General features: G+C 39.0%; 3 protein-coding genes, 1 long non-coding RNA gene, 1 other non-coding gene and 1 pseudogene across 7 annotated transcripts; 3 read left to right on the top strand and 3 right to left on the bottom strand.

Annotated features, from left to right (window-relative positions):
* Nucleotides 1-383: 383 nt before the first annotated feature.
* LOC121748705 (uncharacterized protein YtfP-like) lies at nt 384-17,825 on the top strand. Its single transcript, XM_042143199.1, has 17 exons — nt 384-524; nt 636-761; nt 11,845-11,904; nt 12,438-12,551; nt 12,656-12,743; nt 12,949-13,086; nt 13,805-13,812; nt 13,899-14,000; nt 14,554-14,625; nt 14,696-14,795; nt 14,876-14,958; nt 15,663-15,740; nt 15,846-15,944; nt 16,026-16,076; nt 16,198-16,254; nt 16,377-16,418; nt 17,431-17,825. The coding sequence occupies exons 1-17, from the start codon at nt 384-386 to the stop codon at nt 17,512-17,514; spliced, it is 1,443 nt and encodes a 480-aa protein (XP_041999133.1). The 3' UTR covers nt 17,515-17,825.
* Nucleotides 13,185-13,583, bottom strand: LOC121748709. Its single transcript, XR_006039511.1, has 2 exons — nt 13,442-13,583; nt 13,185-13,341 (listed from the first exon to the last, which is right to left on the bottom strand). It is a non-coding gene; the product is annotated as an uncharacterized LOC121748709 (long non-coding RNA).
* Nucleotides 17,826-22,376: 4,551 nt separating the features above from the next.
* LOC121748655 (inositol hexakisphosphate and diphosphoinositol-pentakisphosphate kinase VIP2-like) lies at nt 22,377-36,078 on the top strand. Of its 3 annotated transcripts, none has more exons than XM_042143135.1 (31): nt 22,379-22,722; nt 22,864-22,923; nt 23,058-23,104; nt 23,218-23,301; nt 23,880-23,943; nt 24,071-24,224; nt 24,334-24,404; nt 24,882-24,986; nt 25,354-25,446; nt 25,999-26,073; nt 26,417-26,502; nt 26,781-26,987; nt 27,078-27,177; nt 27,281-27,351; nt 27,773-27,854; nt 28,568-28,726; nt 28,875-28,917; nt 30,557-30,639; nt 30,833-30,895; nt 31,698-31,772; nt 31,868-31,990; nt 32,115-32,356; nt 32,479-32,523; nt 32,899-32,965; nt 33,165-33,236; nt 33,750-33,991; nt 34,136-34,193; nt 34,780-34,947; nt 35,216-35,290; nt 35,513-35,768; nt 35,856-36,078. In XM_042143135.1, exons 1-31 carry the CDS (start codon nt 22,657-22,659, stop codon nt 35,900-35,902), a joined length of 3,183 nt encoding a protein of 1,060 aa, XP_041999069.1. In that variant the 5' UTR covers nt 22,379-22,656; the 3' UTR covers nt 35,903-36,078. The 3 variants fall into 3 exon arrangements, with proteins under 3 accessions (XP_041999070.1, XP_041999069.1, XP_041999068.1); XM_042143134.1 differs by having other exon boundaries at nt 22,379-22,740; XM_042143136.1 differs by lacking the exon at nt 35,856-36,078 and having other exon boundaries at nt 22,377-22,740; nt 35,515-35,628.
* On the bottom strand, nt 35,974-37,650 carry LOC121748704 (annotated as a pseudogene).
* Nucleotides 37,651-46,273: 8,623 nt separating this feature from the next.
* On the top strand, nt 46,274-46,354 carry LOC121749937. Its single transcript, XR_006039740.1, has one exon. It is a non-coding gene; the product is annotated as a small nucleolar RNA R160 (small nucleolar RNA).
* An 11,447-nt stretch (nt 46,355-57,801) lies between these two features.
* Nucleotides 57,802-60,617, bottom strand: LOC121747340 (mitochondrial outer membrane protein porin of 34 kDa-like). Its single transcript, XM_042141374.1, has 6 exons — nt 60,461-60,617; nt 60,302-60,369; nt 59,094-59,204; nt 58,813-58,899; nt 58,527-58,735; nt 57,802-58,383 (listed from the first exon to the last, which is right to left on the bottom strand). Exons 1-6 carry the CDS (start codon nt 60,507-60,509, stop codon nt 58,077-58,079), a joined length of 831 nt encoding a protein of 276 aa, XP_041997308.1. The 5' UTR covers nt 60,510-60,617; the 3' UTR covers nt 57,802-58,076.
* Nucleotides 60,618-60,948: the final 331 nt, after the last annotated feature.

Below are 60,948 nucleotides of genomic sequence, written 5' to 3'. Positions count from 1 at the left end.
AGATGGCAAATAAAAAAAGAAATTGCATGATTAGAATTGAGGATTTGAGCCTTGATCAATAATGAATCCCAAATTTGAAATGACAAATAATTACTCAAATTGCATGATTAGAATGAGAATTAGAATTAGAAGATTATATTCCAGCTTGATCAAATAATCAAACCAAATTTTGAAATGACAAATAATCACCAAATGCATGATTAGACTATGTCACTATTGGCACATCAATATACTCAAAATGACCAAATCAATAATTAAGAGTAAAAATGCATTGTTACCATTTACCAATCGATATTTTACTCTAGTAAAATTTTTCTCTTAGACCCTCATAAAATGACGAACACCATTTTATCACTTCTGCTTCCACAAAACCGCACTAAAAGATGAACACATGTTTCCCGCGGTTCCTTCTCCAAGCTGAGTTCCTCTCAGGAATCTCTCTTCAGCCTAAAAATCGTGCTTATTCTCTTTTCTCGAACCGGAAAAGAAGATACTGCGCGATTTCCCTTTCGTTCTCTGCTAAGGTGAACACATACGTTTTTGTTCTCGCTAACTTAGTGAAGGTAATACTATAGGCGCAACGGATTTCATTGATTTTGATTTTGATTTTGACTGTGTGGAATTTCGCATTGTAGCCTACTAAGGAAACGCTGATTGTAGTAGGTGGCGGAGCTGCCGGCATTTATGGAGCCATTAGAGCGAAAACTGTTGCGCCTGACCTCAATGTTGTTGTTATTGAGAAAGGAAAGCCGTTATCGAAGGTTTTACTTCTGCGCTTTTTGTTTACAGTAGTTTATTTTGTTGTTGTTGTTTGAGGAGTTACAATTTTTTTTTTATTTGTGCATTTTGGAATGTGATGGGGTACGAACTAAACAACTAAACCCTAATGGCGAGCCCAATAGCAGTGACGGCCCATTAGCCCAAAACCCAAGAAAGAGTATCAGTTCGGCACGACCAAAGAGTTCAGTTCGGTTCGGCACAACCAAAGAGTTCGGTCGCAGCCTACAGCTGGGTAAAAGCCAACCAATCAAGCTCTACTCTCAGATCGGCAAAAGAACCCATCAAGCTCTACTCTCAGATCGGCAAAAGCTGATCGGCAAAGTTCAGCAGTTCGGTCTCAGTATTCGACCGAACAAGGAGATAGTGGACCCTTGCAGGACCTCCACGACCTCCACTACACCCACGATCTATCTAGTGGTATGAAGCAGTTGTCAACCTGCAAGCCACGATCTTGGTTCAAATGTATAAATAGAACTTAGATCAGATAGACAAGGGTTAAGCTCTCTAGATATCGAATCTCATATAGCAAGTCAGTATTGTAAGCTGTAATCCAGATCAAGCAATACAAATTTGCCCTCCTTTCTTCCCGTGGACGTAGATTTACCTCAGTAAATCGAACCACGTAACTTTCTGTGTCGTGATCTATATTTAATACCTGCATTTATTACCATCAAAAATTCGTAAATCGTCACTGGCGCCGTCTGTGGGAAACAGAGAACCAAATCTGTGATAAAAGCGAGTTTTTGATCCTCTTCCACCAAAAAAAATGCATACCAGATCACATAATACCCGTGCTTCCGTCCGTGATAACCATGAGGAAGCTAGTCCAGCCCGTCGGTCTGGAAAACAGCCTCGTGAGAAATCTGTCTCCAGTCCTCACGGTGAAGGAACAAGCCACTCCAGAAGTCGTCGCACCGAGTCTTCCCAGCAGCCCGGTTTGAACGAGGCTGTCAAGTTGTTTTTGGCCGAGAAGCAGGATGAATTCTTAACATTCCTGCAAACAGGCCAAAAGCCGGAGACGAAAACGGCGGATTCTCCCTCTCCATCCAGACATGAAAGTCACTACCGCAGTAGTGTCGCATCTCCCCGGAGAAAGAATCCTCACCACCGACATGTTCCTCTTCCTCCTCGTTACCGGAATCACAGGAGAACTCCATCTCCACCATACCGAAGAGATGTCGGGTTCGCCATGTATGGAGCGCTGAAGAATCCATTCTCGGATGATATCACCCGAACTCCGTTGCCGCAGAATTACCGAACTCCGTCAATGACTTATGACGGGTTAGTGGATCCTCATGATTTCTTGGGACGCTATCAGTATAATATGGCGAACCAAGGTCTCAATGAGGTTCACATGTGTAAGCTGTTTCCCGAGCTGCTCATCGGGAACGCAAGGAGGTGGTTTGATAGCCTCCCTCAAGGCAGCATTAGATCTTACAGAGATCTAATGGATGCTTTTCATAGGAGATTCTTCCAGAAAGCGGAAGCCCGAATCACTTCGGCTCAGCTGCTTTCTATTCGTCAAGGTCGCGATGAAAAAATTAGCGACTTCATGACGAGGTTCCACAAGGAATGCCTACAAGTAGATGATCTCAATGATCTACTTGTCATTTCGGCATTCCAAAATGGAATACTGCCAGGAGCTCTCTACAGGAAGCTCGTTGAATGCAGTCCGCAAACAGCTCAAGAGATGTGGGACATTGCGGACCAGTTTTCTCGTGCCGATGAGGCAGACCGTCGAAAACGGTCTTTAGACAGCTCATCTAGAGGAGACAAAAAGAAGCCCGATCATAGCGATCAGAGGCTTCCTCGCCGAACTCCTTTTGAAAGAATTCAAAGGGCACCGGTACAAGGCAGATTGGGACCACGTCTCGATCTTGAGAAACCGCCCGCTCAGTTCGTACCATTGAACAAGTCGAGAGCGGAAATTTTCGAACTGCATTCCGATATGTTCGAAAAGCCAAAGCGGATGACGAAATCGGCCGCGCGCCGAAGTCAGGATAATTATTGCTCCTTCCATCAAGACCACGGTCACGATACCGAGGAGTGCCGACATTTGGCTGCAGGTATTGATGTTCTTGTGAAAGCAGGGACGTTAAAAAAATACCAAAGCAAGCAGCCGAAAAAGAACAAGAAGCAGAGAGGTGCGAACTGCGCTCCTCAGGATCCGAAAAGGCAACAGGATCCCGAAGACGATGACGAGCCGCAATATGATGGAGTAATCCAGACTATTGACGCTCTCCCAGCCGGGAAGACTAAATCGTCCCTGAAGTCAGAGCGCAGAGGCTTCAATCGAGAGGAGCCAACGCATAAAAGGCTGAAGCAGGACGAAGTGATTACATTTTCAGATGCCGATCCCGTCCCGGCCATCTCTCCTCATCAAGACGCCATTGTCATTCAAGCCGGAGTGGCAAACAAACTGATCCACAGAGTGTTCGTGGATACAGGAGCGTCAGTTAGCATTCTTTTTAAAGAATGTTTCGATAAACTGGAAGTGGATCCAGCTCGGCTCAGTCCGGCTCCGCTTCCTCTGAAAAGTTTCGCCCAGGAGGACACCCGCCCTGAAGGTATTATCAGCCTTTCGATTACGGTGGGAAGAGCGCCTACAAGCTCCAGTACGATGATCGAGTTCTTTGTGGTAAAAGCTCGGTCCCCGTACAACATTATACTGGGAAGAGACTGGCTCAACACAGTTCGGGCCATTTGCTCTACTTATCACCTCACCATCAAGATCCCCACTAAAGGAGGGATAGCGGTCATCCGAGGTGATCAAAAGAGAGCAAAAGAGTGTTTGCAGATTGCGCTTAAAAGTGCCGAGCAATCAGATCGGCACCATCAAGCATAGCAATCACAGCAGCCGGAGTCAGAGGCAGGCGAAATGACCGAAGTCACACCGGAGCCGAACTCGATGGAAGTTCGGTTATATGAAGATGATCCATCCAGAACGGTGAAGATCGGTTTCGCGGGAACACCTCTACTCCGGGAAAAGACCATCCAGCTCCTCAAAGAGTACAAAGACGTCTTTGCGTGGTCGCCGTTGGACATGACCGGAGTGCCCCCCCGAGGTAATTACACATCGGTTAAATATTGATCCTTCAGTCCGGCCTATAAAACAGAAGCAAAGACTCTTTGCGGCAGAAAGAAGTCAAGTCATCCATGACGAAGTCCGCCAATTACTGAAAGCGGATGTGTTATTTGAAGTGAAATATCCTTCTTGGGTGGCCAACCCTGTGATGATCAAGAAAAAAGAGGGAGGATGGCGGATGTGCATAGATTTTACCGATCTAAACAAGCACTGTCCTAAAGATTGCTATCCCCTTCCGAACATAGATAAAAAAGTAGAAGCTTTGATAGGCTTCGAAATTTTTTATTTTCTTGATTTATACAAAGGATATCACCAAGTTTTAATGGATGAGAGTGATGCTTCAAAAACGGCTTTCATTACTGACTTCGGCATTTTTGCTTACAAAAAGATGCCATTCGGTTTAAAGAATGCCGGAGCCACATATCAAAGGATGGTTGACAAGCTATTTCGGCACCTAATCGGAAAAGAGGTTGAAGTGTATGTTGACGACATAGTCGTTAAAAGCAGAAGCACTTCGGAGTACGAAGACAATCTCAAGTCCACTCTCGACGTGCTCCGAAAAGCCAACCTCAAACTCAATCCCCAAAAATGTACCTTTTTGGTAGATTCGGGAAAGTTTCTAGGTTGTTGGGTTTCAAAGGAAGGACTCAAGGCAAATCCGCTAAAAGTTCAAGTTGTTCAGAACATGGCAACGCCGAAGTCCATACATGATGTGCAAAGGCTAACTGGATGTCTAGCCGCACTGAATAGATTCCTTTCCCAAGCAGCCGAAAAGCAAATGCCGTTCTTCAATGTGTTGAAGAAGGCACCAAAGTTTGAGTGGGGAGTCGAGCAGAAAAAGGCTTTTGACGAGCTCAAAAGTTATTTAGCCGAGCTTCCTATTCTCTCTGCTCCAACAGATGCCGAAGTGATATTCTTATACTTAGCGGCATCAGATCAAACCATTAGCGCGGTGCTTGTACGAGAAGAAGGCCTAAAGCAGCTTCCCATCTACTTTACAAGCCGAGCATTAAGAGGTCCAGAAACAAGGTATCAACCTCTGGAAAAAATTGCTCTGGCATTAGTAAATGCAGCAAGGAGACTGCGGCCATATTTCTATGCTCACAAGGTATGCGTCTTAACCGATCTTCCACTTCGGCAAGTTTTGACTAAGCCTGAAGCATCAGGCAGAATTGCCAAGTGGGCCATAGAGCTGGGAGAACACTCAATAGAATATCTACCTCGGAAAGCCATCAAGGGACAAGCCTTGGCTGATTTTCTTGCAGAGGCAAAGTTCGATCAAGCAATCCCTGTTATTGCCGAACAGAAAAATCCTGCCAATGACGAACTAACACAGCCCCAGGAATCCGAAGTAGAGCCGCCGGACTGCTGGAGTGGATTCGTAGATGGAGCTTCGAATAAGACGGGAAGTGGAGCTGGTATTCTACTTATCGCTCCCGACGGACACGAGGTAACTTATTCACTTCGGTTCTTATTCCCAACTACTAATAACGAAGCCGAATACGAAGCCCTCCTTGCCGGACTTCAATTAGCGCAAAGTCTATTTGTCAAATCTCTAAAAATCCATTGTGATTCACAAGTCATAGTGAATCACATGCTGGGTACAAGTGAAGCCCGAGATGAGAGGATGAAAAAATACTTGGACAAAGCGCAAAGCATTAGCCGAAGTTTCTCTTATTTTCGGATAATCCGCATTCCCAGAGCGGAAAACAGCCGAGCAGATACTTTAAGTAAGTTGGCCTCATATCCGAGCTCAAAGGTGGAGGAATTACTACACCGAAGCATTGATGAAGCTGAGGTACATTCAGTAACCAGCTCGCCGAACTGGATGACGCCGATCTTACAGTATCTAGATCAAGGACAACTGCCCGAGGATAAGAGAGAAGCTCGGAAAATCACATGCCGAGCACTTCGGTATGAACTTCATGAAGGAGTCCTATACAGAAAGTCCTACCTTCAACCGTTATTGCGATGTGTAGGACCAGAAGAGACGGACTACATCCTTAGAGAAGTTCATGAAGGATCTTGCGGTAGCCACATCGGAGCTAGAGCTTTAGCTAAAAAAGTTCTGAGATGGGGATATTATTGGCCAACTTTGGTACAAGAAGCAGTGCAGCTCGTCAAGACATGTACGAAGTGCCAAATCCATGCAAATATCCCAAGGATGCCGCAGACCGATCTATGTGCTATGCAAAGCCCTTGGCCTTTTATGCAATGGGGCATAGACATAGTAGGACCACTACCACAAGCTCCTCGGCAAATGAAATTCCTTATCGTTGCCGTGGATTACTTCACGAAGTGGGTGGAGGCTGAACCATTAGCTACGATAACGAGCTCGTAGGCATTGGATTTTGTCTGGAAGAACATAGTTTGCCGATTTGGCATACCCCATATCCTCATTTCGGATAATGGGACTCAGTTCACCGACAAGACATTCAAGAATTGGTGCCAAGAGCTGAATATTCAACATCGGTTCACTTCGGTCTCTCACCCACAAGCAAACGGACAAACGGAAGTAACAAACCGTATTCTGGTGAAAGGTTTAAAAGCTCGGTTAGAACAAGCCAAAGGACAATGGGTAGAAAATCTTCCTCAAGTCCTATGGTCTTACCGAACTACACCAAAAACCTCAAACGGTGAAACTCCGTACAGTCTGGTGTACGGCACTGAAGCCGTGATTCCGGTTGAGATCGGCATACCCAGTCCCCGAACTCTTAATTTCTCAGCAGAACTGAATGAGGACGGACTGAGAGCCGAACTAGATCTTGCCGAAGAAAGAAGAGAATTGGCCTGCATAAAAGCAGCCAAGTACAAGGAGCAAGTAGCCCGGTATTATAACCAAAGGGTGAAAAAGCTGCAATTTTAAGTGGGAGATCTCGTCTTGAGAAACAATGAAGTAAGCCGAGCAGAAAAGCTGGGCAAACTCGAACCCACATGGGAAGGTCCATATCGGGTGTCAGAAGTCCTCGGCAAAGGGTCTTATAAATTGACTCACATGTCAGGAGAACAAGTACCCCGAACATGGCACATTTCCAACCTCAAGAAGTTCCATTTGTAAGAGACAGTCCGGTCAGTCAGTCTTGTGTCTAGTTCGGTCCTAGGGGTATGTGCTTTCTTTGTTTTTTACTTGTTTTTCATGCTTGTCGTTTTATAAAAGTTTAAAACCTTTTTCGTCTTTTTTATTTGTCTTTATGTGCGTTGTCTCTCTATGTGCGTGTCGTCTCTTACAAATGTTACTGAGGTATCTTGTTCTTTAAAGGCTGATCCCCTTTTTAGAACATGTATTAAAGACAATTGTGAGTCCAAGCTTCTCAGGAAGATACAAGACTCCACAATTCAGCTTAAGAAACAAGCAGTTCGTCTGAAACGAACTGCAAAAAGGGAAAGTCCGATCCGAGCGATAAAACTCGCCAAATTAGGACAAAGGGAAAGTCCGATCCGAGCGATAAAACTCGCCAAATTAGGACACAAACCAAGTCCGGTCAAAGAAGATTTTACTTCATAAGACCACTTCGGTTAACAAAGGGAAAGTCCGATCCAAGCGATAAAACTCGCCAAATTAGGACACAAACCAAGTCCGGTCAAAGAAGATTTTACTTCATAAGACCACTTCGGTTAACAAAGGGAAAGTCCGATCCAAGCGATAAAACTCGCCAAATTAGGACACAAACCAAGTCCGGTCAAAGAAGATTTTACTTCATAAGACCACTTCGGTTAACAAAGGGAAAGTCCGATCCAAGCGATAAAACTCGCCAAATTAGGACACAAACCAAGTCCGGTCAAAGAAGTTTATTTCATAAGACCGAGGACTAAGTCCGGTCAAGGAAGTTTACTTCATAAGACCAAGGACGAGTCCGGTCAAAGAAGTTCACTTCATAAGACCAAAGACGAGTCCGGTCAAAGAAGTTTACTTCATAAGACCGAGGACGAGTCCGGTCAAAGAAGTTTACTTCATAAGACCGAGGACGAGTACAATAAGCGAAATAAAATCGCTGAACTGTAAGTACGCAGTGATAGAAGCGAAATGAAAAAAATTTCATTTATTAAGTCTTGTTCGGCATACAACTCCGCTGCCCTACGAGAAGGCGTTACGCTATTACAAAGGACTATTCTACTGTCCACGGTTGCTAAAGTTGAGCCACCTATTCAAAAAATCCTCGTGAAGCCGAGTTCGGGCGTTCCGGGCAGCTGAAGAATAAGCAGGTCGACGAGATGCTCTGATCGACCTACCGCCTCTTCCCTGAGTCCGGGAAGTTCTGGCACCTCGGCGGCGAAGAGTCTCTTCACGAAGCATTTGTTGATCTTGCTCACTCATAATCACAGCTCCTCTACGAACTTCAGTCCGTCCTTGTCTTGACGTTTCCGGTTGCTCCTGAGTCCGTTCTCGTCTTGACGTTTCCGGTTGCTCCTGAGTTCGTTGCTGATTTGGAGTAGGATTTTGAGCAAGTGGATCAGAGGTTTGAGCTGGAGTGTGAGCATCTGTTGGCGGGAAATGCCTAAGGAATCTCTCGATTGAAGGACGCCGGGAAAGAATGATGTCGTACCGAGAAGCCCAGCGCCGCAATGATTTCACAACTTGTTGGCAAGCCGAGCTCTCCAGCGCATTGTTCCTCCGGAGGACATGAAGCTCCTCCCACAGTTCATCAACTTGATTCTGAACTTCAGATATGCTCATTCCCCCGCGTCCGCAGATGAAATCCTCATATGCAGTCCTCTCAGCGACGACAATATCCAGCTCGGCCTCCAGATCCTTCCTTATGGACTCTAAGTCCTTATTGTCGGACTCCAGCTCCACTGAACGAGCCAAGAGTTCGTCATACTTCATCTGGTCCTCTATGGCTTTTTTCTCAGCTTCGTTTAAAGCCGAAGAGTATAGCCGCTTCCAGTGAGGTACCTCCAGCTCCTTAGAGTTAAAGAATACAAAGCAGCTAGGTCAGTCCGGCATTTCAGCTTACCGAGCAGGCAGTAAACCACAACAGGAGTAAAAGAGATCAAGAAAAGCCATACGAAGACACGAGTGTAGAAAGAAAATTTTTTCATTCATAAGAAAAAAAAATTTTACACAAGGAGGGCTTCAAGGCCATTTTACAAGAAGGAAGAAAGAAACTAAACTAAGAGAAGGGAGATGAAATCATACTCCGCCAGTTTCATCTCCGGCTCCCCTCCGGGTTTCAGCTTCTCCCTCCTTGTCCACCTCGGCTTCAGCCTCAGCCTCCCTACTCCCCCCAGCCTGCTCGGCGCCCCCATAGCCGATCTGCTGCACCTCCTGCTCGGCCTGCCCGTCGCCGGTCTGCCGATCCGGCTGCTCGGTCTCCTTGCCGGCCTCGTTTTCCTGCTCACCCTCTCCTTGGAAAATTGGAGCGGGTGAAACAGGTCCCAAGGAGGCAAAGATGGCCTCCATGTTCTCGTCCCGGTCAGCTCGGCAATTATGAACTCGGTCAACAGAAAGCAGGACCGAGGAAGACGCGAGCTCGTCAAGGAGCGGCAGACTCTGGAGACGAGCTGCAATTTCTCGGCCATACAGCGGCAGGACGACTTCGAGTCCCTGCTCAGCATTATCGGTCATCAGTTTCAGCAGATCACCGACAAAGGCCGAAAATTGATTGCTCAAAAAGAGTTTCTCCGCGAAAGCACGGAGAGCCTCCCCTTGGGCAACCACGGCAGCAGCCTCCCTCTGTTTCGACTGCTCTCTCTGGATAATGAGCTCGTTTTTTGCCCGCTGTGCCTCATCCTGAGCCGAGATCCTAGCAGCCCTTGCCTTCTCAAAGTCTGCCCTAGCCTGTTCGGCCTGGTGACGAGCAGCAGTCAACTTCCTCTGCATCTCAGCATAGTCGCTGGACGCTTTAGAGAGTTCAACTGCGACGAGCTTGCTGAGCATATCGTTCCTCTGAAAATGGAAAAATGAAAAAGTCAACCGAGGGGCCACAAAAAATACAGGAAAAAAGCAAGGCCAGAAAATCAAGAAGAGAATTCACCTCGGCGAAGTCCGTGGGCCATAAAAAGGGCTCACAGATATGTTCCGAAGGAGGCGCCAAGACCACGTCTTTCTCTGGCGCTCTTGGGGGCTTCTGAAGCTTCGCCTTCCCCTTTGCCGAAGTCGACTCCGGCTTCTTTGGATCCGAAGAGGTCTTTTGCCTCTTCGGATTCTTCTCGGCATCAGACGCCGAGCTGGTGGTTTTCGGCCTCTCCGGTTCCTTAGATTCGGAGGATTTGCGACCGAGCTTGTTTAGCAAGTTCACTGCCAAAAAGCAAGAAAACAAGGTTAGTTTTCGTCGTCAAGGCAGTAATGCATAAAAAAGAAATCCTCACCCTCAGTCTCGTCGTCCGAAGACGAGGAGTCGAACACGAAGTCGCCCTTGACGAGCTCAGACTCCAAGTACGGCTTCCTAATCATGGGAATCTTATTGAGCTCGGCCTCGAGCTCGTCCAACGGTTCTACCCGAGGATGAGGAATAACGGACTTCGGCCCTCTCCAGGAAAAGTCCGAAGCCGAAGTCCTATTATAAAAAAAGAAACGATTTTGCCATTTCGGCCATTTGGTTTTACAAAAGGCTCTAAAGGGCTGTAAAGGGATCAAGTAAAACCAAGATCCCTTCCTCTTAAACTGGAAGAAATTAAGGATTGCCCTCAGAGACAGATCCTTATCTAGCCTACGCAGTTCGGCAGCAAAGGCCGATAAGTGCCTCCAAGAATTCGGAGTCACCTGACCTAAAGGGAGTTGGAAAAAATCAAGAAGCTCTACAAAAGGTGGGGGAAGAGGGAAACGAAGCCCGCATTCTAAGCAGGCTTCGTAAACGGTGGCATAACCCTCCGGCGGCGAGTTAGCCCTATGATCGTCGTCGGGAATCACCACCTTCCCCCCGGGAAGAAGATATTTTCCGTGTAGGGATATCACAGTGTCCTTACTCAAGATGCTGTGAAAGTATTCTACGGTCTTCTCCCCGGACTCTTTCCGGCTAGAAGATCCCTTACCCCCTTTCCTACCGCTACCTGACTCAGAAGAAGAAGAAGAAGACATGATTCTTACTCTTTGAAAGTCTGAAGAAGTTCTGAAGAAATTCTTGAAGGAGCGGAAGGAAATTTTGCGCAAAAGAGAGAGAATGCAGAAGAAACAATAGCAAAAGTGTTCCAATGATGGAAAATGGTAATATTTATCAGATTCACAGAGGCATTTCAAATCCGTAGCGCCGTTTCAAATCCCCCTTTTTCTGGATTCAACGGCCGGATTTGCTATCGCATTTAATGCAGGCACGCGCATGGCACGTCCCCTGACGTCAGCCTCCCCCTTACACTCATCCAAAATGCCGAAGTGATTCACTTCGCTTTTCGGGGGGGTAGTGATGGGGTACGAACTAAACAACTAAACCCTAATGGCGAGCCCAATAGCAGTGACGGCCCATTAGCCCAAAACCCAAGAAAGAGTATCAGTTCGGCACGACCAAAGAGTTCAGTTCGGTTCGGCACAACCAAAGAGTTCGGTCGCAGCCTACAGCTGGGTAAAAGCCAACCAATCAAGCTCTACTCTCAGATCGGCAAAAGAACCCATCAAGCTCTACTCTCAGATCGGCAAAAGCTGATCGGCAAAGTTCAGCAGTTCGGTCTCAGTATTCGACCGAACAAGGAGATAGTGGACCCTTGCAGGACCTCCACGACCTCCACTACACCCACGATCTATCTAGTGGTATGAAGCAGTTGTCAACCTGCAAGCCACGATCTTGGTTCAAATGTATAAATAGAACTTAGATCAGATAGACAAGGGTTAAGCTCTCTAGATATCGAATCTCATATAGCAAGTCAGTATTGTAAGCTGTAATCCAGATCAAGCAATACAAATTTGCCCTCCTTTCTTCCCGTGGACGTAGATTTACCTCAGTAAATCGAACCACGTAACTTTCTGTGTCGTGATCTATATTTAATACCTGCATTTATTACCATCAAAAATTCGTAAATCGTCAGAATGGAATTGTGTGTTTTTCTAGGTCAAGATTTCTGGTGGTGGTCGATGTAATGTGACAAATGGACATCACACTGATAATGTGGTAAGGATTCTTGTCTTTCTTATACATTGAAATTTCAGTAGACAACAGCACAATGGGTGAAAGTTGAAACCGCATATTTGACTATGAAATTTGCAATATTCGTGCCAGTCCTTTTTACTGTTTGTTTCAATGACGAGATGCTTAAAACTGCGATTCACCTTATGAGGAGTAATAATAATTATTGAGTTATTGTGCTTTTAGTTTGTTCTCCTTTCCTAATACATGTTCTCTTTGAAGTTCATGCTTGGAATTCCTAGCTCAGGGCAGCTGTTGTAGAATATGAATATATTGTACTTCTCTTTCGGAATCGGAACCATCACAATCTAGCTATTAGTTGGCAAAATCCAAAATGGTCATACTCAGGATGGCAATGTATAAGCTGCTAGCTGAATATTTCAACATTTGAAATTATTTTGACTTTCGTTTGATAGAAATGGCTTTTTCTGAGATACACTGTGAAAACCTATAAAAGTGTATTTTTGTGTTTGTTATGTTTGGGCCGTCTCAAGTGTTATTGCTAACAGTTGACATAGGTTTTGGCAGGACACTATCCTAGAGGCAATAAAGAATTGCGAGGGTTATTTTTCAAAATGCATGGCCCAATTGATACCATGTCGTGGTTTTCAGATTGTGGAGTTGAACTGAAGGCAATCTCAAACTTCCAATTCTCATAACTAAGTTGTTTATTCTAGAATAGGAATATCTCTCCCATATATGCATCTTATGGGTTGACTTTTGTATTTTCCTTCAGACTGAACCTGATGGAAGAGTATTTCCAGTCACTGACAGCTCATCAACTATTATAGATTGCCTAATGTCTGAAGCAAGGAAGAGAGGGGGTAGGTATTCTGGTCCTCTGGCTAATTTTTGCTTATCTTTTGCTGGGATATGTTTTAAGTATGTCTTAATTCAAATGATATTTTTTGAAAGTAGTTGTCTACTAATGCTATTGAAAATGGTGCTAGAATGCCTGAGTGCATAGCATATGCTTTTCCCCTGAGTGTAATATGACTGAACTTGATGCTATCTGCTTCTTTCTATCAGTTGTTCTAGAGACTGGTAAAACTGTTACAAGTGTTTCAGCAATTTCTGGTTGCAAATTCTCTGTCCAAGTAGAAAAACGCACAGTTGGTTATGTTGAGCATGCTGAAGCGAATTTCTTGATGATTGCTAGTGGTAGTAGTGAGCAGCTATGCGGCACCGATACGGATACGCGTATCGGTATCCGAAGGATACGGATACGCGGATACGGCTCTTTCCCAAACAACCCGATACGCGGATACGTTTTAACTATTTTTTTTAATAAATAATAATAGTGCAAAATAAATTACAAAATAGATATTCTAATTCAACATAGAGACATTAAAGGTCTATTACACTCAAAATAACATGATAGAACTAGCAGCAGTAGCACTCAGATTTGGAGATGCCATACTGCTGAAATTATAATTGAATTGAATTGGGGGAGCAAAAAACTGAATTATAACATAGAAAAGCGATGGCAAAAATAGATACATAAAACTGAATTATAACATACCGAATCTATGGAGGCGGGGAGTTTTTGACCTAGCTGCGGCTTTCTCAATTGTGTGGAATCTTATATTGTATAGAGCATCATTATTTATAGAGCTAGATTTGTTCATCCAGCTGCAATGGGCTACATCACAAATGGGCTTTTTGGTCCAGCCCGTTAATTCTATCGGGCCGGCTCCTTTAGATGGGCTTTAAACTGGGCCGTATCCACCGAGATACGTATCGAATCTGAGGTTTCCCGGCCCAATACGGCCCATCCCGCGGATACGCCCAGGATACGTATCCGTCGCGTATCCGTCGCGTATCGGTATCGGATACGTATCCGATACGCGATACGGCAACAAAGTGAAGTATCCGTGTTATATAGGTGAGCAGGTTGCATGCACTTTCAGCTGTTATGCTCGTTGTTCTTCCCCTTCTGCTCCATGTTACTCATCTTAACTGTGTTCATACCGTGTCAGGGATACAAACTTGCTGCACAGCTTGGTCATTCTATTGTGAAACCTGTACCCAGTCTATTCACTTTCAAGATTGATGATTTTCAGTTAGTAGAATTGTCTGGGGTAATTCTCATGCTTATATATATTGGATAAGCCTCTGATTATCTTCAGAATTGAGAATATACATTATTTGCTTGTTTGCAGCTTAGAGTTCTTAAAGAAGCAAAAACTAATTCTGATTCATAAATTGCCTTCGGGTTAAGGCTAGACATCTTTTATAATTCATCACTTTCCAAATGTGATCCTACCTGTACAAAGAGCATCTTCATAGCTTCTCATTCACAATATAAAAGGAACTTTGTACTTTCCTTGATTACATCTCAAACTCGTCCCCCAAACCTTTTGAGTATCCACTTTATTAAGCTTGCATTCATAGTTTCGAATCACATAACTGGATTTATGCAGATGTTATATGTTTCTTTTCAATTATAAGGATCCTTACTGAATCTCCCGTGCCCATGTAATTGCTATCCTTTTTTTCTTCAGAAAATGATTTATTCACATTTTTCTCTAATAGTACTTCATAACTCATTGATAGACTATCTAAATTTCAATACATATCTTCTGTTTCTCTCTAGTGGTAACTGTATTCTTCTTCTGTTCTCCTGATTCTCAGGTTACCTTCCCTAAGGTGAGAGCACAATTGAAGCTGGCAACTGTTCAGAAGAGCATACCCGCGCACACACAGGCAAGAATTTTGTTGGCAGCTATTTAAAATATAAGTGGGATAGAAACTGATCTTGATTGTCTAACAAAAGGTTGGGCCACTGTTGGTAACACACTGGGGCTTTAGTGGCCCAGTAATTCTCCGATTGTCTGCCTGGGGAGCTCGTGAGCTCTCAGATTCTAATTATAAAGGTAAAATGTATTGTCCTTCTTCCTTTCCGTATGTTCCAGTCTTCCAGAATATTCTTAATGGTCGAGTGACACCCGTCCAGGAACACTTCATCTGGATTTTGTTCCTGATTTTAACGTAGAAGATCTGAAGTCACTTCTTATTGCACACAAAAAAAAGTTTGCGGTAATTAATATGACCTATGGTCTTCTCTTATATACTTTATTTCGTTTCTAAGTTATGTTTCTTAGCTGTTTAGACTTGGGATTTAGGATTATCCTATAGAAGGCACACCAATGTTATCAATCTCGTATGGCGGCTTATGGCGGTTTGCCTAAAAACCGCCACAGGGATATGGCGGATATGGCGGTCAAAAATTAAATAAATAAAATAATACTTATATATTTATATATAATTCAAAAATTAAAAAATATTAAAAATATAACATCTAAAACACTTTAAACAATTAATAAAGCATAATATACCACTCTAACCACCATGTTTCTTGCATAATGCCATATTCCTAAATGCAGTACACACGCAATGTTGTCAAATGTCGGATATGGCGGTGCTATGGCAGCAACATGGTGCTATGGCTTTTCCACCACCGAACGCCATGCCATAGCGTCATGGCGCCGCCATATCCGCTATTTGATAACATTGAGGCACACATATCATATTATTGATCTCATATAAGTCATCTCCACCATAAAACAAAGTGATAATATACGAGTATACAACACCAGTAATCAAGATATTTACTGCATTACAAACAGCAAACTCCAGGTTTTCCTCAGAATATAATTTATTTCAGGAAGTAGTGACTGTTAAAGTCCATCAGCTGTTCGAGTAATTTCCTGTATCTAATTATTTTCTTGTCTAATTTGCAGAAACAAAAGGTTGCCAATTCATTTCCTTCAGAACTTGGCCTTGTGAAGAGATTCTGGAGATATATTTTAGAACGTGAGGTTGAATGGCTATCCCACTGAAACATGATATCTTGTTGTTTCCTTTGTTGGCCATACTTTTTAGTGGTGGTGTGGTGATTGACCTTTGTTTGCTTGCTCTGAAAGGGTTTGGACGGGGATCTTTTATGGGCATACATATCCAACAACTCTTTAATCTCAATTACTTCTCATCTGAAAAACTGTTCCTTCAGTGTGAAGGGAAAGGTATACTATAAATTTACCTTCTATGATCATTTCTTCATTTCTATATTTATTCAGTGAATTTGTACTCGACATAAAATGTAGGGTCAATTTAAGGATGAATTTGTCACTGCTGGAGGTGTTCCATTGTCTGAGGTGCTATATTTGTCTCTCATCTTTGTCGAATCTCTCTGTGATTTCAGCTGTATATATTGCTGTGGATGTATCATGATTGTGATTGTGGATTTTTTTCTTTCATGAAACCGGCTCTTTTCAGGTATCTCTGAACACCATGGAGAGCCGAATCCAGTCACATCTATTCTTTGCTGGGGAGGTATTATTGCTTTAGATGGCATCAAATTGGTATCATTTTATGAGAGAACTGGACATGAAAACTAGATCCTTGTATTTTGTCATGTTTGAATTTTTTTTCCTTACGAGTGCTATATCTTGTAGGTATTAAATATTGACGGAATAACAGGAGGCTTCAATTTCCAGGTACCTGATCATTATTTCTTTTGTACGGAGTTCTTCTCTTTTAGGCCTTGTTTACTTTGAGGAGTTTTTAATTTGGTGAAATGATAGTTCATAGGATTTAAGGTTGGATATACAGTAATAAAAAATAATTAATGGATGCCATGTTTTACTTTGATGCATTAAGGAGAAAGTGGATTGATCATACCCCACCACTTTAGGTGTGATGCATATGTTTCATTTAATCACTCCAGACCACATTAATTATGGGTCCCGGATTATCCACCCTTTGAATAGTATTATACTAAAACACTGGATATAGTTAGATAATTACTTAATCAACTATTTGAATATCAGGAAAATATCGATTATAGTTGGATAATTTCTGAATGTCTGGTACATTTGTATCAACCAACGTAAACAATAGTGCGTGGTATTGAAAGGTAAATAATAGTATATGACTTGTATCGCACTAGATATACCATCAAACATATATTTGAGGGTTTGAGGGAGAACTATTTTGTTCAGCAGAGTAATGACTAGCTTGACTTGTGAAATGTGTTGTTGCTGAATATTCTGTAATCTTTTTTTGGGGTAATTTGTAATATAGTACATTATAGCAGCTCTTCTACAGTAGTTTTACCTTCTAAGACTTACGGAGAATGACTTACATTTTGTGGCTTTGTATGCAAAGATTACCCTGCTCTTAGAGCCAACAAAAGAGCTACTTCTTGAATGAATATTTCTTGACATTCATTTTTTCCTCAGTGGGACTTGCTCATTGAGTTAATTACAGTTGGATATAACATAGCTGAAACAAAAATTATGGTTTCTGACTTGTCCAGTGAGAAGTATGAAAGTAGTCAAATTGTTTTGGATTACTCAAGACTTCTAATACTTTGATTATTTCTTTTGGCAATGGTATACGTACTCAAGCACTTTAATTGTTTGTCTTGATGCAATATTGTTGTTTCTTGTCACTGTGCCGCTCCCCCCTTCATCATGTTTTATACAATTTTGTTGTTTCTTGTTGCAGAACGCTTGGTCGGGTGGATACATAGCTGGAACAAGCATCGGTAACCTGGCGACAGCTTCTAATCTGGAGGAAGAAACTGTCTGAAAAGAAAGAGACTATTTTTAAAAATGTGAAGGGAAAAAAACGTTCTCTTGCATGATTGCATCATTTAGATCTAAGGGTTTGCCTTTGATGCAGATACCACAGGTTTTTCCAGAAGAACATGGGGGGCCACATAATTGAGGATCTCAGTGGGTACATCTCACTATAACGTGGTATGTTTTGATGTGATGAAATTAAAATCTGGCTGTTGTCAGAAAATAGAGTAGTGATTAAATTATCTGCAATTTTGGCTTGTTTGTAGTTGGACAATCAATGTTTCACTTTCTGTTCTTTTTAATTGTTGCATTGTACCAGTTTTACATGTTTTACACTAACACAATGAACAAATGTGTGAAAAATGTAACTATTGAGAGTAGTTCACGTGCAAAACAAGAATTGGGTGAAAGTTGGTGTATTTAGGCACAATTAGGTCTTGTTTTGTAGTCAATATAACGCTAGATAACATACATATTTAACGTATGCTAAATGTTCGTTTATTGATATTGCTAGGGTTGATGGATGGATGGATATGATCTTCAATTTTATAAATGTGGAAGAAAACTGCGCATATAGAGATTTTTTTAGAATTTTTCTTTTTAAATGAAATTAGAAATTAGACAAATATTTAATAAAAAAATTATACGAACTTGAAATTTGATTTTGTGAGTGTGACAAAGCCCAATTTAAGCCGAATAACTTAATAAATCAATATGGTAAAATATAACTTCGTAAATGCCTCAATGAGTCCATGACCAAAAACAAAATAGACATAATTTTGTTTTGATATTTATATAGTCGAATTTTTCCCCAGATTTAAAATTTGAAGTCACAATTTGAGTTAACTTTTACTACTACCTTTATCCACATCTAAGATTAGTTTACTGGCGTCGTCCAACCCATTTAATTACTTAGATGAAAGCTCAAAGTCTATTTTAATCCACTTAAATAAATAAATATAAATATTTCATGGCTCTTAAAAATAAACACAATTTCTGCGCTGCTCACTTTTCTTCTAAATATCTTTTCTTTCCCACTTTTCTAAATACATAAAGATTTATACTTAAATGCAATATTCCAAAATCTTCAAAAAGTGTTTGCGTTTTTTAAATAGTACCGACTTTTCTAAATTGAAAAGATTTAGACTTAAATGTAATATTCCAAAAAATGTTGTTTGTATTTTTTAAATAGTATAAATGCAAAGATGCACTTGCCCTGTTACAAAATTTAATTATTTTGTTAAGTTTTATGACTGACTGGAGACAATCCATCTCACTAGAACTGTCAGGGTCCAATCTTTGATTTTTTCAAATTAAGTAGTCAGATGCGATAATTTATTTGAAATTAAGAATTACATATTTTCGACGGGAATAAGGATACTCACCTAGATTTTAATACCAACTTAATAAGAAAAATGAAAGTGACAATCGGCAAAATAAAGCTAAAAGGAGCCACAAAAGTAGGTCAAGTCAAAGTTATATTTTACCCGCAACAATCATACAATACCATAAAAAAAAAGTGGTCATCGTCAATAACTATTCTTCATATGACAAAAAAGTAACGTTTAAGCGTCCAAATTTGAGAAGATAATTATAACTATAAATGACAATATCTGACCTCAACAATATTTACTGATAATATGCACTAAAATTAAATCTATTGTCCATACATCATAAAGAGTTATACCAGCAAATTTTATAGTAGTCTATTGCAATTATAACTTTCGTTGATCTTGATCAGACATAATTTCACCTCCTGATATGATTTAGAGATAATCCCATTTTCACCGTGGCACGGGTCTTGCTTTTTACAATAAAACTAGTTTTGAATGATTATAGATCAGTCCCATATGAATTACTACGAAGGAGTATAAATTTACTAACTACTATACCGTTAAATCAGGACGCACGCTATAATGAAATAATATGCTACGTATTTTATTTGAGCATTATGCTTATTTAATGTATATTTAACGTTGTTTATTTTGTTATACACGTTTAATTTGATTCTTATACATTAAGAATTATTGTTGACATTTTTAATTTTGCAATTTCCATAAAAATTATTGTTCGATTTTGTCCTTATTCCTTTTATAAAAAGAGTGAACTGCACCAAATGACCTTAACTTTTGCACTTGTTACACCAGTGACCTCTAACAAAAAAATAGCACCAGAGGGGCCTAACGTTAAATATAATCACGAATGAAGTTTTTTAGCCACTTTTCGGACGAAAATGCCCAAATAGCTTGAAGGGCATTTTTGGCAATCCCTAAATTCGCTGACATATGAATTCTGTCACATTTCTGTCAGCAGCTTCTTAAGTGATTTTCTAATAAGTTCTAGTACTTCATACGTGATTAAAGTTTTGTCAATATTTGTATAAAAAAATTCTTATGTATTTCTGGTTAGTGGTAACAATATAGTATTATTTATATGATGTATGAAATTTATTGAGAAACAAAAATATGGAAAAGTGAAGTTATTTATGCAATAAAATCCGAATCAATAATACACAGAATAAAAAATATTTCACATTTAATTAAATGATACAATAATTATTTTATTAAAACATTGACATTTAAAATATTATTTCATTATATATCATCGAACTAATTTGTTACTCTAAGCCTAACTTTAAGACGATTTTTATGATTGATATTTTATTGATGTAATTTTAATTTAGCTCATATTGAAATTTTTAACATCATATGAACATTCAATCTTTAGATATAAATTTGCGTAGTTTCTTGCCATTCATGATAAAATTGAAATGTGAGTAATATTTTGAAAAAAATTAAGCATATGATATTAGCTATTTAATCCTGAAGATTTTTTTATTAATAATAGTATTTGAAATAAGACAATGTAAATTTATAAATTAATACTGCAAAATTATGATATTTTCATAATAAATAAAATTGATCCATAAATCAATGTAAATAAAATAAATTACGAGAAATAAAAACACTCAAAAATACCAGAAAATGAGTTTTATAAGGAAGAAATGGTCTCATTTTCTTATGTTCATTTTAATTAATGCAGATAATGATAAATATGTATATAATAAAAAAATTAGAAAGTGTAAATAATGATAAAATTTTAATTATATATGAAGTACACAAACTTATTAGAAAATTACATAAGAAGTTGCTGACATAAATGTGGCAGAAATCACATGTCAACAATATAATGGAGTGACAAAAATGGCCTTTTACGGCCTGAGGGTGTTATGGTCCGAAAAAACTTCATTCGTAATTATATTTAACGTTAGGCCCCTCTGGTGCTATTTTTTTGTTAGGAGTCACGGGTGTAACAAGTGCAAAAGTTGGGGGTCATTTCGTGCAGTTCATTGTTATAAAAATTGTTAAACTTAATATGTTTGAGGAGATATAATGATTGGAGGTCACCAATAAGTCATGTTTGAGGAGACGAAAATAGTTGTGTTCCTCTTTGTCGACACCTCTGAAAACTTGTTGATTGATAACCAACAAAAGAGTTATAGATTTTTAGGAGATGGTTATAAAAAACAAAACAATGAAATGAAACATGGCATGATACTCGATAAGGATAACAACCATCTTTGCAAGCACTTGGATCGAGTTTAGAAAGATATCTCTAAATTCATCGGCTACATCAACAACTTGCAAACTGTATGATTGAGCGACACAAACTATGATGATATTTCGGAAGAGACTCTCAAAGTCTTTTTATATGGATGAGGGAAAACATTTCAAGTATGAGAAGGTATAAAAAAATTGTTCAACACCACCCGAAGTTCACCAACAGTACTCGTTTTGAACCGAATAGTACAAAGATATGTGCCTCTGGCCAATACTCAACTAGCAGGGACGCCAATACCATGTTAAATTCAAATCGAGACGAATGAAAGTTTTTACATAGAGCATACGCCGAGTGAGAGTCGTCTGATGGACCATAAGTCAGCGAAGCGAAAGACGAATATGAATGCTATGTCGATGGCGAGTAGTGGACCCCATTGTGGAAAGGAAAATAAGAATGGATACAATGGGTTAAACAATGATGTGCAACATCTACTACAAAAGCATTGTTCAAAGATAGTACTTTGAGAAGCTCGAGATCTAACTACAAAAGCATGAAGCAATCGTCGAGCAACTTGAACACTTATGTGGTCATTTTACTTAGATTTTGTATTTAAAATTATGTGCTCTAGTGTCTCAGATATGTAAAATTTGGTGTTTGAGATACATTACATTCGAATTTCTAAATATTTATTTTTAGAACGGTGACACTTTTTTTTTGATATTATATAATTCTACAAATTTTGGACCATGAATAACGGTTTCGCTGAGTCTGTGGTTATTGTTGATGAAAAAAGTTAAAATGATGAAAAAATTTGACTGATTTTTTGTGGTTGAATGTTACTACATGACATGCTTAAAATAGAGCCGTCTAGAAATCTGTCGAAATAATAACACGCACTACTCCCTCTATTCATTCCTGGTTAATAGAGACATTTTTTTTAGCACGAAATTTAAGAATAGTGGGTTAAATGTATGGTGAAAAAAATAGAAGAGAATAAAGTAAGAGAGATGAAGAGAGAATAAAGTAAGAGTAATTGTTTGCTAAAAATATAAATGACTCAATTATATTGAAACTTCTAAAAATAGAAAAATGACTCTATTAACATGTGACTCTATTAACATGGAACGGAAGAAGTATTAAAATTAAAAATGATTCGGATGACTGGGCGAGTATATCCCAAACAAAAAATCATCGTCACATACTCACATCACATCCACAATAAAAGAGAAAAAAAAGGAAAGGATAATGACTCATCCATTTTATTAATTAAATAAATTGGATACAACCAAGATACTACTCCACAATACTCATACAATGGAAAATGACAGACCCGCATCAAAAAGCAGCCACCACAATCCGCAAACCGTCTTTTCCTACTCCTCACACGCTTCTCCTCCCATTTTTGTAGTATATCCCAGAATCCTCTCCTTTTACCCCATAAACTCTCTCTCTCCTTTTCAGTTGCCAAAAGTCTTCTGCATTTTCTCTGCTATTCCCCCCGTTTCTCGTGATTCTCAACGACTTGCGTAAAGAGAAGACGTACGCCAACACTTTTGAGTTCCGGATTTTTGGAGTTTGGAGCTTCGGAATGGCTGGGGAAGCGGATGATTTGAAGAACAAAATTACCGTAGGAGTATGTGTAATGGAAAAGAAGGTGAAATGCGGCTCCGAGGTTCTGTTCCTTTTTGTCTTCACTACCTCACTGCGCAAAACCGTGGACCGTTGGTTGAGACGGAATGGATACATTTGGTAGTGCTGATTTGCCTACATTTTTGCCTGTTTTGGATTGTTGCAGGCCTCTTCTGCGCCGATGCTGGAGATTTTGGAGCGACTCGAGGCGTTTGGAGAATTTGAGGTTATTAGTTTAGTTGACGACTGTGTGGTGGTTATATTATATCGAATGGAGTTCACTGCATTCGTGTTATCGTGTTGCGTGTTATATTCAGTTTGATGCCATTTGATTTGAAGAATCGGTTATTGATTGTGCAGATTTTGTATTTTGGGGACAAGGTGATCCTTGAAGAACCTATTGAGAGGTGACTTTTCCGCTATCAAAATTTTATTGCTAGTACCTCATTACTTACTTAACTGAAACTGTGAAGTGATGCCTGTCGATGATCTACTTTTTTTGTGTTTTCTCTAATGGTAGGTGGCCAATATGTGAATGTCTGATTGCCTTCCATTCCACTGGTTATCCTCTGCAGAGGGCTGAAGCATATGCAGCGTTAAGAAAGTAAGCTTAAATCTGGTTGTACTTGTTGTTGCTTTTGTTCCACTTCGTTTCCTCGGAATTTTGTAATCCGCAAATGGCATGGGAACGTGACATTTCAACATTGAATGTAGCATCAAGCAACTAGAACTTAAACACTTTATCTTGTGTTTGTTGTATGTGGACCTCGTTATATGATAATTCAGTGGCAAGTGTTTGGTATTATATGTTCAGTTTCAAGGGCCTTTAAGGTTGTTTTTGGCTGTAATGTAAGGTTGATAGTACATTAGGAATAGGTCAACGTGGTAGGTTGAACCATGGACCTCGGCTGGGCACTCTGCTCGGTTGGCTGGATGTGTGGATTTGAACTATGTTAAACTGTTTCCATATGTGCTTCTTCATCTTGCAGTAAACTTGAAAACTTTTGGTAGCTGTTTAGCTGTGTAAATGGGCAGGCATTTCTTATATAAGTCTACTAGATATCTCATTTAGGTCTGAAAAAATAAGCATCACACGATCATGCCGTGAAGGCGTAATTTCTATTATCATTTCCTACGGAACCCAAAAATTGAAACTCATAGTGTTGCCTCTATATTTCGCAGGCCTTTCCTTGTAAACGAGTTAGGACAACAACGCCTTCTTCATGATCGAAGGAAAGTTTATGAGGTTTGCATCTTTAATCCTCTAGCGAATACGATTGTATTGTTCTTTCTATATGGAAATGGCAATTTTACTAACTGGCTGGCTCTTTGTCGAGTTGTGTTAATTGATGGTGGTTTATTGGTTTCTGTAGCAACTTGAAATGTTTGGAATTCCTGTTCCGAGATATGCTCTAGTCAACCGGGATTATCCAAATCAAGAGCTGGATTATTTCATTGAGGAGGAAGATTTTGTTGAGGTCCACGGGAACCGTTTCTGGAAGCCTTTTGTGGAAAAGCCTGTTGATGGTACAATAGTTATACAATTCATGTGCTATACTTTAGGGAATCTGAGGTTGGTAGCGAGCAGAAAATCCTCTAGAAATGTATGATGATTATCATATTTTGTTTTCTGAAGGTGATAACCACAGTATAATGATATATTACCCTAGTTCAGCTGGCGGGGGAATGAAGGAGTTGTTCCGAAAGGTTTGTTTGTTTAGAACTCTCTAGGCATCTTATGTTTTCCAATCCCAGTTATCATCAATCATCATTATGTAAGATCTGGCCAGTTAAATTTACACAAGCTTTATTATGAAAAGAAATCCCTGGTCCATGAAAGCTTTCATGTGATTGAAGTTCTAGAATACTTATCCTTTTCGCCTAATCTTCGATTGCACCCTCTGCCATCATGGTGACAGGTTGGAATTTCTGTTTTATATACCGCCATGTGTGAAATCATTCAAGAAATGCTGCTCCTATACTGATATTTAGATAATTGATGACTTCAATTATCTAATTATTGCTTTATAGGAGTATTCTTTATTAGAAATCCATGAGTGTTGAGGAGGACTACATCCTTTTTATCTTTGTTTTATTTTGATTATCCTTTTTCTCCTCGGTTGAATAGATTTGTCAAAAACCTCTTTCTTTATTAGATGTACTAAGATTTTGTTGTTTTTCCAGGTTGGTAATCGGTCGAGCGAATTTCATCCAGAGGTTAGAAGGGTGAGACGTGAAGGTTCTTATGTATATGAAGAATTCATGCCCACCGGGGGAACAGATGTTAAGGTTGATTTCCTTGTGATTTGAAAGTTCCAGTGAATGGATTTATATAAAACTTGTAATATTCCAACATAAAAGTGGTCTAAATAGATCAACATACATGAAAGTGTCTTCTACCGAGCTTAATGCCCCTTTACCTCTATTGGTTGTTTGCCGTTATGCAGATGCGCCTCTTTCCTCTGACCAATATGAGAAAACTATGAACTCCCTTCCCAAACAAGTAAAACAAAAAAAAAAAAGGCAGAAAGGAGATTAATGTCCTAAACATTTTTATTCAATAGTATTCTATAGAGTATAGATGCCTTTTAAACTTCTGCGCATATAATTTCATCTTATTTAGTTAGAGGACTTATTTATTCTTGTTGTATGTTAGGTATATACAGTGGGCCCCGAATATGCTCATGCAGAGGCAAGGAAATCTCCTGTAGTTGATGGTGTTGTAATGAGAAATCCTGATGGTAAAGAAGTGAGTAAACTTATTTGTGATTTCATGCATTTGATGCTCAAGTGTATTTTATGTTTGTTAAGATCTTAATGCAAGTAAAAATTTACCCTGCAGTATGTACTACAGCTTTTTGTTGGGCACTGGGTAGAACTATGTGCGAGTCTGTTTTAAATCATCACTTCTTACTCCTGTTACCACCTTGATTATCTCAAACCTTGTGTCAAAAGCAAAAGAAAAGACTGATATTAACATATAGTATACTATTTTTTAGTTTTTTTTTTGGTTCAGGCTTTCTGTGTTGCACTATGACTGTGTCCTTCTGATAATATATTTTTTACTAGGAGCTATCAGGGTCCTGTTACTGCTCCTGTCATTTTTCTCTTATCTTAAATATTTTTGACTTCCACATTTATAAATAAGTTTTTAATTATGAAAGATTACTTAGTTTAAAATGTTGATATTTCTTATTTGCTTACCTGGCTTCTGCTTTAAGTTTCTGACTCTGAAGTCTAGAGCTGCAGTCTTTTGTCTCCTACCATTAATTTTCTTTGCATTAAATTGTGTTTCCTGCAGGTCAGATATCCTGTTCTTCTTACTCCAACTGAGAAACAAATGGCAAGAGAGGTTTGCATTGCGTTCAGGCAAGCTGTAAGTCAAAAAATAAAACTTCTGTTGTTTATCTTTCATTTCCTTTTTTTAAATATTTTAATCATGCCAATTAGAACTGAACTATGTTTTGTGGTCTTCCTATCATGTTTGCATGCATCATCACCATATTATTTCTTGATGCTTTTGCAAAATCCTTTTATCTTTATTAGTAGGATTCAAATGATGAGCGGCAGTGTGGCCTGCTAAAACGTGTTGCATTAAATACATTAACTTTGAGTTTGTTTTTTCTTGATCTTTAGAATAGTTCAGTATGGATGTTCTGTACTGTTTGGTTACATCATAACTCATAAGTGTATAAGTAATTTCTTTTTTTGATGTACAGGTGTGTGGATTTGATCTTCTGCGCTGCGAGGGACGTTCATATGTTTGTGATGTCAATGGATGGAGCTTTGTTAAGAACTCTTACAAGTAACCTTTCTGGTTGTTGTTTTATTTTCCTGGGTGTTTGATTTTATGTGTCTTAAATCGATACTGATTAGGAATAATTCTTAATATAGTTGTTCTACTTTATAGAAGTATATATGCTATAACATTATCGTGCTTGTGAACTCTGTGGTTAATTTTGCATCCTCAACTTCTAAACTTCATTCATCTTAAATTGTCTTTTTCTTTTTCTTCTATTTTGTCTCTTTCATCTTGTGTTTCTATTCATTCTCTCTCCTTGATTTTGTTACGTCCTTTTGCAGATATTATGATGACGCTGCTTGTGTGTTGAGGAAGATGTTTCTTGATGCAAAAGCCCCACATCTTTCTTCAACAATTCCTCCAATTCTGCCTTGGAAAGTCAACGAGCCTGTTCAGCAGTCAGAAGGACTCACTCGGCAAGGAAGTGGGATAATTGGGACATTTGGGCAATCCGAAGAGCTACGTTGTGTAATTGCAATTGTTCGGCAGTAAGATATATCATCTTTGCAGCTTTGCTATTGTTTCTGTGCAGTTTTTTAATGTATTGGCTCTCTTGTCATATCTTTCTTTGCTTGCAGTGGAGACAGAACACCAAAGCAGAAAGTCAAGTTGAAAGTCACTGAGGAAAAGCTTTTGAACTTGATGCTAAAATACAACGGGGGAAGACCTAGAGCAGAGGTAGTTTTTACCTTTTCAGAGTTCTTGTTGCTTTACTTCACTGATGGCACTCCAACTATCATGAATAAGTTAATGTGTATCGGCCTCCTTTACACTCTTTCAGACGAAGCTGAAAAGTGCAGTTCAGTTGCAAGATCTTCTGGATGCTACAAGAATTCTAGTACCTCGATCTAGGTGTGAAATATTTCCTTTAATTCCTTGACTAATTAACTTGTAAATGTGCTCGACTCTCGACTTACCTCTAAATCATGTTCTATTGGGGTCTGTGAAATACCCCCTCCGTCCGCGAATAGGAGTCCCGGTTCACTTTTACCATAAATGGTAATAGGGTCCCACCTTCCACTACCTCATTCCACTCACATTTCATTTAAAACTAATATATACAAGTGAGACCCTTATTCCATTACCTTTTTTTCACCCACTTTTCTTAACATTTCTTAAAACCCGTGTCGCCAAAAAAATGGGACTCCTAATGGCGGACGGAGGGAGTATTTATTTCAGCCTTATTTTTATAGGGTTTTAAAAAATTTAGCTTATCATAGTCATAGCAATTAATATGCTTGTTGAAAGATCACTTTTGAGTTGATGTTCTCAGACCTGGACGAGAAAGTGATAGTGAAGCTGAAGATATTGAACATGCGGAAAAGCTTCGTCAAGTGAAAGCTGTTCTTGAGGAGGTCAACTTAGATAGTACTTCAACCGCTTTGATACAATGCAATTTTTTCTGTTGTCTTTTGGTCTATAAATTAGAACATTCATGTAGTTTCAACTCTGATTATCTGTGTGCTTGCCCATTTTATGGTGAAAATGTGCGGAACATGATGAAGTTGCCACATTTTTTCGTACCTGTTTTATGTTGATGTCTTGTTTGTTTCAATTTGTTGCATAACCACAAATTTCATCTAAAAGGTGTGATTTCGGAGTTCTTAGGACATCTCATCTGCCTTTAAGAGCCCCCTTGATCTCACTTTTATTTTCCGTCTTCCTTACTGCCTTCCTATAGCATTCACGCAATAGAAAATGACAACTTATGCTTCAATTCTTGAGGTAGTGATTCGGAAGTTACTGATCTTGTCACTTCCTCAAATTGGTAACTGGAAAGTCGGTTTATGGTATTTCAAAGTTCTCTGATCAACTAGTCCTGAATGTACCTTATGAAAAACAACACATTTTTTGCTGGATAAACTTTATTGTTAGAATGTCTGTCTGTAGAATGTACCTATATTTTCTTTCATCTGTATCCCTTCTAGTGATTTTACTTGATCTAGTGGTGACCAATTTCCAATATTAGATTGCATTTTCACCTCTTTCTTTTAACTTCTCTTATTTCAAGGGACTTCCTGGAGATGGTTTTGATTGTTAACATATTATTTATGTATTTGGTATCCAGGGGGGTCATTTCTCTGGCATATACAGAAAGGTCCAACTTAAGCCATTAAAGTGGGTCAAGGTTCCAAAGGCTAATGGTGAAGGAGAAGAAGAACGACCTACTGAGGCATTGATGGTTCTTAAATATGGTGGTGTTCTAACTCATGCTGGGAGAAAGCAGGTTGCAATTTTGTTGCTTTATGCCTGCTGATCTCAATCTTTGTGTTTCACAATTTGTGATTTTTGTTGTTATGAGAATAGTATGCTCACTGGTTATCTTGCAAATTTTTTTTGTACATAGCACACTACTCATTGTTTTACCTTTTCAGGCAGAAGAATTGGGCAGGTACTTCCGGAACAATATGTATCCAGGTGAGCAATCAGCTGTACACACAATTAGTTGTGTAGTTTTGGCCTAATCTGGCATTTAATTAAGACTTGATTTTCTACATCTCAAGTGGATAATTTTGAAACAAGTAGATACTTTCAGTTGCGTACTTGTGGCCTAATATGACATTTTATTAGGACTTGTTTTTATAAAAGATGAAATGGAAAATATCCATTTTGAGTTAAGGAAGACAAATTATGCCAACTACCTGTGCGGCACCGATACGGATACGCGGGTACGGCTCTTTCCCAAACAACCCAATACGCGGATACGTTTTAACTAATTTTTTTAATAAATAATAATAGTGCATAATAAATTACAAAATTGATATTCTAATTCAACATAGAGACATTAAAGGTCTATTACACTCAAAATAACATGATAGCAGCAGGTTCTAAATTAGGAAATAATTAAAAGGGAGAGAACGATGTCATACTGCTGAAATTGAAAGCTCTAACAGCGGAAGGGAGAGAACGAAGTCAAGAACCTTGCTGCAGCCGCGCGGGCGTGGGTCGTCGTCGCAGTGGCGGCGCAGGCGTGGGGACGAGCTGGGGTAGGGCAACACATTAGCCGCTGCTTATATACTCCTTTCAACAGGGCTCCTTTAGATGGGCTTTAAACTGGGCCGTATCCACCGAAGATACGTATCGAATCTGAGGTTTCCCGGCCCAATACGGCCCACCTCGCGGATACGCCCAGGATACGTATCGTCGGTGTATCCGTCGCGTATCAGTATCGGATACGTATCCGATACGCGATACGGCAATAGGGTGACGTATCGGTGCCACATAGCCAACTACTATAATATATATAAATAATAGCATAAAACCCATTCTTACCATTTTACCTTTTAGTGTGTAGGCATACATTGGGCCAGTTTTGTCTAATGCATGTTTACACTCTCAAACGATGCATGAGCTAGCGTGTGTAAGAGTGCATTAAGTTAGTTTTTGCTATAAGTACATGCTTACACGCTTGCAAAACATATCATGTGAGCGTGTACCGTTCATGTTTTGTATAAAAGTAAACAGAAGCATACTACGACAATGGCAAAAGATGACGAGGGCATGGAGAGTTGGGGTGGGAAGATGAGGGGGGTGACATAGAAATATGATTGGGTGAGGCGTGAGAGTTGGTGACGACAACAGGGGTGGGGTGGGTATAGTTTTTTTATAAATAAATTCATTATTGATAATTATGTTTGTTACACGAAAAGTCGGTAGTTTTTATAATTTTATAAAGTTGGGCATAATTTGTTTTTACTGTATCAAAAGGGTACCTCTTATGGTTAGCCCTTTTTATGAATCTCAAGTGAATAAATTTTGAACTAAACTACTGTGTTCATTTTCCTTTTATGTTTGATATGAGAACACGTTATGGTGAATCTCTGGGGCTTGTTGCTTTCAACTCTTTCTTTTTCTTATTGTGGTGGAGCATGTTCTTTCAATATTTTCTCCAAATCGACTCCTTTGTTTAAATATTTTTCTTTTCTTAATGTGGATTTCACAGTTGCTTGTTTCTTATGAACTTTGGAGCCACATTGTGCATGCAACTTCATCACCCTATTTAAATAAAGTTAAAATAATAAAAATGCTTAAATTTTTTTGTATGTTGTCTCCTCAGGCGAAGGCACTGGATTGCTTCGTCTCCACAGTACATATCGTCACGACCTAAAAATATACAGTTCAGATGAAGGCCGTGTACAGGTGATGCTTCAACATTTAGTTGATATTTAAATGAAACCACTCTTTGTATTTTTCTATGCATGTCTGCAGGTATCAATTATTTTGGAGGTAGTATTAGGATTTAGAAACGCTAATTTTGTTTAATGATTTATTGTCATGCTTTGACTTACTTCTGAATGAAGATTTGTTCACCTAAGTTATTTTCCCTGACCAGATGTCAGCAGCTGCTTTTGCTAAAGGTCTTCTTGACTTGGAAGGGCAACTGACACCTATTTTGGTCAGTAACCTAAACATGTTCGGTTATCTCATATGTATGTATACATATATGATTTAGTTATAGGAACCACATTTATCATACTCCCTCCGTCGTTGAAAAGTATGAACTCTTTCCTTTTTAGTCCGTCCCTGAAAAGTATGAACATTCCAATTTTGGAAATTCTTTTCTCTCTAATGAGGTGGGACCCATTCTCCACTAACCATACTTAAAAAACTTTTTTTTATCTCTCTTATTTTACCAATTATGCATTAAAACCCATGCCGAGCCAAATGTTCATACTTTTCAGGGACGGAGGGAGTATAAAATAGTTCCAGATGGAACAATATGAATTTGCTGCAAAAAATGATGTATTAAAGAAAGCAGAATTTTGCCACCTATGCGATTTGAATCCCTGACCACGAACTAATTCAATATAGGGAAGAATCCACGACAAGGGCTGAAAATGGTTCATCTTTTATACAATATGTAGCATGTATTTGGACTTAACCGAACACTCCCTATATTGGCTGGCATATGGCAAGGAACACCCCCTTTGGATGACACTTCACATGAGAACTGATTACTCATGCACAACACCTAAAATCCCTGATCTCAAGATGAGCAAATCAATGTAACACATGAACAACCACATTAGTTGAATGTATTTTTTCATGTATTACATTGATTTGTTCACCTGGGGTTCATGGATGTTAGGTGTTTGTGCATATCACATACGTACATACATACATTCATACTTACGTACATACATATATATGTATAACTAAAGGGGAACCTCACTGTTTCATTCTCTTATCTTTTTAAGGTATCACTTGTCAGTAAGGACTCCTCAATGTTGGATGGGCTTGACAATGCCAGTATTGAGATAAAAGAAGCTAAGGTATGCCCACATGCTACACAGTTTGTTTTGTTACTGAGAATATTTGTTTGGTGCTCTGGTTAGTGTGAAAAAAGTTATTTGTGTTGTTTTTTTAGGCCAGGCTAAATGAGATCATAACTTCTGGCATGAAATCTGTTCATAGTAGCTGTCCAGAGAAACCGTGGATGGTTGATGGTTCTGGACTCCCTGCAAATGCCTCTGAACTTCTACCCAAACTGGTAAAAGTTGCTAATTTCCTTGATTACTAGTGGCATATCTTCCTCTGACATGTAATTTGTTCAGTTTGAAAGCTTTTCATTATTATCATGTCAGTCCTAATCTGCTGATTATTGTAATTACTAGGTCAATTTAACAAAGAAGGTTACAGAACAAGTGAGATGTTTAGCCATGGATGAAGATGAGGAGCTTGTGGAGACAAGTTCATATGAAGTGATTCCCCCATATGATCAGGCTAAGGCACTTGGTAAGACAAATATAGATGTTGATCGGATTGCAGCGGGCTTACCTTGTGGTAGTGAGGGATTTCTTCTCATGTTTGCTCGATGGAGAAAACTTGAGAGGGATTTGTATAATGAGCGCAAAGGGTAAGTCATCTTTGGTAGCTTTCCAAGATTTGCTGACATTCCTGTGATCAGCAGAAGTGCTCAGATTCACTTATCATGTTATATTTGTCTGATTCATTTGCTGGGTCTTTATGAACGTGCAGGCGGTTCGATATAACACAAATTCCTGATGTTTATGATTCTTGCAAGTAAGGCATTACTATTATATTTTTGCATGTTATGCATGCCGTGATGTTAATCCTACGTGTAATTAAGTTTTATCTCCCCAATTTTAGATTTGCTGGAAAGTGGTATTGTGCTTGTGATGCCTTCTTTGGGTTTTGTATTTCTTATTGTTATATATTTCTGCCAATCCATTTTCTTAGGTTCTTTTCTTCCAGCTGGAACTTTAATTTTGTTCCTAGTACCAATCATGTATATGGAAAAACATGCATATTGCATAATTATGGTTATACTGTGACTGTAGATCCTTTATACTGTGAATTTAAAGCTATATAGGAGACCAAAAGATCAGTGATTAATCTGCTTCTGGTTATTCACAACAATGCATTCCCTTTCAACAGATATGATCTCTTGCACAATGCACATCTCAATCTGGAAGGGTTAGACGAACTCTTCAAAGTTGCTCAGGTATTTAATACAGTAGTTAGTTTTGTAATGTTTTTTCTTCTTCAGGGTTTCTACATTGCCATCAAAACTGGAAACGAAAAAATGTAAAATAACATCTTGTACACCCTCTTTCAAGATCACTGCAAGGGTAAAAGTATGTGTTCATTATGGGCTTCTAGTTACTTATGCTTTAGTATTCTGTGGTCCTCTTTCTCTTCAGTTACTTGCAGATGGTGTTATTCCAAATGAGTATGGAATCAATCCAAGGCAAAAACTAAAAATTGGATCAAAGGTAATCTTCTATGTATTCTCTGTTTTCCTTATGGCTAATTTACAGCAGTTTACAAAGAATATATCCAACTCTCTGAAAGCTACGGAATGAACTAGTTCACATATGATTTTAGCTGAGTGGTGAGTAGGATGATAGGATCCACTCATTACTGGGAACCATAATTGATTCAAGAATCATAATGCCACTTTTAAATGTTATGATTGCATGTTATCTGGGTCCGCTGTACAATATTAAAATGTTTCTGCGAAGGCTTGGGCTGTCTTTGAACTCAAATTTGTATTAGGTTCTGTGCTATAAAATCTCATTGCATGGTTCTCTGAATAAACTAGATGCAAAGTTGTATATCGTCAAACTAAAATACTAGATAAATAGAGGAGCTCTCTATTACCTAAAGGTATTTTTAATGGTTTTGTTCACATAGCTGATCATGTTTTGCAGCTCTTACTCTTTCTTTCTGTCACACGTACACATGAAATTTTTGTTGATGTACAAAACTTTTCAATGAAATCTCAGATTGCACGGCGCTTAATGGGTAAAATTTTGATTGACCTAAGAAATACACGTGAAGAAGCAATCAGTGTTGCTGAATTAAAGTGCAACCAAGATATCCTCAATACTGGAAAGGAAGATGGAGATTACTTATTGAAGTCTCAGAGTAAAACTGAAAGCTCGAGAAGAACCAGTTTTACCAGTGAAATGTCAATGGATCAAGATGAAGATGATGACAAAGAAATTAAATACCGTCTGGACCCAAAGTAAATATTCCCCTGTTCTTCTTTGCTCACAAGAATGTCCTTTAAGTTCTGTTTGATCACGATTTTCTTGCCAAGAATATTGGTTTGAAATGTTTGAAGCAGATGTTGCATCTCTCTAATCTATAAATTCTTTGACTTTGTCAGATATGCAAATGTGAAAACACCAGAGCGGCATGTGCGAACAAGGCTATATTTCACTTCTGTGAGTAACCATTATTGCTTCATATGATTTTCTTCCTCAAACTTTCTTTTTAGCATTGTTTTGGAGCATAAGTCGTTGAGCATTTCTTCATGAACTGCGTTTCATTCTTTATTTTTGGATTTTGGAGCTTGCCTGTCAATAACTCGCAATTGCAATGGCTGCACAACTGAACACATCATTAACAAGCACGAGTTATTGCAATAGATTTTATGCAGTGATTCAAATGAAACACATTGTCTCAGAAGCTTTGATTGAAATACGTTATGATTCCTAAATCATTAAGTTCAAAAAAGGGCAAACAACATTACTTATTATCAATCTATGTAGGGTTGTCACCTGTGAATTGGATTCTTCGTGTAAAAAAATATTTGGCTTTACTTACGATAGACTAGTAGTTTACTTGATCTTGAGGATTAAATCTAGCATCAAATTCTTACTCCTCCTGGCGAGAGGAGTATCGCATTGTGATAATGTTTTTCATTTTCTCAGTCTTGGTCTTGGAATGAAACACAATACATAAGTATTTTGGGCGTTTTACTTGTCTTGCTTCCATGTTCAACTGTCTCAATTTATTATGAAATCACAGGAATCACACATCCATTCATTGATGAATGTTCTTCGTTATTGCAACCTGGACGAATCGCTTCAAGGAGAAAATAGCCTTGTTTGTGATAATGCCCTGGACCGGTTGCATAGGACAAAGGAGCTTGATTACATGAGTTACATTGTGTTGAGGTTGTTTGAGAACACCGAGGTTGGTACTCTTTCATTGCCTCCATTGATTTCATTGGAAGGTTTTCTGATTGGCAACTGTACCCAGGAATATTTTAGAACCCCTTTTTTTTCATTCTGATCCTTTTTATAGTGCTTAAAGCTGAATTTTTCCGCGATATTCTCTGTTATGTAATGCTGAAATTTCAAACTACAGTCTGCCAGTGCATTATTATTGATTGTCGATTTTGAAAACATGTACTCAATAAGATTTAATATTTGCTAGTACTCAATATCAAATTTGAACGCAGGTGGCTTTTGAAGATCCAACGAGATTTCGGGTGGAGATGACTTTTAGCAGAGGTGCAGATTTGTCCCCTCTGGAGGTAATTTTAAGATTGTACACTGATTTTCGACGTTATGTTTTGCATTATTATATTTTCTGGAGTCTTATAATGGTAGCATGGGCTTATGCCGTTATTATAATGATTCTCCCTGGTAGGAATTCTAGGGTCTGTAGTTTACTTGCCCAACTGCAGAAACTCAAACCAGTTAACATTATGTTCCCATATGGATGCTTAGTTCGGTGTTTTTTTGTAACTAAACAGAGAAATGATAGTGAGGCAGCGTCGTTGCACCAGGAGCATACATTGCCAATAATGGGCCCTGAGAGGCTGCAGGAAGTAGGATCATGTTTAACTTTAGAAATGATGGAGAAGATGGTACGTCCATTTGCAATGCCAGCTGAGGATTTCCCTCCACCAACAATTCCTCAAGGATTCACCGGTTACTTCTCCAAAAGCGCAGCGGTTTTGGAGCGCCTTGTCAATCTCTGGCCCTTCCACAAGCACGGCAACACCAACGGTAAGTCCAAAATGTGATTTTGCAACTTTTGTTTATTTTTAGATTTTGTAATTGGAGCAATAAATTTATGGCCGTGGTTGGTTCAAGGTACCAACTCACCAAAGTCTCCAAGGAATCTACCTGAATCTTGCTGAAGAATTAGGAGAGTGTGAGAGCCAAGCCAACAGTTATAGTACCATATTACTCGAGTTGGAAGCTATTTCTACTTTTTCTTTTTCGGATTCTGTAATAGATTTGCAGTGTCAAAGATTCACATATGCCGAGTATCAAAGAATTAGATGCCTTTCAAGCTGAGGCGATTCGCCAAATACCCATACTCTCTCTCCTTCACTTTCACTACTGCATCCCTTTCTCTGCGTTTGGTAACCCAACTATTTGAGAATGGGATTGGGAGGTTAGATTAATAAAAGGGCTTGTTGCTTTAAAAATTCATTAGCTATCCTTTTCCATCTTGAATACATTTTTCGAAGTGCTCTATTCCTTAATAAATTTATACAAAAATAGGCATCCCGCCACAAAAATTCTTTAGCTATCCTTTTCCACCTTGATGTGCATTAACTACACTTCACATTTAAAAACATTTCTACTACTTAAAAGGTCTTAAACCAAAATTAAATCAGAGTTTGTGATTTTTAAACAATTAATTTTTAACCCTTAAAAGAACGACATGTTCTCATGTGGTACACATACTATTTTTGTCAACTTGTACAACATTGCAAATCAAGAAAATTAAATCAATTATCCCTTAAAAGACCAAATAACAATTTTCAACTATTTAAAGAACCAAACTCTTTAGGGATACTTGAAGCAATTATCCCTTAAAAGACCCAAAAACATTTCAACTATTTATAAAGCACGTCTTGATCCAAAATTAAATCAAAGTTTGTGATTTTTTAAGCAATTAATTACATTAATTACTACTAAGGGACATGTTCACAAGTGGAACGCATACCATTTCAGACTTTTAGTCAACTCGTACAACATTACAAATCAAGAAGATTTAAGTCTTCTAATTTAGCAAGTATGAATATTTGACTCCATCCAGTTGAATTCATAAAATCCTTTAAATGAAATAGTAAAAGTTTATGCAGCAAATTTAGGAGCTTCCCTGTGCTTCAAAATTTTATTCTCAAGCTCATCCTTCTTTGCCCAGACGATCCGATCAACCTCTTTAGCAACAAGAAAGATGGCATCGCCTGCACTGCGAACTCCCTTGCCACTTCCTACACAATCCAACAATCACGAATCAGCTCAAATTCAATATGGGATCACGGTGTCTTCAATTTAACTAAATTCTAATTTCGATGAATAAACTGTAGTAATTAGAATGATGAAAAATAATAAACCCTAATTGAGAAAAATAAACCCTTTTTTAATTACAATTCTTTCATGGTCCACACCAATCGCATTCACAATCATATCGATGTGGATTTGTGCAGATCTACGAGAAAAACACATCAATTTTGAAAAACTGAAATATGAGCTGAAAGTAGCGTACAGCGAGTTCATCGACATCAATTTTGACGAAGTCGACGTCGGTGTATTTGGCGGACATCGCATCGAAGGCCGGCGCCATGAACTTGCACGGCCCGCACCATGTCGCAGTGAAATCCACAACCATCTGATACAACCAAGCAGAGAGATAAGTCCATAGTCTCACCAGATCGGATAGCAGTGAATCAGAACTCGAATTCAAAACTAGCTGAATTTGAGATTTCCTCCGAAACAATTCCCCCAAAACAAAAGAAGAAAAACGAATTGATCATAGAATTGGAATGGAACAATAATTTAGATTGATGATCTGAGCAGAATTAGAATTAAAATTGAAAAGAGAACGCACCAGTTTATTTAATTTCTTGGAGGCATCGAAATGGAGCTGCCAGCGCGACGGTCAGACGATTCCACGGCGGAATCCGCCTGCAATCGAATATAATAAACCACCCATGATTTGCCAGTAATCAGAATGAATGAGAATTGAACTCACGATTATACATATTAGGAATTTTGAAGAACAGTTGCGGTGAGAACAAAGAATATTTATGATCATCTTTCCTCTTAAAGGACGCAAATTTGACAAACCCGGCCCGGCCCGGCCCGGCCCAAAGTTTGCTGGCCTAGGAGTGTATAAAGATGAATGAAGCGGCTGGCCCATTAAACGCTGGCCCAATTGAGATAAGGTCCACTTCCCAAACCCTATTTATTTTATCAGGTTTGACGTAGAGCGCAGCTTACTTCTATGCGAAATTTCGGGAAAATCGGGTTTATGGGGCACTTTACACTAAAGATTACGTAAATGTACCCATTTTGTTATCTATTCCAAAAATGGGAAAAACGCCAACCACATTGGCGTTTCTATTAGTAAAAACGCCAACCTCATTGGCGTTTATCTTCGCGTCGTATTGGAGGTGTATTTTCGCCAAATACAGCGACGGGAAAAAACGCCAATGAAGTTGGCGTGTATACCAGGTAAAACGCCAATGTAGTTGGCGTGTTTAATTAATAAAAACGCCACTGAGGTTGGCGTGTTATGCTTAAAAACGCCAATTTGAGCGGCGTGTTTCTGTTGAACCATATCCTTATCAGATCTCCCCCAACATCGCGACCATAAACACTTTCCCTCCCCAAAACGCGAAAACCCTTCCCAAACGCATAAAAACCTTTAGCTCGGGTCGACCCGGTGGTGGATTTAAGCGTGGATATTTTGAATTTGGCTAATTCTTTCAACCATTAGTCCTTCTAATCGGTTAGTATATCAAATTTTAGACTCATTCTTCTAAACATTAGTCTTCCAATATTTGATTGATTGTTGTGATAATATATATTGTAGTGTAATTAATATAATAGTTTGACCAATTATTATGGGTACACTAATATTTTGATGGATTATTATGATAGTATATATTTTAATGGAAATATTTTGACCAATTGTTATGCTATTATATGTTATAGTATATTTTATGGATTGTTATGATAATACATATTGTAGTGTATTTAATAGAATTATTTTGTCAATTTTTTGGCTGACTCTACATAATGATGAATGTAAAAATAATACATATTTATTTGTGTTTTACATTATTGCAGATAGTATGACGTGGTGTGTCAATTTATATTGGGGTGGAAAGATAATTCCCGGAGCAGTTATTTCGTATGATCCTCCTTTTGCTAAAGGATTCATTATGTTGGATGAAACAATTTCGTACGATGACCTTGTGGAAAAAATTTGTGAAAGGATGGGGATAAGCATATATGAAAACAATATTCAAATAATATGGAAACGTACTATATGCTTTGGATCCGGAGTCACGTTTATAGGTGTTCAACTAGAAGAAGTATGCATGCAACTAATGTTTAGTGAGAGTATGGTTATTGGAGGTGTAATTGAATTATATGTTGAGTATTCGGCAATTACTCAACATCATAGTCATCATGTCATAAGTTATGATGCTGGTACGTCAACGAGAGCCCAAGAACCATATTTTGCTGCAACACAAGATTTTGATGTTGGTACGTCTACGAGAGCCGAAGAACCATATTTAGCTGCAACACAAGATTTTGAAGCTGGAGGCGTGCATTTAGGGGATCGTGACAATTGTGATGTGGTGGAGGACATAATAGGTCCTGATAAAGCCGACTTTCTTGATCCACAATCACCTTATAATTCTGAAGATTCCGACACGGTTAGTACAGACTCAGATGGTGATCCGTCGGATGATGAACAATTTGTTGCTTCAAGACCATCCATTCCACTTGGAGAAACAGCAGTTGGAGAAACATCAGTTGGTGGAAGGGCAGTTGGAGGAAGAGTAGTTCCACAGTTCCCACAGCCTGGAATCAACTACTTTCGCACCTTACCAGGTCCATATGATAGTTTTGATCCCAAAAACTTTGAGCGTGATGATCCCAGTGTGCATTATTGGAGTGAAAAGGATCCTACCAATGTCGGTTTGCATACTAAATTTAGAACGAAGTTGGAATTGAAGGCAGCTGTGACTCATTGGCATTTGGAAAAAATCCGACAATATACAGTTGTTGAAAGTAAAGGAAAGAGATGGCATGCAGTTTGTAAGTGGCCACAGGGAAATCCGAAAGATAAGTCCTTACCGCCATGTTTGTGGGAGTGCCGAGCAACACTGAGGAAGCATGATGAACACTGGCAAATTAGAGTGTTCAGCACTGCTCATACTTGCATGGGGGATCGTAACTATAATGGTCACGCTAATCTTTCGTCGGGTATGATAGCGTTGAGTGTTCGCCATCAGATAGAAAACGATCCTTGCTACAAGGTAAAAGCAATTGTGGCGGATATTGAAAATAGATTTCATGTCAAAGTTAGTTACAAGAAAGCATGGTATGCTCGGAGGACAGCGATTGAGCTTGTATACGGTGGATGGGAGTGGTCGTTCAAAGTTTTACCAGCTTATTTGAATGAAGTGCAAAGACAAAATCCTGGCATAATTGTGGAATGGATGCACGATGACATATTAAGCAATGGTATGAACAAGGTATTCAAGTACGTATTCTGGGCTTTTGGACCAGCTGTGGAGGCTTTTCAACTATGCAAACCAGTTTTAACGGTTGATGGAACTCATCTACGTGGACGATGTCGAGGTAAAATTCTTATTGCCGTTGGATTTGATGCTAATAAGAAATGTTTGCCTGTTGCATATGCCATTGTTGATGAGGAAACCAAAGAAAGTTGGAATTGGTTTATGGAACGCATTAGACTTCATGTAGCAAAGCATGAAATATGTGTCATATCTGATAGGCATGTGGGAATCATAGATGCAATGAATTCTCCCATATGGAAAGAAGAACCCAATGTGGGTCATCACAGATTTTGCTTGGTACATGTTAGAAAGAATGTTTTGCAGAATCACAAAGGTATCATGGTCAAAAGACTTGTTTGGAAAATTGGTATTGCTACCAAGAAGCGCAAGTTTAAGATCAGACGTCGTTTACTTCGAAACGTCAACAACGAGGCTTTGCAGTACCTTGATGCCGTGGAGTTAGAAAAATGGAATCTGGCGTATGACAAACACAAAAGATGGGGTGAGGTTTCCACTAATATGGTGGAATCTTACAACAATGTGTTGAGAGGCGCAAGACAACTCCCAATTAAAGCTTGCATTGATATGATATTCTGGAGGACAATAGAATGGTTCAATGACCGGTCAATTGCATCAACACAGTGTGCCACACCACTTACCCCGTGGGCGCATGAAAAGGTGTGCAAAAATGATGCAAAAGGTCAATTGCATAATGTGAGAGCACCCAACACAATTGCAGGGCATTATGTGGTTCGAACAAAGCGTCGAATTGGTGGAAAGGGCGCTAATAAGTGGAAGGTAAAGTACTTGGACTCGCACTGCAAATGTCAAAAGTGGCAGATGTGGAGACTTCCATGTTCACATGCAGCGGCAGTTGCGCGTTTTAGAAACGACAACATGCTGTCGCTTGTTGATCCCGTATACCGCACAAGTGTTTGGGTACACCAATATTCTACGGTGTTCAATCCACCCAGACACCAAGATTATTGGGCCGTGCCTGAATGGACTTTGCAATGTTCACGAGCTCAGTTAATGCCTAAAAGTCGCGGTCGATACCGTACTACTAGGATTCCTAATCAGATGGATGTCCGTGAAGCTGACCAGCCACGAGCCCGACGCCGATGTAAACATTGCCGTCAACCAGGTCACGACAGGCGCAACTGCCCGAATGCTCATTCAAGGATGGATACTCAGTTGGTAGATGATGCCGCTGACGATTTTTTGCATCCACCTCCACCAAGGATGGATAATCAGTTGATAGATGATGCCGCTGACGATTCTTTGCCTCCACCTCCACCAAGATATGCAGTTCGAGGTCGTCATTCTGTCAGTCACACTGATGATGTCGATCACGATTTTATGCCTCCACCTCCACCAAGATCTGCAGTTCGAGGTCGTCACTCTGTCAGCCACACTGGTGGTACAGGCGAACACATCGGTCTCAGTGATGTCCCACATTCTCCACCTCGGTCTTCTGTGCGAGACGAATATTTTGGGGTTGATTTAGAGAATGTCGTTGTGCGAGAGACTCCTCCGTCTAGACTCTCAACCGCCAGAATCGGGAAGGGGATCCGTAGCTTTTTTACGCGGAAAAGGCGAGACAATTGAACGTATGCATTGTGTAATATTGGATTTCTGTATTTAGCAAGATTTGGACTAATGTATAGGGTAATATTTGTATGTACTTATATATTGAATAATGATGAAATGATTAAAAACTCTTAGCTGTGGGAGCGTTTTTTTATAGGACACGCCGATGTGAGTGGCGTGTTTGAAGAGACGCCTACTTAATTGGCGTCTTTTCACTTTAAAACGCCAACGTGAATGGCGTGTTATTACTGAAACACGCCAACGCGACTGGCGTGTTTGTTCAGAATGTCCGCTTTCGGCGTAGAAAAAACGAGCAACGAAAAAACTAACTTAAAAACGCCAATGCCGTTGGCGTTTTTAAATAACACGCCAACGGCAATGGCGTCTTATTAAAAACGCCTCAGCCGCCTGCTCGGCACCTCAGCCGCCTGCTCGGCACCTCGGCCGCTGGCTCGGCATCTCGGCCCCCTGCTCGGCACCTCGGCCCCCCTGCTCGGCACCTCGGCCGCCTGGCTCGTTCCGTGCACACTCACTTAAAAACGCCAACGGGAATGGCGTTTTTAAATAACACGCCAACGGGAATGGCGTCTTATTAAAAACGCCAACGGGAATGGCGTGTTTGTTCAGAATGTCCGCATTCGTCGTAGACAAAACGGGCAAAAATATAAACTAACTTAAAAACGCCAATAGCATTGGCGTTTTTCACAAAGACTTACATTCACAAAAACGCCAATATCTCTTTATTTGCCTGTTTTCATTTTCATTTCTACTAGGAAATAATAATTCAGACATCCAAATACTTAATCATAAAGACTTAAAATCAATGAGTTCAAATCAAATGAAAAAACATCAATATCAAATTACAGTAATATCAAGAGTTCAAATTAGTTCAATCGTCACGACGTTTCCGCATAAACAGACGCCGTATCCCCTTCCCAATAGTAGATGTAGATCTAGGGATCCTTGAGGGAGGAGTATCTTGAACAACAGCGTTCTCAAGATCCTCCTGCACAGACGACCGCGGTGGAGAAGCGGGGACATCACTGAGGCCAATATCTTCTCCGGTACCACCGGTATGGCTAATAGAATGACGGCCTCGAAGTGCAGAGCTCGGTGGAGGTGGGTCCTCAAAATCGTCATCGGAGTCGTGTACGAACTGAGATGACGACTCTCCGCGGACGGTTTTCTGCTTGGTTCGTCGTTTTGCCTTTTGCCTTATGGGTACGTCCACGTCCATTGCAGAGCGCTGCGAAGGAGGGTAGTCCATCAGCTGAGGCTCCCCGGATATCTGCAGTCCTTCTTCAACCATCCTCGAAATGGTTTCCATATCCGGACAGAAATGTCCTGTCGCAGCTCGACCACTTAGATAGTGACGTATTTTGTGAAGCGTCTCCACCTACAATTTTTCAAAGTTAAGTACATATCATAATATGAATTTGAATAAGTAATCAGGGTTTAGTTAAGTATGAATAATGTACCGTAAAGTTATGAGAAGATGCGGTTTCGTGGAATCCCTCTTCAGCATGCACGCCGGGTTTGGTTAAATACACCACAGTGATCTGGCGAAACCAATTCATATATTCTTCCGTTGCAACAGGCTCAGTACTGTCCTCCAGATCAGTCCATATCGTAAAGTGTCTGTTGTCCCACTCCTGTATATAATTGGCGTGCCATTGAACCCAATTCCGACCAGCTTTTCCACGGCGATCCTGTTTCAAAAAATCAGAACCGTGGAACCGGGGGAGATCCGGGATATACGGTTGGACAATCCCGAATTGGCGCAACACTCGGTGTGGCAGGTGTGGCTCAGCCAGATTCCAACAAATAAGCGTTGTGATCGACATCCATATAGGACGACCGGCATCACAACTTTCCGGCAACTCCCGGTGGAGATAAGGCCTCCAAATAAACTACATGTGATACAAATTTTTCAAAATAATTTCCATAAAAACAAAAAACAAAAAACCAAAAACATTTTATAAATATATGAAGTACCTGATTAGGATGCATCATGGAGAACTGATCTCGGAAATTTTCAACACAATGTCCGGGTGCTTTTACATATGACGCCGGGCCATTCCATCTAAAAAATTTAAATTATGAGTTAAGAACACGAAAATTGATGAACATTAAGTTTAAAAACGCAATTAATGAACAACTTACGCGCTTGCACATGGTAGATAGTCTGTATGCACGGGATCTAGCATCCTCGGTCTAATATTTGGGATTCTCTCCCAAGCCCAAAGTTGTAATAGAGTTAAGGCTCCCCCTACATCCGTCCTCTGACCAACGGCCGCTTCACACAAATTGTGGTACAAGCAAGCAAGCGTCGCCCCACCCCAGCTATATGTAGAACACCGTTCTATATCCATGAAAAAGTGTAGGTAGAAGAACGGAATTTTATTTCCGGTGGCGTTGGGGATCATCAGACCACCAAGTAATAGCAGACAATAGATACGAGCCCGCTGAGCATATATGTAGTGTTCGTGGTCATTAGACAGCTCAATCCTCAATTGGCGCGATAAGCTCGTCTGCTTAAAAGCCATTTCCTTCAACTCGGATGCTTCCGGTATGAATCCTAGAAAATCCATACACCTGTCCGTCCAATATCCCGCGTCCGTCGGGGGGATGTAAGTTGTCAGAGCCTCTCCATCAACTTTCAGGCCCCATAAGACCTCCACGTCTTCCAGTGTCACAGTCGCTTCACCGACTGGAAAGTGAAACGTGTGAGTCTCTGGCCTCCAACGTTCAATCAGAGCTGTGATAAGATGGTGGTCAATTTCTTTTGGTTTACCACACCTTAACATACCCCCAAACCCCATCTGGTCCACTATTGTCAAGACATGTTGCTGGATGGGAACATCCCAAATTTTTCCTTCAAATCGTCGGCAGCGTACATCTTCGGATGGAACTCCTGCCCATATGTTGTTAGAGACGTGTTGTCTCTGAAAATATAATACAGATGGATCCGCAGGACCACATGCAAGCCGACGACGAGAGGTTGAAGATGATGCCATAATTTACCTACATAATTCAAATTCAACAATAACCAACCATAACATTTAATCCAATTTCATAAACCAAATTCAACAATAACCAACCATAAACCATTTCAATAATTAGATACAATTTAATCCAATATCACAAAATTGAACACCAACATCAAATAAGCAAGTTACACAACATTGCACATTCAAAATCATAAACCAATTCACCTACACAAAATTAACAATTTCAATTAACAATTCGCCCAACCTACCAATTTCAATTTTGCCTAACCTAAACAAATTTAACAATCTAAACTAATCAACCAAAACCCACATAAATCAAAACAATTTGCCCAATTTTTTAGCTATAAAAACCCTAGGGTTTAGGCTTATAATCAAATTTATACACAAATTAACTTAAACCCAACACAATCCAACATAATAATCAACAATAATATCATTCAACCAATCCAAAATGCATAATATTTCTACTCAATTCACAACCCATTACAAACCCTAGCTATCCACCAATTACTATAATTATGTAAAAGGTAAGCATACTAACCGAATAAAATAGATGAATTTGGGGGAGAATAGCACCGATTGATGAATGTAGGCCGAAATCACGGAGAGAAGGCGCGCAGCTGGAGAAATCGCGAAGGCTGTGTGTTGTGAGGTTTTCGCGATTTGGGGGAGGAACGCCTGGTATATCAGTCTGATTAAACACGCCACTCAGAATGGCGTTTTTCATGATTAAGTAAATACGCCACTCCGGTTGGCGTCTTTTACAAAACGTCAATATGTTCGGCGTTTCAACAAAGAAAACACGCCATTTACAAATGCGTTTTTTTATTTATACACGCCAACCAAGTTGGCGTGTTTAATCGTAATTACAATCCGAGAGCATACACCCAAAATACGGCACAAGTATAAAACGCCATCATCGTTGGCGTATTTACCTTAAAACACGCCAATGACGTTGGCGTATTTACTAATAAAAACGCCAATGTGGTTGGCGTTTTTCCCATTTGTGGAATAGATAACAAAATGGGTACATTTACGTAATATTTAGTGTAAACTCCCCCACAAACCCGATTTTCCCCGAAATTTCTTCCTCGACTTTTTTTCTTCTTCTATTTTTCATTATTTTCGAATTTCTAATGAGGTTTTTGAATTTGGTAAGCACAAATCCGCCCTTTGCAGATATATGAGAAATCTGTAAAGAAAATCCGAGAAGGTAGTTGGGTGCTATAAAAAACAGAATTTGGTAGAACAATTTGTTGGAATTTTGTATTGAGTCTTTCATGTTCTATTTTGTTTTACCAAAACATCACCTTTCCTCTTCTTCTTCTTCTTCCCTTCTAACTTCTGTGGGCATAGCAAAATGATGAAGTTATCAATCCGAATTCCCATGTGGATTTTTCTTGATAATTATGGTCTTCAAAGTTCTCTGATTGCTTTTGCCTACCAAATGTTTTTTTTTATTTTATTTTGATTAAATTTTGTAATGAATTTGAAGAGATTGATTGATGATGCTGTATAGTATTCTTCTGAGTTTTTGATTTTTCCATTGAAGAAACTGACAATTTCGTTTTAATCTTAATTTATTTATTGATTTTCTGATCTTTCAATTCAGACATGGCCTAAGACGAGGATTGTATTTATGAGATTAGTATAAATATTAATTAAAGTAATAGTATTAACAAAATTAATATACCAACAAAAGGACATCTGTGTTTAACCAAATTGCCAAATTATTTAGCAAAACAAGTACTGGCTTGTAACCTCGGTTATTCGTAACCTTGTTTATTCTGCCATACAGTAACGTCAGACCATAAGGTCACATATTGTTGAACTATTGTTGTGTCATGAATTTTCATTTAGCCTTGTTTTATTCCATGCCAACAGATTAAATTGGTCAACCGGGCCATATCATAATATAAGAGCATTACCAATGGGGCGCCTTAAGGCGTGCCCTATGCACCGTCAATTCATCATTTTTATCCTCCTACCCTCCCACCTGCAGTGGGCGTCCTAAGGGACGCCATAAGGCGCGCCCTATATGTTTTACTATTATTTAGTTAATTAATTTAAATGTTTTAAAATATATAATGCAAACTAATTAAAAAACACAACGAGCAGCCAAAACCGGCGAAGACTACATTGATTAACAAAAGTTACATGATTCAAGTTGACTAATTTACGCAATTCCCAACTCCCGGCGCAGCTCATCGATCAACCCCTGGAGGTATTCGGCTTTGGCGGGATCCGTACACTTCTCGAGGGCCTTGTGCGTCTGCAACAACGTCCGCGCCATCGAGGCTCTTGCCAACCCCACATACGCGGCGGCCGTCGGGCTCAGGGTCGGGGTCGGGACCGGGAGCGGTGATGGGGTGGCAGCGGTCGAGGATGATGTCACCGTCGCCTTCCCCTTGTTCTTCGCAGCCTTGACGCCTATGAGACGCCGGGAGGACATCGGTGTGTCGGAACTCTCCTCCTTCGTGTACGTCCGGTTGAGGTCCACCGGACGAGTTCCGCTTTCGCTGCTCGTGTAACCACCAACGGCGTTGGTCTTCGTCCTCTTTGTCGCACCGGTGTGCAGAATCCCGCCTTGGAACTTCTGCTTGTCCCTCAAGAGCGCCCAGATGCCCAAATGCTTGAAGTCGCCGTACAGGGACTGGTACAACAACAGCGCTCTATCGCGCACGTCGCTCAAGCTCTCCCCGCTCCCCTGCTCCCTCGCACACTTCTCATACTCCGACGCGAACAAGTTGACTTGCTTCTTCACCTGATCCCAGTGCTTGCGGAGCTGCTCCCGTTGGCGCTTGTACGTGCTCGGCTGCTTCGCCTCATTATAGCGCTCGGCGATGCGCTCTCAGTACGCGAGCTGCTTCTGGTTGTTACGAATATCGGGTCCTCCGATATATCCACCCAACACATCGCCAAGACGAGGGTTTCATCCGGCTGGTAGTTCGTACGGCTGGGGGCGTACTCTTCATTCATTGCCGGAGGTGGCAACTTGTTCGCGCGGTGCCGGATCCGCTTCTTTTTGGCGGGGGCGGGGGCAGCGGGTCGGTTTGGAGACGGCTCCATGTCAGACAAACCGAATTCTTACTGAATTCGGGATCGTACTGCTTAATGGCGTCGAACGGCCAATATTCGTCGGGTTCTGTACCCGGCCAACGCGCCTCACCACTAAACATCGGACTATTGGGACTTGAATCCATTTCGTAGTAAATGTGAGTTTCGAGAGTGGAATCGTGAAATGAAATGTTACAAATGAAGCCGGGGTAGAGGGTATTTATACAAAATTTTCGAATTTAGCATTTAAAAAAAATAAAAAAACACGTGCCATCGTCCGCGGAGCCCACAATGGTGCCCGATGGCACGGACGATAGGCCATCGGGCGGGCACCCACAATGGAGCCATCGGGCGCGCCCGAGGACGATGGCACGCGTCGGGCGTGCCATCGTCCTCTGGCGCGGACGATGCCTTCATTGTGGGTGCTCGACATAGGGCGCGCCCTAAGCTTCAGGAACGGAAGAAGCGCGGACGATGGCCTATCGTCCGCGCCATCGTTCGCGGCATCGGGCACCACTGTGGGCTCGGCGGACGATGGACACGGACGATAGGCCATCGTCCCCGCCATCGGGCACCATTGTGGGCTCGGCGGACGATGGGCGCGAACAATGGCACGCGTTTTTGATTTTTTTTAAATGTTAAATTCGAAAATTTTGTATAAATACCCCTACCCCATATTCATTTGTAACATTTTATTTCACGATTCCACTCTCGAAACTCACATTTACTACGAAATGGATTAAAGTCCCAATAGTCCGATGTTTAGTGGTGATGCGCGTTGGCTGGGTACAGAACTCGACAAATATCGGTCGTTCGACGCCAACACGCAGTACGATGCCGAATTCAGTACGGAATCGTACGGTTTGTCTGACATGGAGCCGTCTCCAAACCGACACGTCACCCCTCCCGCCGGGCCGTCGCCGCCGACGCCACCCCATCCGCCCCCGCCGCTTCCGCCCCCGCCAAAAAGAAGCGGATCCGGCACCGCACGACTAAGATGCCACCTCCGGCAATGAATGAAGAGTACGCCCCCGGCCGTACGAACTACCAGCCGGATGAAACCCTCGTCTTGGCGAGGTGTTGGGTGGATATATCGGAGGACCCGATATTCGCCAACAACCAGAAGCAACTCGCGTACTGTGAGCGCATCGTCGAGCGCTACAATGAGGCGAAGCCGCCGACCGCGTACAAGCGCCAACAGGAGCAGCTCCGCAAGCGCTGGGATCAGGTGAAGAAGCAAGTCAACCTGTTAGCGGCGATGTACGAGAAGTGCGTGAGGGAGCAGGGAAGCGACGTGCGCGATAGAGCGTTGTTGTCGTACCAGTCCCTTTACGGCGACTTCAAGCATTTGGCCATTTGGGCGCTCTTGAGGGACAAACAGAAGTTCCAAGGCGGGATTCTGCACACCGGTACGCCAAAGAGGACGAAGACCACCGAAGCTGGTGGTTACACGAGCAGCGAAAGCGAAACTCGCCCGGTGGACCTCAACCAGACGTACACGGAGGAAGAGAGTTCCGGCACACCGATGTCCTCCCAGCGTCCCATAAGGGAAGGCGACAGCGACATTATCCTCGACGGCCGCCGCGTATGAGTCGTTGGCAACAGCCTCGATGGCGAAGACCTTGTTGCAGACGCACAAGGCTCTCACGAAGTGTACGGACCCCGCCCAAACCGAATATCTCCGGGTGTTGATCGATGAGCTGCGCCGGAAGTTGGGAATTGCGTAGATTAGCCAACTTGAATCGTGTACCTTTTGTTTAATCAATGCAATCTTCGCCGGTTTTTAGCTACTCGTTGTGTTTTTTTATTAGTTTGCATTAAATATTTGAAAACATTTAAATTAATTAACTAAACAATAGTAAAACATATAGGGCGTGCCATTGGGCCCGCATTAGGGCGCCACACTGCAGGTGGGAGGGAAGGAGGATAAAAATAATGATGTGGCGGTGCATAGGGCGCGCCTAAGGGTTAAACATAATTTCGTTTCCCTGCTTTTAGCATTTTTTTTACCTCTGTACCTAATTTAGGGTTTATTTTTAAAAAATCTCCAACTCTGGAAGGAAATTGACTTAGTATCAAACTTAACATAGTTGATTTGTCGGATCCTTTGATGGATTATACTAACATTTTTCCTTTAAAATCCCCCAAACCTGAAGAAAAGTGAAAGTTTAACCGATTTAATTAAAAATCTGAAAAATATTCAAATCTAGAAACACAAAACCGAGTAAAAATTCCATGGTCCATGACAAAGTGGCATAATGACTTAGTGTAACTCATCAATAAATCCTTTACAAATGGAAATAAAAAGGACCCACATGCCACATCAATTAAATACCTATTCACTAAACTAACGGTTAAAATAATCCATTCGTTAATTGCTTTATGGAAAGTGGGCAAAAATATTAAATATGGTGGTAATCACCAAATTGAAGAATTTGCGTGCCATATATATACAAACCCTCTATAATACAAACTATACAAACTTTAGGCGTTGACATTGTTGACATTCCCCCAGTGACAGAATTTGTATTAGGCGTTGACATTCCCTCCAGTGACAGAATTTGTATTAGGCGTTGACATTGACATATGAATCACATTGCTAACCGTTGATTACTTACAAGGAGTGTGTAGGATTAAAGTTTGTAGTTTGTATTATAGATAGGGGTTTGTATTTGATCACACCTATATATATATATATATATATATGGTAGTGATCAAGATATAACTAATCTTAAGTGTATAACTAGAGAACAAATCTCAGCCACACATCTTAATGGAACAAATATTATTTATTTTAAAAATGTAAAATAGGCCAAGGGTATTTTTGGAAATCATTTTATGAAATTCGCTATTCTGCTGGAGAACTCGCTTCTGCATGGTCGGCCTCTCCGCCGCCGCAGCACATGTGCCGGTTCTTCCCCTGAAGGCGTCCTCCGCCGGGCTGTTCGTGGAGATGACGGCGGCGGTAAACAAGCTCCAACCCTCGCAGCTCGCTGAAGAGCAGCACAACGCCACCAGATTGTTCAAGCAACTGCACGAAGAGATCCAAACGGCGCTGATCCTAACCGATCTCATTACCGAAACCGACGTCGCAAGCGCGATGGAGATAGTAGATCGTATGATTTTGGTTGCCCGGCCCATCGTGACAGGTCTCGATAGCATTGTAAATGCAGCTCGCGGCTTGGAGGTCGAGATCAAATCTTTGACGGAAGCGGTTGATGATGGGGAGAAAGTGGCGGCGGTGGAAAATTGCTTCGTAGAATTACTATAGAATGATGAAAAATACAAGTATGTTGGGTAGTACTCCTAGTAGTACTAGTTTTTATTTTCTGTTGGGTAGTTTGTTTTATTCTTTTTATTTGTAGTTATTAGTAGTTTTATATTCTTTCTATTTTATTTTGTATATTAGTGAGTAGTATTTTTTATTTTTTCTATTTTATTAAGTACTACTTAGTTAATATGTATATTTGGCCGTATTTTATTTTTTTTATAACAACCATGCATATTTAATTCTTAATACATTGGTATGAATTAGATTTTCTTTCTATTTTTGGTCAGCAGCCACAAGGGTAGTTTTTGTTGCCATAGTGTCACAAAACACATCACTCTTATTATGATTTTACTCCACTCTTGTTCACAAAATACATCACTCTTATTATGATTTTACTTCACTCTTGTTCACAAAACACATCACTCTTATTGTGATTTTACTTTACTCTTGTTTACAAAACATCACTCTTGTTCTGATTTCACTTCACTCTTGTTCACAAAACACATCACTCTTGTTCTGATTTCACTTCACTCTTGTTCACAAAACACATCACTCTTGTTCTGATTTCACTTCACTCTTGTTCACAAAACACATTACTCTTGTTCTAATTTCACTTCACTCTTGTTTTGATTTTACTTCACTCTTGTTCACAAAACACATCACTCTTGTTCTGATTTTACTTCACTCTTGTTCACAAAACACATCACTCTTAGCATGATTTTACTTCACTCTTGTTTACAAAACACATCACTCTTAGCATGATTTTACTTCACTCTTAGAATGATCTTACTTCACTGTTGTTTACAAAACACATAACTTTTAGCATGATTTTACTAAACAAATTGTTTGCTTTCACGAATTCAATTTTTCACCATAATAGTAAAAAATATAAATATTAATCATATATTGCTAATTTTCGTTGTCATTAATTTATTTTTTAGTATAGGATTTATAAAAAATCGATGAAGGGGAGTGTCCCTCATAAGAAACGGAATCTGATTGAACAATCAATGATGCTATGATACAGTTTGCGTTCAATTTGTACAAAGAAGACGCATGCACACCAAATCTCCACCAAAGAAGAAAAAATGGATTATATCGATTCAGAAATTCATAGCGACATTCCAGAATATGAAAAAAGAAAAACAAATCCCACAAAATTGCTAATTCCAAATTTGTATGAAGATTAGCTTTTAGCAGGCACGTCAGACAAGGTAGATGAAATCTTGCTTCCCTCACCCCCACCACCCCTCCGCCTTCTCCCCCGCCGGCAAGCTCGTCGCCACTCTTCTCCAAAACCTGATTTTGGCTATGCAATGACCATAATACCCCCGCCTTATTATTATGGAGTAAATTAATGATTGAGGGAGTTAATATCTCCTTAAATTCAAAAAGTAATACTAGCACTTGATTTTTTTGATCTTGTGGCTATGATTTGTTCTCTAGTTATATGGTTAAGAGGTGTTTGCCATAGATCATGACCCTATATATATATATATATATATATATATATATATATATATATATGGAGATGATCAAAATAAAAATTCATTTAAATCCAGAAATACAGCCCAAATCTTGGGCTTAGGATTAGATGATCTAATGGTCAATAATTAATCAACACGAAAGGTCATAATTAAACAATTTTAGGTCATATTATAATATTTGGGTTTAATGTCATGCTAAGATCATTTTAGGTCATGCTTTGTTAGCATGACCTAAAAATTGACTAACTATGACCTAAAAATGTCCTTCGTATAATATTGTTCTGCGTTTCTGTATTTAAATCTAGTTTTGCATAGATCAAAACCATATATATATATATATATATACATATATATATATATATATATATATATATATAAGAAGGTGTGTTATATTGATAACTCTCTCTTAAATTGCTAACTACAACTCATTGATAGACATTGGATCATTAAATCAAGGTACAAGATCATTCATTCACGAATATCAATGCCGTCTAAAAAATGTCAATTAAGGATATTAACGCCAATTAATAAAAAGTTAGTTATAACTAACTTTTAAAAAATATCTTAAAATTTTAAATGATCGTAACTATCTCAATTTAAATGATTTTTTCACGCAACACATATCAAATTAAAGATAATTTTATAAGGATTCTAACGAGATCTCACTTGCATATGTTTCGATGTCAAAATTTGAAAAAAAAAATGAATTTTCATATTTTTGTTGTAGCAGGTTAATGTCAACATATCTATCATAATACTATATAAATACAATACATAAAAAATATAAATGCTAAATTGTGTTGACATATTCAATGAATCGTATTGAAATATTTCATACACTATAGTGACATTTTGATCTAAAACCCTAAATTTAGTAGTTTTCTTATCTTGTTAAATTTAAATAATAATAAAACGAAATTACACATGTCAATTTATAGACCACTAGATTTTTACAAATCTTATGGTTTTAAATTAGTTATAGTTAACAATTAAAGATTGAGTTAGTAATTAATCACTCCCATGTATACACATAGGAGTATCTCTCTAATAATATAAAAATATTCTTATGTATATCAAATTATATATATATATATATATATATAGGGTAGTGATCTATGGCAAACACCCCTTAACCAAATAACTAGAGAACAAATCATAGCCACAAGATCAAAAAAATCAAGGGCTAGTATTAATTTTTGAATTTAATGAGATATTAGTTCCCTCAATCACAAATTTACTCTACAATAATAAGGCGGGGGTATAATGGTCATTACATAGCCAAAATTAGGTAGGTGCAGGTAGGAGGAGATCTCAGCCCACTCGCCGGATGAGGTGGAGGGGAGCACGCTGGTCTGATCTCACTGCTCATCCGCGCCGTGAAAAAACAAAAGCCTCAGCACGCCTACCGGTGCCTCTCAGTCTCAGAGTATTCCACCGGCAGAAGCTACCACCTTCTGCTCGCCGATGGCTCCTCACACCGCCGCACGCGATCCGAATTCAATCCGACGTTTTTCTCTTTCGTGAAATTATAAATGTTATGCCTTTCAATTTCATATCTTGAGAGAACCATATTGCTACTTTTGAGTTCCTCTTGTCCTTATTATGAAACATAGAAGCATTCTATTTTGCTGAGGGATTAACAAAAACTGAGTCACCCAGTTTTCTTGCTAGACATAAATTTGATGACATAATGTAACTCTCTTTCTTGACTTCATGGTATATACCATGCTTTAGAGTCTTCTTAATAAACATGCTACTACTGAAATTTTTTTCTGATATCATCTTCATGTTTTTCTGATGTCTTTCAAGCATAAGAGAGTGATGCAAATCTTTCATGTATAGTGAGAGTAAATTGTTTGATTAGTACTTATCAAATAACTTACTTTCGAATTCTCTTATATTTGTTTTGGATTCCATAAATTGAATGATTTCTATGGTATCAAACAATCAATAAACAGGGTGAAGAACTCGAGATTCAGTGGTGGAGCCAAGTTAAGGGGATTGGTGTTCATTTTATTAAGTGCTACTAATTGTTGTTATAGAGGGTTTGTGGTGTATCATGCATAATAAGAGTGATGTGTTTTGCAAATAAGAGTGAAGTAAATCATGCTAAGAGTGATGTGTTTTGTGAACAAGAGTGAAGTAAAATCAGAATAAGAGTGATGTGTTTTGTGAACAAGAGTGAAGTAAAATCAAAGTAAGAGTGATGTGTTTTGTAAACAAGAGTGAAGTAAAATCAGAATAAGAGTGATGTGTTTTGTGAATAAGAGTGAAGTAAAATCAGAATAAGAGTGATGTGTTTTGTGAATAAGAGTGAAGTAAAATCAGAATAAGAGTGATGTGTTTTGTGAACAACAGTGAAGTAAAATCATGCTAAGAGTGATGCGTGTGAAGTAAAATCATAATAAGAGTGATGTGTTTTGTAAACAAGAGTAAAGTAAAATCATGCTAAGAGTGATGTGTTTGGTAAACAAAAGTGAAGTAAAATCATAATAAGAGTGATATGTTTTGTGAATAAGAGTGAAGTAAAATCACAGTAAGAGTGATGTGTTTTGTAAACAAGAGTGAAGGTAAATCACTTTAAGAGTGATGTGTTTTGTAAACAAGAGTGAAGTAAAATCAGAGTAAGAGTGATGTGTTTTGTAAACAAGAGTGAAGTAAAATCATAATAAGAATGATGTATTTTGTAAACGAGAGTGAAGTAAAATTGAGAATAAATAAACACATTATCATTACATGTCAAACAAAATTAACACTGTAAGTTAATTTGAAAATATTCATCACAACTAATGCTGCAATTGGACAATTTCACATTACAAACACTTTAACTGCAAAAAAAGGACAGAACAGTAATCATAATAATTTTGTTGAGAATATATACAAGCAATATTACAAAAAAAATGAAAGGAAATAATCCTAATTACGTGTTAGAAAATCGAAAATTCTATGATACCAGAGACTGAAAATTCCTAAATGATTGGCCTTGAAACCGTTCTTTTTCACCGATAGAGGCAGATAAATATAAGAAAATCGGGAATTATCCAACAATCATAGCATCTAACATGCTTCACTAATTGGTAGGTCACCGAATTCATTCTTCAGAATCGAGAACTCACTGCCGCCGTGTTCCTCACCCCCCTCGCCGAGAAGGAAAGGAAACCGTGCCGCCGCCGCCGTGTTCCTCACCTCCCTCGCGTCGCAGATTTGGAAGGAGAAGGAAAGGAAACCGCTTAATTGATTTAAATCTCATAATGTAATTTCCAAAAATACCCTTGACCTATTTTATATAATTAAAATAAATAATATTTGTTCCATTAAGATGTGTGGCTGAGATTTGTTCTCTAGTTATACACTTAAGATTAGTTATATCTTGATCACTACCCTATATATATATATATATATATATATATATATATATATATATAGGGTTTTGATCTATGCAAAACTAGATTTAAATACAGAAACGCAGAACAATATCATAATTAGGTCACTTTTAGGTCATAATTAGGTAATTTTTAGGTCATGCTAACAAAGCATGACCTAAAACGATCTTAGCATGACATTAAACCCAAATATTATAATATGACCTAAAATTGCTTAATTATGACCTTCCGTGTTTTTGGTTAATTATTGACCATTAGATCATCTAATCCTAGGGCCAAGATTTGGTCTGCATTTCTGGATTTAAACACATACTTATTTTGATCATCTCCCTATATATATATATATATATATATATAAAACATATCTCTCTCATAAAGTAATTTGAATTGGAGAAACTTATTTTGAATTGGTTGCTCGAATATGAAGAAATAATTTTCGAGAGATTTTTGTGATAGCTTTAATTTTGAACTAGTAAATGTTTCTTTTTGTTTGCTATAATATGAAGAAATAATTTTCGAGAGATTTTTGTGATAGCTTTAATTTTGAACTAGTAATTGTTTCTTTTTGTTTATGAAAGTGAGAAATTTGTTATGTACTAGCTACCGAGTAAGTTTGCTAGGATTATACTTTTTGGTCATCTTCAAGCTATTCTATTTCAAATAATATAAGAATATTTTATTTTTAATATTTTTATTTTCTTGTTTTATTTATTTATTTTTTGACCTTTTTACATTCTTTTAAAAACATATTGAAAACTATAACTTAATATGCTAACAAAATATAAGTTATAGCCATAATTTCTATTTATATAAAATTGTATACATATATGTACAATAAAACAAGAAAAAAGATAATACCCATAAAATTCCAAAATTGTAGTATTATCCAAGAGAGAGTTGTAATAGGACGTACAGTATTTTTTCTTAACATGAAAAGTAATGTATATGATTACTTTTTTATGTATAAAATATTACTATATTATAAGGCCAATTACATATACACTGTAGTATATGGAACGTAAATTGTGATCATCATATTTAATATTTTTGCCCACGTTCCATAAAGTAATTAACGGATGGCTTAATTTAACCATTAGTTTAGTGAATAGGTGTTTAATTATGTAGCATATCGGTCCTTTTTATTTCTATTTGTCAATGATTTATTGGTGAAGTACACCGTCATTATGCCAGTTTGGTGTGGATTGAGATTTGGATCGCCTGTTGTGGTGAGGGTGATAATGTGCATAGCAGGGCTGCAGTGCATTTTGCCACAATAAGGGATCCAATAAGGGAACAAGGGATCCAAGTCCTGGGGATGGACCACGGAATTTTTACTCAAACACCACAAAACCTCAGTATACATTCCACCCAAAAATTAGGCATGGACATCCAAGACCTCAGTATACCACGTTTTAAATTAATCAATGCAGTACATTATGTGCATAATCACCTATGAGAACAGATAATATACTTTCATAGTTTCATATACTGTCACTCATAATAATATACCGAACTTCACTCATAATAATACTTTAGAGGTTTCAATCCAAGAACCATTGAAATATTTTCAGCAATTCCTCGACGATGTCAATATTATGTTTCCCTTCAACACTGATTTGCCATATATACCAAGAGAGTATAAAACATTCACATTTTTGTAAAGCTAGAATGGCTGGAGAAGATGTTTAGGACAAAATATCCCAGTGAAATTCAATTTATTGCAATGTAGCTTGTCATCTGAAGAAGTAGTTTTTTTGATGAAACTCTTCCGAGAATTCTGGAAGCTTCCAAACCACAAAACATAGAATAATATCTTCCAAGAGTAAAAGAGAGAAATCTGGCTGCCGCAAAATTCAGGCTCAAAGATGACAGGGGAATGATAACAGTTTTAGCAACTGGTAATTGGGAATAAGGAAGGGAACCACCTAATTATTTCGAAACTGCACCAATGTTCAAAGCTCATGGCTTGAGGGCCAAGGCCAGCCCAAATTTCGCACTCTTGTCAATAGACTTGGTGTCGACTTCAGTTGAGATGGTGACGAGCGACTTTGGACGCCATTCGTGTTGAATCAAAGCATATGCCTTTCCACCATTGTTCAATCGTGCTTTCACAGTGGTCAATGGGTCCAACTGATGCTGAGTGCCAACTGAGATGGTGTTCACGCTGCTTGAGAAGCTGTGTGTCACCTCTGCGCCAACAGCAGTGTTGGACAATGGGCTCACTATATGGTAGTATGACGCACTCAAGGTATCACCCTTGTCATTCCTAGAGCAAACACGAACAAACGTTCACAAGCATACAGTGTAGAGTTTATGAACAGTATACATGCAAGACCCCACGATCGTATCAGAATAGCCTTCATAAATCAAGGAGACAACCAGCAACCTACAGCAATAGAGACCACTTACACTGACAAGGCAGCAATAAGATCAGAGTTTATGAAGCTTGCGCCAAAGTTGCATTTGGTCAGCGCTCCTTCCTTGGTGTCGAAAGACACATCAGTACCCAAGGCGAGATTATTATTCCCAAGAACGGCAGAAAGATTCACAACAGGGTTGGCAGTCAAACCAACACTTGAGCTTATCCCCGCATAGTCATGCAAGTATTGAAGCTCCAACTACAACAGTCACGTGAACAAAAAATTAGATTGCATTTCGACACGGCAGTGCAGAAAGAGTTTGAAGTACAGCTTACCTTTCCAGATCTCTGATCAGGAACTCTAAAGCTTAATATAGCCTTCAATCCAGGAGCAGGCTCATCAATTGTTACAGTGGTGAAGAGCTGGAAATGGGTCCACAAATCGATTAAATGAGACAAGGCATAAGTCCACTTTTAATAACATTAAATTAATTGAAAGAATTTAATACAACTAATATGAAAATATTGGAATATCTTCTAGACAACAAGAGAAGAATATAGGAAAGCTGAAATCGTCACAAGAGGCAAAACATAGAGAAGCAAACTATGAGGCATACATTTGAGCCAGTGTCAACTTTGATATCAGTGGTGATGTTCTTGTTCTTCAACTGTGTGTTCACATCAGCCAAGAATAGCTCACCTTTCTTTGTTCCCGTAGAAGTGAGGGTCTGTCAACGAAAAATGAAATAAATACACCACATCAGGCCAAAAAATATATGTATGAAGTTCAAAATAAATAACAAGAAAGCAAAATAACGTAGTGTTTAATTTTCATCAAGAACATACACAGTGAAACTAAACAAACACCAGAAACAGCATAGTGCTAAAGTTACTGGAAGATTCAGGAATTGCACGCATTAGCAAAGTAATGGCATTCTCAACCATATTCTACTTTTTCATGTCAAGTTCCATTCTAGACCACATCTACAAGGTAATCTAGGGCATTTTCTATTGGGTACTAGCCCAGATAGACAAAATAGGTACTACATATACTTACTAATTAGCTATTGGGGATAATTCTATAATTTGAAATAATTAGCTTGAGTAATACCACTCATACCCAACTTAAAGGCATAAGATTGGAGAAATCCAAATGAAGTAGTGATCAAGATAACAATACTCAATCATGTAAGAGTATATTGTTAGTGTGAATTCCTAATGAAGTAATTATTGATTAATAAATTATATATAATTATGTATGTTGTTAATCCTGACAGTACATGCACCCAACAAGAAATAAAATACTACATCCCCAACATAGGTCCATATTCTCTAGTTAACCCAAATCACTAAAATGAATGATGTACATATGTAGCAAAATGCATACTAACATAATAGTCCCTCAAAAAATTCTTATGTTATTCAAAGCCTGATGGTTCAACTCATCAGTTGAATAAAAAGTAAATATAACACACAGTACTATAAATTATAAGAGCCCATTACTATCAACAAAATCTAACTGCAGATAGAAAAACCACATAGCATTCCCCAAGCTATCAGATAATATCCAGACCACAACATAAACATCTATGATAAAAGGAGAAAACAATATTATGATTTCAATACAACACGACAACAGAAAGAAGAACAAAATCCAGTAAAATTACAGCTATTATCGCATATCCAGTTTCAGGAAAAGAGAGAGTTGAGGAGCTAGGAAAGCACATATCAGCACATAGCCACAGCTCTAGAAACATTAACAGCAACAGAAAATTCCAGATCCAACAAATTACCGCATAGAACAAAAGAAAACAGGAAACCTTACCACTCCAGTAGGAGAATAGGTGGTGATTGTAAACTTCTGGTCGCTGTTGTAATCCCTGTAAAGAAGATCTAATTCCACCACACAAAAAAGAAATTATACATAAATTAAAAAAAAATAGAAATAACAAAAATCAAAATCCATAATTATGCAAATTCAGACCTCGAGCTCTTTTGCCGATATCAGAGTATAGGCCTGGACCTTTGCCCATGATTATATTCACTGAAATTCGAGGAATCGAGCAGAAAATGAAATTGATAGAGATGAACCGAAATGAATTTCAGAGAATTATATTTCTAATTTTATTTTGGGCAGCAGTGAGATATATATATAGTGGTGAAGGCAATTATTTTGCCGTTCACTCCTTTTTAATTTTTTTATTTTTGAAGGGCGTGATTTCAATGGAATCTGAGCCGTTGATAGGGTAAGGTAATGCGCCGTGAGCCGTTGATTAAAGTGTGATTATGGTGGGTGTAATTTGGGGAATTTGTACACGTGGCTCGTCATTGTTATGCGCTGGTGGTGGCGACCGATATAATGTGTTTAGGTTTTCTTTTTTAATTTTATTCTTTGGTGAATCGCTAAATGAGCTGATTATATTTATTCCCCAGCGTTTTGGAATTTTGACAATTTTATAAGTTCAAGTCGTG

Source organism: Salvia splendens, chromosome 9, assembly GCF_004379255.2.
Source record: "Salvia splendens isolate huo1 chromosome 9, SspV2, whole genome shotgun sequence".
Classification (NCBI taxonomy): Eukaryota; Viridiplantae; Streptophyta; class Magnoliopsida; order Lamiales; family Lamiaceae; genus Salvia; species Salvia splendens.
The sequence above is the reverse complement of the archived record's forward strand: the minus strand, read 5'-3'. Positions and strand labels throughout refer to the sequence as shown.

Coding starts and splice junctions, on each gene's coding strand:
- LOC121747340 (XM_042141374.1), bottom strand. CDS start 60,509: ATGGGCAAAGGTCCAGGCCTATACTCTGATATCGGCAAAAGAGCTCGA. Junction 60,370..60,460: donor TATCGGCAAAAGAGCTCGAG/GTCTGAATTTGC, acceptor TGGTGGAATTAG/ATCTTCTTTACAGGGATTAC. Junction 58,384..58,526: donor CTTATTGCTGCCTTGTCAGT/GTAAGTGGTCTC, acceptor TGTTTGCTCTAG/GAATGACAAGGGTGATACCT.
- LOC121748705 (XM_042143199.1), top strand. CDS start 384: ATGAACACATGTTTCCCGCGGTTCCTTCTCCAAGCTGAGTTCCTCTCA. Junction 12,744..12,948: donor TGAAGCAAGGAAGAGAGGGG/GTAGGTATTCTG, acceptor TCTTTCTATCAG/TTGTTCTAGAGACTGGTAAA. Junction 16,419..17,430: donor CAGGAGGCTTCAATTTCCAG/GTACCTGATCAT, acceptor TTCTTGTTGCAG/AACGCTTGGTCGGGTGGATA.
- LOC121748655 (XM_042143134.1), top strand. CDS start 22,657: ATGGCTGGGGAAGCGGATGATTTGAAGAACAAAATTACCGTAGGAGTA. Junction 26,074..26,416: donor GCATTGCGTTCAGGCAAGCT/GTAAGTCAAAAA, acceptor TTTGATGTACAG/GTGTGTGGATTTGATCTTCT. Junction 34,194..34,779: donor CAAGGCTATATTTCACTTCT/GTGAGTAACCAT, acceptor ATGAAATCACAG/GAATCACACATCCATTCATT.